Below are 60,948 nucleotides of genomic sequence, written 5' to 3'. Positions count from 1 at the left end.
TTCTATTCAAGGCCTCTCCTATTCATATTCCATTCTCTTATTCATATCAATGCATGGTTGCTAGGATAATTTGGACCCTAGCAACCTGAAACTGTAAATTGGAGAGCTGCTGAATAAAAAGCTAAATAACTCAAAAACCACAAATAATAAAAAATGAAAACCAATTACAAATTGACTCAGACTATCACGCTCTACATCATGCTAACAGTTAATTCAAAGGTGAACAACCCCTTTAAGTCTGCTAAAAATCATTTAAACATTTAATAGAACCAATTGGATTGTTTTGCCACCAATATGAAGTCATGCCGTTTAGTTAGGCACAAGTAAAAGGTACTCTTATTAGAAAGAACAAAATGTTTCGCATAGACTTAATGGGATATAGACTTCCCATTATTCTGAGTTTTCTGTATAACAGGTTTCCAGAAATCGTCCATTTAGTTGTACTTTAATAGTTTAGGTGCATTGCAGCTGCAAGTATTGATGTTGGCTGTAGTGAGAACCTGACTCTTGAAGGTGGCCGCAGCTCATGAGTCCCCTTGCGTTAGTTGGCACACCTGCATACAATTCACTCAGTAACACTGCCCGGGGTGCTTGTTTCCAAAGGGAAAGGGAAAAGGAGCATGTCATTCAATAAATTACCTTTAATGGATGGCATCAATTCATGCAATGAATGCATCCATATTAAGGGCTCTTACACATAGGCGGTTTTACCTGCTCTCCCCTGCGTCAGCCGCAGGGGATCGCAAGAGTAGACGCACTCAATTATTGTGAAGGGGGCTGTACTCACACAGACGCATAAGCACCAACCGTAGGTGGGAAGCAGCATGTTGCATTTCACTTGCATTCGGCGCATACATGCGTGTGTGAGTACAGCCCCCTTCACAATAATTGAGTGCATCTACTCCTGCGCGCCGCTGTGACTGAACGGAAGAAAAAGCAACGCAGGGGAGCGCAGGTAAAACTGCCGTGTGTAAGAGCCCTAACGCTACTGCTGTTGAGATCATAAATGACACCAATTGCCACCTAATCTGGGACTTTGAACTTCAAATCAGTGAAATGATCTGTGGGACCAATTCCCTGTTGTATGTTAAATAGCTGCTGTTTCCCAGTAGTACTGTATGGAATATGCACAACTGTATGTAATTAGGAGTAAAAAAAAAAATGAAGGAGGGATAATGAAAGCGCTCTAATGGGCCATTGTGCTCTTGTTAGTGTTTTAGCTGTGATGCATTAAGAGCAGTAGATAAAGATAAAAGCATTCCTCATTCTCTCAGGTATAAATGGGAATAAAAAGGAAATTGGATTTTAATCAATATTCTGAATAGCCGGTCATTAATCACTGTAATCGCCATTTGAATATGCCTCTCAGCCTCTGAAACACTGCTTGTTTATCAAATTCTACTGTGATATAAACCCTTTCATAGCAATATTTATCTTTCACTTAACCCTTGAATAAATAGAATTATGAGTGGCTAAGACATTTAAAGGGAAATCAACGCCTTGTACAGCAGTCCTTTACAACTTCTATCTAGGTCCTTACTTATTAGGGCTCTACAGATGAGCGTTTTTACCTGCGCTCCCTTACGTTCCGTTTTTCTGCATTCAGCCGCAGGGGAGCGCAGGAATAGACGCATTACATTTTTTCCAATGGGGCTGTACTCACACAGGCGTGTGTAGGTGCCGAACGCAGGAAAAATGCAGCATGTTGCGTCTCAACCTGCGTTCGGCCCCTATACACGCCTGTGTGAGTACAGCCCCATTGGAAAAAATGTAATGCGTCTATTCCTGCGCTCCCCTGAAAGCAGAAAAATGGAACCCAGGGGAGCGCAGGTAAAAACACTCGTCTGTAAGAGCCCTTAGGGTTGCCATCTCACCCCTTTAAAACCTAACACATATGGAATCCACAGCCTGCATGGCTAATTAGCAATTCATTTAGATGCATGGCTGCACATAAATCAGTTCAGTCTGCATCATGCATCTAAATGAATTGCCACGCAGGCTGCGGATTCCATATGTGTTCGGATGTGCCAAATCTAAAGGTAAGTAATAGAAATGTCAGACGTTGTCGCTGCGTGCATCAGACATGACACGACTGTCGGATGCCAATGCTGCATGTTGTTTCTTCATCCGACAGTTGTGTTGTGTAGGATGCACGCAGCGACAATGTTCGACTTTCCTATTACATACCTTAGATTTGGCGCATCCGACGTGATGCCTAATCATGTTATTTTCTGGTGGACCAGTGATCCCCAACCAGTAGCTCGTGAGCAACATGTTGCTCTTCAACCCCTTGGATGTTGCTCTCAGTGTCCTCAAAGCAGTTGCTTATTTTTAAATTCCAGGCTTGAAAGCCAGTTTTGGTTTCATAAAAACCAGACACGCTGCCAACCAGAGCCTCCTGTATGCTGCAAGTCCACATAGGGAGTAGCAGAAGCAAATCACAGCCCATATTTGGTACCCCCAGGAGCTTTTTGCATGCTTATGTTGCTCTCCAGCAGTTCTTACATTTGAATGTGGCTCAGAGGTAAAAAAAGGCTGGGGACACCTGCCTTAGACCATGGGCCCTTTATTCATTACAGCCATTACACAATATACTCTGTTTTTCCATCTATTTGGCCCCTTTGTTTGCATACAGAAATAGGAAACATGAAATTGTTACAAATGCTTAGAAGCAGGAGGGCCCACTGGGAGTTATCCTGGTATCATGATGGGCCAGTCCAACACTGAGTCTATTACTTCCTATACCAGACCAGTGCTCCTCTTCATAAAAAAAATGGCACCGTCCTGGGGTACCTTTCCTGTGAGCACCACGCTACCATTAGGCAACTCCTTTGACTGTTGAAGTTGGGCAAATGTGCAGTTCAGAAACCTGTGAAAAAGTTGTGTACTGCACATGTGCTCGCTCAGAATAGCACTCACAGGAGAAGTACTTGGGCCAATCTGTTTTTTTTTTTTTAAAGCAGAGAAGTGCTGGCCTCTAGTAGGAAATAATTAACTAGAATCACTATAGGGTGCCTAACACCCCCTGTGCTTCTACCTTTCCTTCCTCAATAAAGTGCATTAGCTACAAAATGGCTAGACTCTGGCATGCCAGGTGCACTACAAGGTTCAGCATATATATATAGTATTTTTGCCTCTTTTTCTATAATTTTGATAATAAGAGATTGCTATGAGTATTATTTTCAAAATAGTCTGGACTTCATCCATGGCAAGTGGAAAATTACTTAGTCTGCAGTCTGTGGGCTCAACAGTTGCTACTCTTAAGTAGCTCATAAGTCAGACCATGTATGGGACAGATTTCAGATTATAATGCAATTTTAGATAAAAATTCAGACAGGTGAATTACAACTTTTGCTAATGCTTATGATATGGGACTGAACCATCTGTTTCTTCTCCAGTGGAAAATCGCTGGTAAAGAAACTTTTGAAGTAACATTAGACTTGGCCTACCCAAACAAATAAATCACCCTCTGCCTATGGATTGGCCGGATGGATTACCCTCTGCTTTAGAACATCATTTTCCATGAAAAGGGTGTAACCATGAAACCTTCTGTATTTGTGATTTCCAAGTCCCAATTAACTTAAAATTAAGCTTAAAAATTAAAGTTGTGCCTTATGGAGAGGTGCATCATGCAGTTTCTCTAATTGAAAAGACATACTGCTCATTCACATGGGACAGGGCAGACATGGTAAAAAAACATTTGCAACAAAGCAAATCCTTTCAGTGTAAAGGTAACCTTACTTGGATATTGATAATCAACCATCAATCTACCAAAATCTTTTTTTCATTCGTGTATGGGTGTAATTATCTTTCTTATATGCAGGGAACCTGTTATCCAGACTGCTTGGGACCTGACGTGGACCTGTCACCCAGACACACAAAGCTGTATAATAAAAGTCCTTTTCAAATTAAACATGAAATCCAATTTCTATTTTTTTATTAAAGCATTCATAGCTGTTGTAAGCTCATTTAAAAATCTCAGCTGTCAATCAATTATTGTCTGACCCTCCTCTATGCCTTAGCAAGCCTGCTTGCTATAATTATGAATTCCCAGACTGAAGAAAACAAGATTTAAATAATTTATATAGTGTAATTAACGTTCATTTTGCTTGACTAATGTGATAAAATAGGATTTTGAATAATTTCTTTGGGTGACGGGTCCCCTTTAAGTTACCTCTAATGTCTCCTGGGTACCCAAGTCTTGCAGAATCACACCCAAATGCAATAAGCATATGGCTTGTCCAATTAGAGGGCTGTGGACCAGATGTGGCTTTTCAAGAGATTGTTATGGCCCCCAGCAAGATCTCTGTAGACCTCTTTGTTTGACCTCATGTTGTAAAATAATGTAACCCTCAAATATGAAAAATAGCTGATAATTGGCCAACACCTGCATATGTATGTTTCAAGTTGAGTGCAATACATACAGTATTTGTTTTGAATTTAAGAAGTATTATATACTGGATAACAGTGGACAAACTGATTAAGTGCACTAAATGTTAACCCTACAATACCTAAACATATAGCTCTGTCACCGCCAATTTAATTGTAGAACAAGGAGCTTCATTGCTTCTACACTGAATATCCGCACTTTGGCAATTTGTATTTCAACGCAAGAAGAAAGCAATTTGAATGTTAATGAAGAAGCAAATTGATCTTCCGCTTGTCTCCTCACTGTCATTGAAAATGTAAATTTCTTTTTGGCTCCAAAAGGCGTAGAATTTTGGGCAGCTGGCCAAGAAGCCGTAGCAATTTGAGCATGATCTGAACCTGATTATTAAGCAAGTGCAGAATGAAGCTAGGCAAGGTAATTATGTGGCTTTAGGAAGAACTGCTGTGTTTGCGCTAAGAGTAATTGCCCGCCGTAATTCAGAAGAAAGGCGAACTGAAAAGTTGTAATTATGCGTAGCATGGCATTAATAATGTATCTGAAAACAGTAGAAAGTTACGTGTTGAGCCTGGCAGCAGCCAAAGGACTCGCATAAACAGGGGTTCAACAAGCAACAAAGTCAAAGGATAATTATGTTGATAGTTTTAATTACACATGCTATACCTCCATCTCTTTCCAGCACTCTAAATCCCATTGCGAATAATAAAAACTCTATGGGGAATAAACTCTATGGGGCAAAGTGAGTAACGCTGCGGCGATTCGCTAGCATTACCGCTTTCAGGCATTTCACCGATTTACTAACATCAGACATTCACACTCTAACGCCAGGCTAATTTTCGCTCTGGCGAATGGACGTTACTCCGCAAATTCACTAAAGGTGGCCATAGACACACAGATCCGATCGTACGAATCGAGGATTCGTACGATTTTCGGATCGTGTGTGGCGTGTGCCGACATCTTTCATCCGGCGGAGATTGGTCGTTTGGTCAGGTTTGATTTTGACCCGACCGATCCCGCCGGAGCCCATGGCACATCGTAATCTGATCGTTCGGCCATACGGCCGAACGATCAGATTACCCCTGATATAGCCATGCCTGTTAATGGCATATCGGGGAAAGATCCGCTCATTTGGCAACATCGCCAAACGAGCGGATTTTTGCATCTATGGCCACCTTAAGATGCAGATTTTACTGAATGTTACCTCTTTCGCCAAACTTGCCCTCACCAGCTCAGACCAGGAGAAGTACATTGAAGTGCATAGATCTTCCTCATTCTTCTGTTACTTACATCATATTTTTAGTGGAAAAAGTTTCTAAGTCCCAAAAAACGCTGGCGTCTTTTCCTTTTTCAGAGTGATAGCCTGCAAAAGTCCTTACATTTTTTTTTTTGGGTAACTGGGTTCCCCCATACATTTTCTACATTTTCTAACATATGGAACATAAACTATACAGTGGGATAATAAATCTATTATCTTTATTAAGGTTCCCTGGACTTGTGTAATGTAATGTAATGTATTTGCTGCAACATATATTCCTACAGTATGCAAATTAGCCTGAGCGCAGACCTCTTACGAAGTTGCGCTAGGCATAATAAAATGCTAGCGCATCTTCGTTTTGATTGCCGAAGTAATGCTAGAGAAAATCCGTTGGCGTTCGGCGCCCTGGACGCAACTTCACATTTTAGTAAATTAGCGTTGTCTGACGAATTTTCGCTGCTTAGTAAATTTACCCCTAAAACGTAGCACTCTGTTGCAGCTTCTCCAACTTGCCATCAGCTATAACATATCAAGGGTATGTTTAGGAGAATATCATCAGGGATGCACAGATGCTTGGGATTGGAGTGAATCCAACAGCCTGGCCAAACCCTGTATTAAGCAAAACATTCTCTATAGGGTTCAGATTTGATTTGGCCAGGCTCTTTGGATTTGCATGTGAATCGGCTACTTCCGCCCTTGTGCTAGCAATTTACCAATAATGGTTCTGATTTGGCTTGGTATTTGCAGTCAGTTAAGTAGGATTCAGCTGAATACAGTATTGGAGGGTTCGGTGTATCCCTTAAAAGAACAGTTACACCAAAAAATGTAAATGTTTTAAAGGAAAGACAATATAATGTACTGTTGCTCTGTGCTAGAAAAACTGGTGCATTTGCTTTAGAAAAACAATTATAGTTTATATGAACAAGTCATTCAAGCACAGGACACAATGGATAACAGATCAGTTCTAAAGAATCTCATTGTATATACTACAAAGCTTTACGGTTATCTGCTGTATAACGTGTATATCTAGTATAGGTCAATCTAAAAACAACTGGACTTGTTCCACTGGAACACAAACTGGGTGTCATTCGAACCCTGCACCACCGGGCGGAATGTGTGGCAACTGATACAGAGTCCAAAGACAAAGAGCAGAAACATCTCAGAGGAGCTTTGAAAGCGTGTGGCTACCCAGACTGGGCCTTTGTCAAAACAGCAGCAACCAAGCCCAACAGGAACACCAATAGAAATAACACATAGTAGGTGAAACATAGTCATCCCATATGTAGCTGGAGTGTCAGAGAAACTCAGGAGGATTTTCAACAAACACCATGTCCCTGTGTTTTTCAAACCTAGCAACACACTGAGACAAAAACTGGTACACCCAAAGGATCAAACACCAAAAGAAAAACAAAGCAATGTGGTATACGGAGTCCAGTGTAGCGAGGAGTGCACAGATCTATACATCGGGGAGACAAAACAACTGCTCTCCAAGCGAATGGCTCAGCGCAGGAGGGAGAACTCTACAGGGCAAAACTCAGCTGTCTTTCTACACTTAAAAGACAAGTGACACTCCTTTGAAGACAGCAAGGTCCAAATCTTGGATAAAGAAGACCGCTGGTTTGAACGAGGCGTGAAAGAGGCGATTCATGTCAAGGTGGAGAGACCATCTCTGAACAGAGGTGGGGGCCTTCGACACCACCTGTCTGCTACATACAATGCTGTTCTAACATCTGTACCCCGGCGGATTCAGAACACTTGACACATCCATTCATACAACTCTCACAAGTAACACCTGTATCTAGGAGTTGCATGACACATTGGATAATCTTATCACAACTACACAGAATCAACACCTCTGTAAATTTCTTCAGATGTCACCTCTTTGAAGAGTTACAATGTGCCATTGTGGTTGGATTAGTGGAAGAGTTTATATGCCGAGGATTTCCCACACCAGTCAGTTGAACTGAAGAAGCTGCTCGGATGAGTAGTGAAACGTCTTCATTGATTACTCAGCAAGTCCAGTTGTTTTTAGATTGACCTATACTAGATATACCATGACCTGGATGAATGAAAATCTTCATAGTCATGTATAACGTGTACCTTTTCTCCTTTTCCAGCTTTGAATGGCTGCCCCCATGGCTACACAGCAGCTTGTTTATATAAACTAAAATTGTGTTTCTGAAGCAAATACACCAGTTTTACCAGTGCAGGGCAACAGTACATTATATTTTCATTACTTAAGGACACTAATTTTTTGGTGTTACTGTTCAATTATGTATGTATGCCTGTAAAAACACATATTTACAATTAGTAAATTAGTTCTATAATCTCTTTAATTTTGGTGTTACAGGTATGGGATTCCCTTATCCAGACACCCATTATACAGAAAGCTCCCAATTACTAGGCCATCTCCTATAGAGCCCAATTTAACCAAATAATTCTAATTTTTTTAAAAAAGATTTCCTTTCTTCTGTATTAATAAAACAATAGCTTGTATTTGATAGTAACGAAGCTGCATAAACCCATATTGGTGGCCAAACAATTCTATTGGGTTTATTTAATGGTTTAATGATAATTTAGCAGACTTAATGTATGGAGATCGATACTACAGAAAGATCCCTTACCTGGAAAACCCTCGAGCATTCTGCATAATATATCCTATTCCTGTATTGAACCCTCTTGTTGCAGTGTTTGTTGACCCCATTGTAGTTCCAAAACTATTTAAGAAAGTCACGTTGGTTGCAGTGCATTATATTGGTGCCCAGTATATAGTAAATACAGTATATAGTAATATATAGTCAATAAACCCAAATGTATGCCATACTGTATGAGTGCCTTGTCTGTTTCCATAATACTTTGTAATTGAATTAGGTGGACGGATTTTCTTTTTTTTTCCTTTACGCATATTGGATAGCGGCCCAGAATGTATTACAAAAATTATGTAATAAAATCTAACATGAATGCCAAAAGCATTTGATATAATAAAACAGACAGTCTCCAGACCCTAGAGCTGTGTTATCCCTAATCATCGAACAGTTTTAGAAAATCACCACTTCTGGGACTTTTTGTGTATAACTTAACCCTTGATACACCTGGCAAATATGGGCAGCGCAGGGAAAACCTTTATAATCTGCACAGTAGACAAATACAGGTATGGAACCTGTTATCCAGAATGCTCTGGACCTGGGGCTTTCCGGATAACGGATCTTTAAGTAATTTGGATTCAAACATTGTCTACTAGAAAATCATGTAAAAATTAAATAACCCCAATAGGCTGGGTTTGCCTCCAATAAGAATTAATTATATCTTACTTTGGATCAAGTACAATTTACTGTTTAATTATTACACAGAAAAAGGAAATTATTTTTAAAAAATTTGTATTATTTGGATACAATGGAATCAATGGGAGACGGCCATCCCATAATTCGGAGCTTTCTGGATAACAGGTTTCCAGATAACGGATCCAGAAAACAGCTTATGTATTTGATGCCATATTATGGACTTTAAAATGCATACTTGAAACAGATAATACCTTTATCCACATCCATTGCTTGTGTGCTTACTGCATTCCTATTGCAATTTTTATTTAACAGGCTACCAGATTTGGACAGTGGGACACAGCTTCATTTCAAAGCTCATATCAACAGGCAAAGTTATTTAGATAGATGGGAGGCTTTAAGAAAGGCAATCAAAGTACCCTTGAACCAAGCCCCAGCCAGGAAAAAGCAAAGGGCAAGGCTGATGAGCAGTCATTACATAGGAATCTGCAGGCGGAATTTGACAAAACCCATAACTGGAAGCAGAACAGAGGCATAGGCTTGGGAATTGAGACTGCCAAAAAGAATACATTCTTCATTGACAAAACTGCCTCGAAGTCCATAAAGTTTGAGGATCGATGCAATATTTTACTGCACTCTATACTGTGAAATCAGTATTTCCCCAATGCAGAATATTACACTAGTGGGACAGATGTTGCTGCCAAAGGATTTGCATGCCCCTCCACCCTGTCTGAGGGTTTCCTAAACTTTTTGTAAGTTATTTTATTATAATACACAAAAACCATGAATATCCTGTAAATTATATCCTTATAAACGGTGAGTTCTGATGTCATCAGTAATAAACGGTGAGTTCTGATGTCATTTGTCACATGACTCACTGAAACGTGTGTATAATAATAAAGTACCCCCAGTTGCAAAATATGAGGATATTAGAAGTTACCTTGGAGTTGCATGACCTGTATAAAAACATTCGGCCTTGTGTTTTTATATGGTCATGAAACTCCTCGGTAACTTATAATATCCTTATATTTTATAAGAGGGGGTACTTTATTCACTATATAATACAACCTGTGAACTCACTCTGAGTTCTATTATTGGCTCCCAGCATGGAAAAGAAAGATAGGTGCCCTGCTATAATACACTACATATCAATAACAGAGTTATCTCTGCATATAAACGTGCATTTTGGAGCAATACCTCGTGTTCATTTGCACATAATACATTCTGGAAACCAAGCATGAAACTGCATTTTATACGTACCTAATAAAGTCAATACGAGTACAAAACTTCAGCCGTTAACAAATGTGTTTTCATTTTGTTTAGGCATATTGGATAACAATTATTTGTACTTTAGGTATGACACATCAGTATCTTGCACTACTGTTCTGTTGTATGACTTTACATATACAGCTGAATATAAACAATTAAACCAGTAATTCTCGGAAAACACATAAAAGGTCTGGTATGAATTTCTCTGCCCACTGTTTCTTAAGTGAAGGTTAATTTTTACATTTGTGGCTTATACTGTGTGTATATGGCATACCGTATGCGACTACCAATCCTTTTAGTAGGGACGCACCAAATCCAGGATTCGGTTCAGGATTCGGCCTTTTTCAGCAGGATTCCGATTCGGCTTTGTGCCTGGCCCGAACCGAATCCTCATTTGCATAGGTAAATCAGGAGCGGGTAGGGAAATCACGTGACTTTTCATCACAAAATAATTTTTTCCCACTTTTTCCTTTCCTGGCCCTAATTTGCATATGCACCAAGGATTCGGCCGAATCCCAAATAGTGGATTCGGTGCATCCCTACCTTTTAGCCCACCTTACTGGTTCAATCATGCGTCAGAATTATACAGAATAACTTGTAAGTAAACCTAACAGTACAGACCTAAAACACCTGTCCATGGTTTTGATTAAAAAGACAATCAAACCATATTTAACTTTTTTTTCCATTATAAAAGGACTAATTTGAAAGATTACTTTTTTTTTACTGATTAATTATTAAATTGACACAAGGCTTACATGAACTGTTTCTTTTTATTAATATACGCATACAAAGCCAACCACATGTGAAATCCACGATTTCAAGGTTGGCTAAAGAGATGTAAAAGTGCTCTAAACATATGTTTAGGTCCAACATAATATGCAGTGGAAAATGCATAAAGTGCCCTTTATTTACAATGTATGTCCTCTATGGGAATGTATATGGGTAAATGGATGAATGTAAAAGGATGAAGTTAAATAATACAACTAAATATTCTTAGATCAACAAGCACAGATCAGTTTTAGATCAATAAAGGCATAATATAAACACCTACCTTATTTTTAACAATGCCGAGTAGGATTCTGTATTCTAATCTGCTGCTGAACACAATGGCACTTAAGACAAAACAAATGCACTGATTTTTATATTATGCTTATTGTACTCCCATTAAAATAATATATTATAATCACATTTATTTTATGTTAATGTAAAGACCACTTTTCTATAGAGATGTGCTATGTTCAGATCATTCTGCTTGCGTTGCCTATTCCTGCCATTAGGGGTGACTGTAATGTAAGGGGGTGTTAGATGAAAAAATATAAAGGTCATCGACCTAAAAATGCTTTCCCCTCAATCTCCAGATCGTCTCGCTTCTTAACATGTTCTTCTCATTATGGCTGAGCAAATTTATTCCATATGTTTATGACAATTACCGTGTCCAAAACAAACAGGCGCATAGGCCCTAGTTCCTATTACATTAAGTCCTAACTAACAGTAAACATATACTTGTGCCCAGTTGGAAAGGGATTCACTTTGGACCCATTACAACTCTATAAGGGCCGTAATCAGCCCAGGATCAGTGGGGTCAATGTTTACACTGCCTTGCAAATGTATTCACCCCCCTTGGCTTTTTACCTATTTTGTTACATTCCAACCTGTAATTTAAATGTTTCTTAATCTTATTATGTTCAATCTAAGTGTCACATGATCGGTATAAACACACCTTTTCTGACATGGTACAACAACAATGGTTGTCCTGCCAAGAGAGGGCCGTTCACCAAAACTCACAGACCGGGCAAGGAGGGCATTAATCAGAGAGGCAGCACAGAGACCAAAGGTAACCCTAAAGGAGTTGCAGAGTTCCACAGCAGAGACTGGAGCATCTGTCCATAGGACCACAATAAGCCGTACACTCCATAGAGCTGGGCTTTATGGAAGAGTGCCCAGAAAAAAGCCATTACTTCAAGTTAAAAATAAGAAGGCACGTTTTGAGTTTGACAAAAGGCATGTGGGCGACTCCCCAAATGTATGGAGGAAGGTGCTCTGGTCAGATGAGACTAAAATTTAACTTTTCAGCCACCAAGGAAAATGCTATGTCTGACGCAAACCCAACACATCCCATCACCCCAAGAACACCATCGCCGCAGAGAAACATGGTGGTGACAGCATCATGCTGTGGGGACGTTTTTCAGCAGCAGGGACTTGGAAACTGGTCCGAGTCGAGGGAAAGATGGATGGTGCTAAATACAGGGATATTCTTGAGCAAAACCTGTGTCAGTCTGCCTTTGATTTGAGACTGTGATGGAGGTTTACCTTCCAGCAGGACAATGACCTGAAGTACACTGCTAAAGCAACAGTCGAGTGGTTTAAGGGGAAACATTTAAATGTGTTGGAATGGCCTAGTCAAAGTCCAGACCTCAATCCAATTCAGAATCTGTGGTCAGACTTGAAGATTGCGGTTTACAAACGAAAACCAACATGAAGGAGCTGGAGCAGTTTTGCCTTGAGGAATGGGCAAAAATCCAAGTGGCAAAATGTGGCAAGCTCAGAGACTTATCCAAAGCCACTTGCAGCTGTAATTGCCGCTAAAGGTGAAGACTTTTGCAAGGCACTGTATATACACAAACTGTATACACTACAACCAGGAAGAGCTGGCAATAACTCATCTGTGCTTTACAGAGCTACAATTCTTAGTCAATACCAACAAGGCCTTAACGCTCCATTTAAGTCTCCAATAAATGGGCCATATTACTGTGCATAAGGACAGTACTGTTTCATTTAATCTGAAATGGACAACAGAAACAATTAAAAAACAGGTAATACTTTATAGCAACTGCAGCTAGCTGCGTGGTGGTCAAGAAGTTCATTAGGAGGCCCCTAGTTTGGCATCTCTTTCTTAAAGGGAAAACCATTTGCAAATCATTCAACACCCCCTTGGTATTACAATAGCATTTATTTTACAAAATTGTAGGGGAACAATCAAACAATTGCAAATTGTTGGATGCCAAACCTTTGATAAACACAACCTCAGTTGCTGGGCAAACGTTGTAACTCCTCCCTCCTAGGCTGTCTTGGCCATGCGTTAAAACTCGCAAAATCCTAAACCCAAGAGATTCTGAGACTTAGTTAAGTTGATGACACCTGATCGGAAACAGCTTGATCACTTCTAGGTCCTAGAAGTTCTAGGTTCTCGACTGTAAAGGAAGTCTTGCTGCAAGGTCACTGAAATGACTCCATTCGGGCTCCTTACTTTTCTTCTTGATGTATTCTAAGGTCTTCACCTGTTACACAAAAAAATGGGACAGAAAAGTGGGGAGGCATTATTAGTCTATAACAGTGCTGTCCAACTTCTTTTTTCTGGCCTACATGGTGGAGGGCCAATAATGGAACAGTGTTGACCACTCCCTGTGTTAAGCAACACCCACATTACCACAAGAACTTTTAAGACCATGCCCACATTAATGATTGCAGCACACCAAAAAACCAAATGGTTGGTGCTCACTGCATCACTCTTTACTCTTATATGTGAAACATTTAATTCATATTAAAACATACCCTTAAATCCATATGCCTCCTCCTCCCCGGCACATGATTAAACGCCTTAGGGGCCCCTAACAGCCATTTCCAAATGCTAACAAACCCCCAGAACAAACCCTACCAGACTCATGTCCTCAAGGTAGTATAGGGCATCCAGGCAGTGTATGGCGAGTATGGCACACACAGGGAGCATAGGGCAAGCAGAGTATGGCACACACAGGGAGCATAGGGCAGACAGAGTATGGCACACACAGGGAGCATAGGGCAGGCAGAGTATGGCACACACAGGGAGCATAGGGCAGGCAGAATATGGCACATACAGGGGGAACAGGGCAAGCAGAGTATGGCACACACAGGGAGCATAGGGCAGGCAGAATATGGCACATACAGGGGGCACAGGGCAAGCAGAGTATGGCACACACAGGGAGCATAGGGCAGGCAGAATATGGCACATACAGGTAGCATAGGGAAGTCAGAGTATGGCACACACAGGGGGCACAGGGCAAGCAGAGTATGGCACACACAGGGAGCATAGGGCAGACAGAGTATGGCACACACAAGAAGCAAAGGGCATGCAGAGTATGGCACACACAGGGAGCATAGGGCAGACAGAGTATGGCACACACAGGGAGCATAGGACAGGCAGAGTATGTCAGACACAGGGAGCATAGGGCAGACAGAGTATGGCACACACAGGGAGCATAGGAAAGGCAGAGTATGGCACACACAGGGAGCATCGGGCAGGCAGAATATGGCACATACAGGTAGCATAGGGAAGTCAGAGTATGGCACACACAGGGGGCACAGGGCAAGCAGAGTATGGCACACACAGGGAGCATAGGGCAGACAGAGTATGGCACACACATGAAGCAAAGGGCATGCCGAGTATGGCACACACAGGGAGCATAGGGCAGACAGAGTATGGCACACACAGGGAGCATAGGGCAGATAGAGTATGGCACACACAGGGAGCATAGGAAAGGCAGAGTATGGCACAAGCAGGACAGTAAAATTTAAAGATCTGGAAGCTCCTGATCCTAAATAGTTCTGGGGTGTTTTGTCCCCTGAATTTGGCTTTGGAGCCAGAGAGAAAATTACACAAATGTTTAGGTGGACAGAAGGACATTAAAGTAAGGCACTGATTACTGTCCGATTAAGCTGTTGCAAGGGTGTAGTTAAATTGTCACTAGTATGCCATGGTTGCACTTTTAACAATGTATTTGGACACCTTTTTGATCATTTTGGAATTTGATCTGTACACTTTATTTTCACAATGTGTTCATAGAGCATTAAGGGTTAAATGGAGGCGAGCATTGATGGCCCCTCCTCTTTCTGTGGGTATATTACCCTGGATTGTATTATTAGTATAGGTAAGCAGTCAAAGTAGGCAGAATTTCATGTGAGGGGCCACACAAGGGGGGGTCGCGGACGAATGAGATCTATAATAATGGCATTTATTCTAATCCGTGCAACTAAATTAAGATTCAAATGAATATAAAAAGCACAGAGTTTAAAGTCTATTAACCTCTAGTGTCTACTAGTTGGACAACAACAACTCCTCCCCAAGCAGCATGTGATATGATCTTATGTGTTATACTGGGACATCATATGATTCTGAAATACGCATCAGAATTCGAATGCCCAGAATCTATTTACCTGACATAAGTACTGAACTTTTACATTTCTCCTTTAAAAAATTTTTTTATATTGAGCTCTTATAAGGTCACTGAGGTTCTGAGTATGAAAGATCTTTTCAAAGATTTCTCAAATGCCTGTGGGATTAAAAGCCCAAACTCCCTTAGATAACACTCGTTACATTAGAACTAAATGCACACTATGTGCAGGAGCAGAATAACTGCAATTACGTATAAATCCTTTTTCTACATGTGCAATAAAATGAATCCCTTATGAATAAAATTTAAAAAAGTTCCTCAGTTCTGCCATATTTATTTTAATTCACCCTGCAAGGCTCTGCAAGACTCGCTAATCTCCAAGAATACAAATTTGGTGTATTGCTGCAATCAAAAAAAATTGGATGTGACCTGTGACACTAATTACCACTTCACTGCCCGGCATATGTTGTGCAAAGAACCTTTCTTCACTGTAATATTTGTATTGGTACATGCGTATGGGAGATCTCATATTAGTTACCTCATCTGAGGCATTTTCCGTAATCTCCCAAACCAAGAGTCATTTCTTATTGTCATACATAGATGGTTCTGCAGTCAACAATGTTGATCCAGGCAACAGGATTATAGTTCATACAGATTTGCTGCGCTACAAATAGTAGGTTTTATGTCTTTTAAAAACAGAGAACCCAAAGAGTGGACTGCCCAATGTCCACAAAATGCATTATTAAGTAAATATACTATTATGAATCTGTGTTGGTGTTGGAGAGGTCTCTGTATAGTAAAACAAAAAAAAAACAGGGGGAGGCCATTTATCAAAGGGCACATTTCGAATTCATGTGAGTTTTTTTTTTTTTTAAAATTCGAATATACAGGTATGGGACCGGTTATCCAGAATACTCGGGACCTGGGGGTTTCCGGATAACGGATCTTTCCGTAATTTGGGTCTTCATGCCTTAAGTCTTCTAGAAATTCATTTAAACTTTAAATAAACCAATAGGCTGGTTTTGCTTCCAATAAGGATTAATTATATCTTAGTTGGGATCAAGTACAAGCTACTGTTTTATTATTACAGAGAAAAAGGAAATCATTTTTAAAAATTTGGATTATTTGGATAAAATGGAGTCTTTGGGAGACAACCATTCGGTAATTCGGATCTTTCTGGGTATCAGGTTTCCGGATAAGGGATCCTATACCTGTACTCACAATTTGACTGGGAGGTTATTTAAGAAAAAAATTAGAATGGCTAAGATTCGATCGAATAGTTCCGACCCGAACATTCGAATAGTATTCAATTCGTATTTAATCTGTACGAATCAAATTTTTCTCCTGAAAAAAAAAAAAAAAACTCGAATGTCAGCAAGGATATTGTCATCCCCAAATGGCTCTACGGACGTCTGCCATTGACTTGTACATGAATTTAGGTAGCAAATATTTGAATTAGGACTGTTTCCATGGTCGAGGTGTAATAAATCTCACATTTGAATTTACATTCGAATAGGGGGGGATTAGAATTTGAATGTGTGAATTTTCAAACTCATACATTCGAATCTGAATTGACTAATCGACCCTTGATAAATCTGCCCCTTAATGTTGGGGAAGATTACCCTGTAGAACCATGTAATGTGCAATAAACATTTTTTCACAAGGAAAAACCATCATGTACACATGTCTCCTGCTAGTTTGGTTATACAAGTATGGGAACCATTATCCAGGATGCTCGGTCCTGGGGTTTTCCAGATAACGGATCTTTCCATAATTTGGATCTTCATACCTTACTAGAAAATCATGTAAACATTAAATAAACCCAATAGGCTGGTTTTGTTCCAATAAGAATTAATTATTTCTGAATTTGGATTAGGGATGCACCGAATCCACTATTTTGGATTCGGCCGAACCCCTGAATCCTTCACGAACGATCCGTCCGAATACTGAACCGAATCTGAATGCATATGCAAATTAGGATTCGGATTCGTTCAGCCAGGCAGAAGGATTCAGCCAAATCCGAATCCTGCTGAAAAAGGCTGAATCCTGGCCAAATCCAAAACTGAATCCTGGATTCGGTGCACCCCTAGTTGGGATCAAGTATAAGCTACTGTTTTATTATTATAGAGAAAAAGGAAATCATTTTTAAACGATTGGATTATGTGATTTTAATGGAGTCAATGGGAAACAGCCTTTCCGTAATTCAGAGTTTTCTGGATAAGGAGTTTCTGGATAAGGGATCCAATACCTGTACTTTGATCTAAAGTATATAAATTAAGAACACAATATATGGGTTTGATGTGTGTATGGAGGCTCAGATGGGTTAATTTAGATTTCTAGCAACCATCAAGCATCTGAAATTAAATTACCAACAGCTCACCTCAGTAAGGTTGGGGTTGGCATTTGTGGTAAACAGCAATTAAAATACTTTTTTTTATTTAATTCCTTACCATAGTTTTGGTGTCGGCAAAGCCATGCTTTTGAGCTAGATTCCACAGGTTTACAGCCAGCTGATTCAGTTTATTGTTCCTCAGATCTCCATGAGCAAGAATGCTGTTGAAAATCAGCAAGGCTAAATAACTCTGACGTTTCAGCGTCTACAGAAAAGAAATAGCAGATTTAAAGGCGCTAATTATAATCAGTGCGAACAGAGACCTAAATTCCCATTGCTGATGGGATTAAAAACTGCCACGTACATTTTATCTGTTGCAACCAAATATGTTCCTGTGTGAAGCCCATACAAGGCTAGATGTAAATTTGTGTGGTTCATGTTCCAATGGTGATCTTTTTAAAGCAGAAGTATACAAAAATTCAAATGTACAGCATACAAAAACAAACAAAATGAAATGGTCAGAGCTCTTCTTTCAAAGAGGCAAGGTAGTAATCTCACACAAACTTAGGGCTGATCGATCTGAAGGTCTGAATTTAGGGTAGGACTACACAGACGTTTTCAGCATGAGCCGACATGCGACAAATTGCATGCAACGGAAATAAGGTTAGAGATAGAAATGTCGGATGAAGTTGCAGCGTCGATCCGCCGTGACACGACTGTCGGATGCAGACTCTGAACGCTGTCCGACAGTCGTGTCACTTCGGATCAACGATTGTCGCAGCGCGTCGGATTGCGCCGAAAACGTCTGTGTAGTCCTACCCTTAAACCGAGGTGGCAGTGGGAAATCTTAGACACAAATTTCCCCTGGTAAATGGCAAATTCTGTAAAAACCACTTATGTCCTCTTATTTGTTGCATATCTCTAGATCAGTGATCCCCAACCAGTGGCTCCTGAGCAACATATTGCTCTCCAAACCCTTGGATGTTGCTCTCCGTGGCCTCAAAGCAGGTGCTTATGTTTGAATTCCAGGCTTGGAGGCAAGTTTTAATTTCATAAAAACTAAGTATAGCGCCAAGTAGAGAGTCCTCTAGGCCTGCAGTTCACATAGGGGCTACTAAATAGCCAATCATAGCGCTTATTTGGCACCCAAAGAGATTTTTTTTGCTTGTGTTGCTCCCCAACTCTTTTTACACTTGAATATAAACTGGGCCCAGATTGCAGCTTGGCTGTCAAAATACTTTAGTAACGAAATGAGGATAAAACCCTTGGAAGTCACTGTATAACTTGCAATTGCATGGCATTACTGAATTTGACACTCTGTTTCATTGCATTCAAAAGCAGGCTGGCACAGCCAATCTTATTGATCACGGCTGGGAAGGCAGAGCAAATGGAGTACACCAGTCACTGTCAGCACATGTAGTTCCCCAGAAGCATCACAAGGCGCTGGCTGTTACACAGGCGGACGCCTTTGGTTCCCAATTGCATTTTCCAGCAGCTTATGGTATACGTCCATATTAAAATAAATGCCTCGTCAAGACAGCCTGCTATAGAGCGCAACCCATTCTACCGATATCATCTAGTTTCCAACGCCATAGTTGAATTAACTATAACAGAATTAGGGGGGCAATGTGTGACTTATGGATGAAAATGTGACAAGGAAGCAGCTCACGATGCAAAACACTGACATGGTTATACATCTCGTGGAAAGGAAATTAAATAAATGCAATTCTCATACAAAGGAGCATTAAGATGGCCATAGACGCAGAGATCAGCTCGTTTGTCGCCAAACTACTGGATCTCTCCCCGATATGCTCACATTGAAGTGGGTGATATCGGGCTGATCCGATTGTGGCCCTACGATCCATCACAATGGATATGATACAGGCGGTCGGATCGCAGGACCGCATACACACAAAGATGGGGCCACGATCCGACGGGATTTTTTAACCTGCCCGATTGAGATCTGGCCAACTTTTAGCCAGATATCAATCAGGGAAGCTCGTCGGATGACCACACACACTGGGGCCAATAAGCTGCCGACAGCTTTTATCAGCTCATGCATGGGGCCTTTATTTGGCCTTCACCTTTCAATTGCCCTTACATAAACAGATACTCCAACAACCAAGAATAGGAGAGGTGATGTCCATGCAATGGCAAAAAACAAGCCAATACCAAGAGTAAAATCATTTTAACCTAAAGCAAAAGAGGTTTTTCAGATAACAATTGGGGCCCTTTAATGAGAAGCCCAGAAAAAAAAGAATCTTAAAGATACCGACATTGATGAGATTCTCCACCTCTCTTCCCCTGGGGTTTTTGCTGGGACTCACTGAAATGGCCAATGGTAACGTGTTCTTCTATCATAACCCATTCTCTGCTTTTGGAGGGCAATCATATTTATATGGAAAAAGCTGGGAACTCCAAATATTCCCATGTAGAAAAGTCAAATTCATGATGCCACTTCGCATGTTAATTTACAAGAATATCAAGCAGAAAATATTGAAACCTTAGACTAAAAAGTAGGAGAACAATCAAGTGGGCAACATATCAATAGTTTTTAATCGTCATCCTTCAACTTCTCACTTGTCTGAAGTGTTTAAGAAGGAAAGTTAAATAAAAAAAAATTTGCATGATCATTTTGTGTCCCCTGTACTGGAACTGGGACCTGAACAAAAGGAGAATATTCTAGGTTCACGGTTTGGTCATGCACCTCTAGGAGTTAGAGGACAGTCTGTTACTAATCATCTGATTGGATCGGGAGCCAGAAAACACAGCTGCCCAATGTTGATTTCTTGGTGCTGTGTGTAGTATCATAACAAATAGTCCCCAGATGCATGCAACAAGTCTGCCAGTGACTTGGAAACTGATTTCTAATGTTAACAGATGCATCTATTTTGCAGGGGATTTTCTGGAAGATCTCTACATTAGTAAGAAATAGACATAAGTATTACAAATTTGGGGGTGGTATCAAAGCTCTGTATAACAAAAACAGATTTATGGGCAATTCCTGTGCAGATTAATATAAACTGTTTTTCTATTCCTCACTTTAAAATGATACTTTTTACTATTTCCAACTATCAACAGTTCTTTTATTAGTCTGGCTGTATCTGTAATATGCAATGGAGCATCATGATTAATAAAATAACAGGTATCACCACATAAAAATATCAGCTATCCAGATCCTAGATATAGGAGAATGAGCTATGGGTAGAGGTGAGGTCCCAGGGGTTCCTGAACTCCCTCTACATTTCATCATATTTATCTTCACCTGACCTATAGGCCCGGACTGGCAATCTGTGGGTTCCGGCAAATGCCAGAAGGGCTGCTATAAGGTCCCATAGAAAGTCAGTATTTAGTGGGCTGGTGGGGGCTGTTTGGGCCTCTATGTGGGCTGATTGGGCCTCTGTGTACCTGAAATGCCAGGGCCTATTTTAATTCTCAGTCCGGACCTGCTGACCTCTCTCCACTAAAATGATTGTGTTGAAGTGCCAGTATACTCTTTGTTAAACCTGAGCTTAAGGAAAAGAGATTGTGGCAATTTACACAGGTTTCTGAACATCTCGGTGGCAATACAATAAAACTACTACAGGTATGGGACTTGTTATCTAGCATGCTCGGGACCTGGGGTTTTCCGGTTAAAGGGGACCTAAGTCATTTATTAAAAATGCATATATAAGTTCAAACCAACAAACAAAACAATTTTGTAATGTATGTTATGTTAAAAAATGTGTACCTGTGTTTGACGTACACATGATTGTATCTGCAGCTTTCTCTGCTCTGTCTTGCTTGCAATCTCCTGTAAAATTCAGCGTCAGCAGGCTGTCTTACTCCCTAATGCTCTGAGGTTGTAGTAATTTCTGAGCAAGCATGTATATATTTAAGGGTTAAACCACCCTTGAGCCTTATTTAGCAGTTGAGCATGGGATGGGCTGCCCACCAATCACTAGAGAGCAGTGACACACTGTCACAACACAACCACATTCTAACAATTTGGCACAAGCAATGGCAAACAAATTAAATATCCAGTAGTTGTTGATCAATATGTACCTTTTCTTTCCCGAGGGTCTTCAGATGCTCCAAAATTTGTCCTATTAGTGTATCACAAAGTCGGTTAATTTCTGCCAGGAACTTTGTGTCTCCTCCGTAAAGATTATCATTAGAGTCAACTGAAGAGGGAAAAATATGTGAATCAGCCGGCCATACCTTGCAATAATGGCATCTCGATCTGAAGGTCAACTAAATAATGTCTCTTGAGTTAAAGTAACAAGAATCCTAGAATGCAATTAGCATCACTATTTAAAGGGACTATTTCCCTCTCGATCATGTAAAATTAGATTGTGTGGAACTAAGCAGCAGGAATTAGTCTTTACGTAAATCTCCCTTCTGCTTCAGCTTCCTATACCACAAATGCAAAATATGCACCAGTGCGGTAACCTTCAAAAACTAAAGACCAGTTTTTAATATTCTTATTGCAGTAGATTGATTTAAGCTAACTGCTAGGTTACTACTGATTACTCCATTTATGAAAATCTGCATCTGTGGTGGTAAAGTGAAGCAGTGCCTTCATCTGTGGAACACCTGATAGTTCATAGGCTGATGGCTGAAATTTGGCAATACATGTATAGGACCTGCTTGGAACCTGGGGTTTACTGGATAACTGATATTTCCATAATCTGGATCTTCATACAAGTAATGTAAGCAATAAATAAACCCAATAGGCTAGTTCTGCTTCCAATAAGGATTAATTATATCTTAGTTGGCATCAAGTAGTTTTATTACCATGGAGAAAAAGGAATAATTTTTTAAAAAATTTGGATTATTTGGATAAAATGGATTCTATGGGAGAAGGCCTATCTGTTATTCAGAGGTTTCTGGATAACATGTTTCCGGATAACGGATCCCATGCCTGTACCTCTCTCTCATTAACCTAATATCCTAAATCTGATCAAATTTGATGTCATGGTCCCCATAAGCTAGGTCACATAAGTGAACCATCAGAATGGTTTTGTTTCTTTATGAGGAAGATATTAAAAGAAAACACTTTTACACCAATACAAAGAACACAGAACAGTATTTTTTTTTGACATCAGTCAATATATTTGGCATCTAGGTTCCTCTAAATACATCTTATTACCAACAGGGCCTGAGAGATTCTGATGCAACCGCCAAAATAGTCTTGAAATTTCTTGGTAATGGTAAAAAGCTGCTTACCTTTGCTCACATGATACAAATAGCTTTCTTGGCTCAAGGCAGCAAGGAGATGTAACACACTGGTGTAGATCCGCACTTTATCATCACTATTATCTTCCCATGTATAATCTTCTATGACATTTAGAAGACCCCGTACTAGGAAAAGAACTCCTTGTTCTGGATGATCCTAAAGAAAGCAAGACCATTCTGTTTAAGAAACACTGCACTACATCGTTTTACAAAAATATCAAGCTACAAATAATAATACAAATAAAGTCATTTTTATTTTTGGTGTTACGTCTACTGTAAGACTGGCCCCTTCAATTAATCTGACCAAAATGCAAGGGGTTAAGAAATGAAGGCAATGGCTGGAGGAACAGGCTTGTTACAAATGGATTATACTAAGGTTACATGAATTTAGACCACAATAAAACTCACTCACTTTCTATTCATTCCTATGGGATTTGTATTACTGCAACAACTTGCATAAGAAAGACGTGATATTTCTCTAGTCTATAGGCTTTCTTGAATTATGAGAAGTCAGAAATATGGTTTTCCCATCTACTGTCACATTCCAGCACTCCATGATATTGTATAGAGTAAGCAAGCAAGGTAAATATGATCCTAAATTTCTGTGGACGATAGCTCTAGAAGGGTAGATATCCGATTCAGTAACGATCACTGTACTTACAGGAACAACCAGTAACGTGGAGAAGAAATTGGCAAGGAACTCCAAGAGAAAGGGTTCAGAGGAGCGCATCTTCCCATCTATATTGATAGTCTTTGGGACATCAGGAACAAGGCTTACTGCAGCTTTAAAGAAGGCATCCGCTACAAATTGTAAGAAGTAAAAAAAAAAAATTGTTTGAAGGGGTCATTTATATTTACCAGTAAAACTACGGTAGGTTTATTTTTCTATTTCAGGAGTTACTGCCGTCTAAGGGTCAGGGCACACAGGCAGATTCAGGGACAAATCGAGGGCGACTAATCTCCCCAAACTGCCTCACCTGCCTTCCCGCCTGCTAAAATGTAAATCACCGGCGGGATGGCGATTAATTTCCGAAGTCGCCCGAAGTTTCCTCATCAAGCAACTTCAGAAAACGAATTGCTCCGAGTGCCATCCCGCGGGCGGGAAGACAGGGGAGGCAGTTCGGGTAGATAAGTCGCTCCAAAAATGAATAAATTTGTCGCCGGGCGACTAATCTCCCCGAATCTGCCTGTGTGCCCTGACTTTAAGACTACAGGAAAACACACATCAATTAGAAATGACTCTACCTTTCTTCCACCGACCCCAAGCTTGTAGGCGATTACATTAAAAGTAAATGGTGGTGGTTGGGGTGAGATTTCATACATTGTGGCCCTGCCTCTTGAAAGTTTATTTCCAGCAAGTTAATGAACTACTTTTTGTATTGCAGGTTCCATCTGTAGTGTTATTTCATTTTAACATTTATCATTCGTTTGGATATGGAACAACCAATCAGATTTTAGCATTCTGTAGGAAAGATGTTAAGCTTCCACCTGTTATAACCTTACCTTAAAGTCACGGCTGCCAATGCCTTTTTAGCTCTTTCTAGAGCAGCCCTGAATTTTATGTGATGAGCACAACTTGTGACAGGGTCCATTAAAATTTCATAGTATATAAATAGATTTATAGCTAAAGGATTAAAATACATAGCCACAAAGAATTTTTTTTAATTAATTAAAGAATATTCCTACTTTGTAACATGACCACATTTAGCTATTTTAAGTTAGCTATGGTGTATTTCAATTTGTGGAGAAACAATTGTGATGTCCTTAAACAAAAGAGGGCATACATGGCCTATAACAAAAACAACGGAACATAATAGATGTCTATAATGCCAAGAGCAAGGGGATTGTATTGATGTTTATGAGAGTGGCTAAATATAAAAGGTCAGCAGGCTCCTGTGAAAATTAATCCAGAGTGTGTGGAAAGAAGCACATGCTGAGCTGTGTGTCTGGCATAGTGCTGCTGACAATCAATATATTTTATTTAAAACTGCAGGCTTCTTTACTAAAAGCACTGTGATACGGATCTCACTTATAAAGTATAATACACAAAAAAGGGGTCTGGAGCATCTTGCTCTTGTGTACTAAATAACTTTGGGACTGATCGACGGGCAGAACTGGCTTCTAGGGTTGGAAGAACATTACTAAATGTATGCTCTGTTGGGGACCCACGACCTGCACCCCGATACTTACCCGACCCGCAAGTAACTTATCCACAACCCGATCTGTGACCTGCTGACCATCAAGAAACAGGAAGTACTGTCATTGTAAACCAGAAGTGACATCATTAGAAGTAGTCGTGATCAGGAAAAAAAAGGAGTAAAACTCGCTATTGAGAAGACCCGCAACCCGACCCGCAAACCTGGAGAACCGTCGACTCGCGTCTATACCCGCTCCCAAAATGTCAACCTGCAGGGTGCCGCAGGTTTTTGCAGGTAACCTGCGGGTACCCGACCCGTTGCAGGACTCTACTCTAGGGTCCTCGAGCGGATCAGGTACCTGAAAAAAAGGCGGTAACCTGCAGGTTGTGGGAAGAACTTTCTGATGCGGGTATAGGCACGGGACGGCGGTTCTGCAGGTCTTCTCAATAGCAAGTTTTACTCCTTTACGTATGTTTTAAAACGTTTTCTCTAATCACACCTACTTCTAATGATGTCACTTCTGGTTTACAATGACAGCACTTCCTGTTTCTTGATGATCAGTGGGTCACGGATCGGGCTGCAGATAAGGCACTTGCGGGTCAGGTAGCGGGTCCAAGCAGGTAAGAATGGGTGTTGCAGGTCAGGTTCGGGTTTCAAAATTTGGTTCCGCACAGGACTCTAGCATGCTCCCCTATTCTTAACTAATTGGCTTTTGGAACAGAGCAGGGACTCTTGAGATCTGCAATCCAAGTGCTGTGCAAGGTGAAGGGAGCCGTATTCAACTTGGATTGTGCTGCCTTTTACAATCCCCTTCCTCCTTGTGGTTTGGATATTTGTGGAGCCCCAAGGGATTGCACACTACCAACCTGAGCAGTAGCATGGCCTTATTTCAGTGGGGGCAATGTTATTGAGCTAGGTCAGTTCCTTAACCCATTACTGGAATTTTGAGAGACCGTCATCTCTCATGGGGAGCCATCTACATGGTCAATTAGATGGTCCTGTCCTTCACATAAAACAGGAACCATAATAAAGGCTCCTCCAATTTACATAAAGTGATAAACCAATCACAGCTTGTTTCTTGTCTGCAGAAGGGAAATTGTTCTGGCAGGTGCAGTATATCTGTTTGAAATTGGCTGTGTTTGAGTTCAAGCTAAGTATATTTCAAAGATTTACAACCATTCATTAAAATGGAATTCCAATATGCTACCTCAGAGAACAATTGGCAGCACCTTAAACGGTGTTATTAAAAGAACAGAAAATGTGGTCGTTCGTCCACAACATTTAAATGGATTTGTCTCCACTTTATTAACTTGGCTACATGTTACAAACCACTTCTGTCAATGGCATTAGCCCCATGCGAGCAGTGTAATAAGCACCTGACACTGCAGCTCCATTGTTCCCAGAGAATTCTTGTGTAAAAACAGCCTCTTCTTTTATAGTCCTTTGTCCTGACTACCCATGTTTCAAATAAAAAACTGCAGCAACGGCAGCATTATTCCAAAAAGCATAGTCAACTTCCTTGGTCAGCTCATTTACACCAGCAATTAGAAGCAAGTGGTGCCTACATCGCATGCAATGATAGTAGGTACAACAACTGTGGTCTGTCCTGACATTTCACATAAATATTTACGTTCTTGAAAAACACAATGTGATATTTTAGAGTAAAAGGGACAAAAGCCCTGTGACTTTTAAAAATGACACGACTGTACTACATTTCGAGTAATTTACAAGTTCTATGCAAAATAAATATGGTCATAAATATAGGTGGTCCTGTAATATTTGAAGGAGTCTGAAAAAACTGTTGCTATGAAATACCTATATTACTAGTGCACTCATTAAAATGGAGTAGTTTCCTAAGCAATGCCTTTTATACACAATCTGTAATGAGACCCAGGTATACCACATAGGCTAACTTTTCAATTACACTTTAAGGAGAAGGAAAGCTACCAAGGCAGGTTATTGCCAATAGATTAGCCACAACAGTGCAAGCTAGAATGCCATTTTTATTCTTTAGAATGCTTTTCCTTAAACAGCTCTAGACACCGTATCTGTTTGTTTAGGATAGCAGCTACCATATTAGTTTGCTGTGCCATCACTTCCTGCCTGAGTCTCTCCCTGCTCATTCATAGACCTGAGCTCAGATTACAGCAGGGAGGGGAGGAGGAGAGAGGAGCAAACTGAGCATGCTCAAGCCTAATCCCTGGAACAGGAAGTCTGATACAGAAGTCCATGTGTACACAATATAAGGAAAGAAATGTGGTGTTTCTTTTAACAGAGGACTCAGAGCAGCATTACTTTAAAGGTTTACTAGTGTATTCATATAGACCTTTCTGATCTGTGGCTATGACAAGTATGAAGTCTCACTATGCCAGAGTAGATGTAGGAACAGGTAGACTGATGCAGAAACTATGCTGCTACATTCTTTATTAAACACAACATGTTTCAAACTGTGGGTTTGAACAAGTGTTACATTTGTAACATTTGTACATTTGAAAAAGCCCACAGCTCGAAACATGCTGTGTTTAAAAGGGAACTCCACAAAAACATAACTTAAGCTTTTTGAAAAGTAAACATCATTTCAAACAACTATGCAATATAGATCAATTAAAAAATGTGCAGAATTTTCATGATTTTTAATGGTTTGGAACAGCCAGCTTTCACAACCTGGCCCAGCAACTTTCCTATTATGCAGTCTCACTAACAATGTCCCCAAATATGATATTTAGCTATGGTTTTATATAGTAATCTATCAAATAAAGTCTCACTAGCATACCAAAAGCAAGCCCTGCTACATTGTGTATTCAGGGCTTCAGCAAATCATATATATGAATAACCAAAGTTATATCACATACAGTAACACCACACACAAGACTAAGCCTAAGCAACTGCTGGATCAGCGACAAGGGTATTTCTATGCCTCCAACACTAAAACTGAACAGATTATAGTACCAGTTAGACTGATTGGATTAAAAGAAACAACTCACCTTGTGAAAGACACTGGTTTGCTAGGGCCACCTGGCCTGAAAGCAGGTACAGATTGAGCCGCGTGAAGACGCTAGTCAGAGACGGGATGGTTATAAAGGAGAAGGCAACGCAAGCCTGCAATAAAACAAACAAAAGTGTCACTTTATATGTTAGGTATCTAAGGCAGCACGTAAAATACCTTCTGCTGAGTGGGGAAACCTAAGGACTTCACCATTAGTTAAACATTAACAACTGCTAATGCAGGGCATGCATTAATGAAAAAGAAACATATCTCCATTATACTTTAATTAAAAAATGGGTACCGTTTTTATAAGAAACCTAACTGTATGCAGTGAAATTCTCCCTTCATTTACTGCTGTGGATAGGAATTGTCAGACGGTCCCTAACTGCTGAGCAGGGAAACAATCATACTTATGAACAGCAGGGGGAACCCCCGCCTTACATCCCAGCCAAGCAGAACTCAAGCAGCTTTATTTGTTTCCCTGTAGAGTCAGCGAGTAGAGATATGTATTAGATTTTATTTTTGCCTTTACTGTTTTCAACTGTAGCTGCAGGGACAAAGATCATGGAACCAGATTTAAACAGGTAAACCGGGATTATATTTGGAGTATTATTTTGCTGCAGCCACCGGTTCAGCAGAGTTGGAGAAAGTATGTATTAAACAATACAAAAGCTATAAAACCCACATTAGATTACATGACAACAGAGGACCCAGTGCAGTCTGTATATTTTAAATATATTAATAATATATTCTAAATATATTTTTAATCAGTCTTGCTGTATCGGCTTCTGGCAGATCTATATTTGCTGTTTTGATCATTTATGACGATGCCTAAGCAGCCCAGACCACACTGAGCATGTGCATAGTCTTGGTCTTGAAAAGATGTTTAACAAAGTTACAAGATGGTGACCCCCTGTGGCCAACTTTGAAAGCATAAATCATTTGTTTGATTAGGCTTGTGGTGCAGGAAGTTCGTGTTTATGTTTAGTATACAAAATACAGCATTTCTAGCCTTATTCTATTTTAGACTTTACTTCCCCTTTAATGTTCAAATGATTTTCTTAGTAGATTTAAGGTATGGAGGAAAATTACAGAAAGATCTCTTATCCAGAAAACCCCAGATCCCGATCATTCTGGATAACAGGTCCCATACAAATGCATGTATTCTTATAAATGGGAAATGCCATATAACAACATCAAAAACAATTGCAAAAAGTGCAGTCTACTTTTATGTTGCAAAGTCCCTCTTTAAGGCAATGTAAATGGAAAATGATCTCAAGGTTTTGTAAAAAAAAAAAAAAAAAAGACAAAAATTACACTGGCCAATGAAAATACATCTATAGTCAGATGTTTGCTAGAGTCTAGTAAAGAATGCAAGGATTTCATAATAATCCATTCTTATCACATATAAAAAGTATAATAATAATAATAATAATAAAGTATCTTAAAATGTGGCATTTTGATTTGTCTCATCAGCCTTCCCTCAGTGGGAGAGTGAGAATTCAGACTTGTGGATGGGACAGTCTAGCATTTTCTTGTGCTACTAGTAGGCATTATGGGCTGTTATTTACATAGTTAGAAAAAAAAACCTGTCAAAGCGTAAAAGTCCAGTAGGGCAAATAATGAATTCGCCAAAGGAGTTGCTGCTACATAATACTAAGAATCAAGCACATCATACTCACTCTGACAAATGAAGCAGTCTTCCTTGAATGATTTCCTTTCATCACCTTTTTTGTCTCCATGGCAAGATGGTTCACACTCTAAAAATACATTATGGCAGAGAAACCATTAATATGATGTTCTCAGGCACTTTATTGTACACTGTATCTATAATATATATGACAGGAGATCCTACGGCTTTTACAAAAGTAATGCTAACAGGCAGAAAGTGTCTCACTTAATTTTTGAGAGACAGATATATAAAGAGACAGTCAATGAATAACAATATATTGGTTATACTAAGGAAGGATATACATTATTTATAAGAACATTTCCAATCAATATACCCCTTCCCATAGAGTAAATATGTAAAAGGGACCTCCTATATCCTGCTGTGTAAATGCTGACCTTGCTTTCTGTTAACATTACCATTACTCACATGGATTAACTGGATAAGCACTGGCTCTAGATTGCAAAACATTGATCTGGTTTCAACGTAAAAACTCAGCTGTTGTTCAAAGTCCCGTCCAAAGGAGACCTAGAGGTAGAACGGAAGAATTAGAACACTGATTAAAGCTCATTTATTACTCGTATCTATGCTGTTTAACCAGAGATTCTGAATACAAGCAGATTATGATCTATACATATCCTGCCCATTATTTTTTAATAACTTTTTTAACAGTTTTGAAAAGTTTCTGTGGCGGACACGTGCATTTCTGAATATTTAAACGGGCTGTTCCCCTTTAAATAAATTTTTAGTATGGTGTAGAAAGAGTGATATTCTCAAACAATTTGTGTTTTTTGAGTTATTTAGCGTTGTATTCAGCAGCTCTCGAGTTTGCAATTTCAGCAATCTGGTTACTAGGGTCCTAATTACCATAGCAACCAAGAGACTGGACTATGAATAGGAGAGGGCCTGAATAGAAATATGATTATTAAAAAGTAGGTATAACAATAACTTTGTAGCCTTACAAAACTTATGTTCTTCAGATGGGGTCAGAAACCCCCAAGAGTCAGAAAAAGAAGGCAAATAACTCAAAAACTATAAGTAAGAAAAAAATTAAAGCTAATTGAAAAGTTGCTTAGAATTAACTATTCTATAAAATACTAAAAGTTAGCTTAAAGGTGAACCACCCCTTTAAGTCGTTCGTGGCTCATAGAGCCTGTTAAGACCCATTTTACTGTACTTATTCAGGAGCAGAATTCTTAAAGAGTTTGCCTGCATTTTTATGGGTTTAGATTATTTATCTTTTTGCTGAGCAGCTGTCCAGTTTGGAATTTTAGCAGTTATCTGGTTGCTAGGGTCCAATTTATCTTAACAGTGGTTTAAAAAAGAGACCAGAAAACAAATAGGAGAGGACCTGATGATAAAAGTTAACAATAACATTGCAGCCTCATAGAGCAATATATAATTTCAAAAGACTCTTACGACTCTTTTTGCAGGAGCCTCTCTTTGATATTGATAATTTTATTTCACAGATTATACTTGAGTTTCACATATTACCTTAAGAAGCATGTATAAGGGAAAACAAGTCACTGAAAGTTCACAGAGCAATTTTTTTTTTGTCTGAAGGGGTCAATGACCCCCCAAGAGGAAATCATAGAATTAAAAAAAGATTTAAAAAAAAAAAAAAAAGAACAAAAAGGTTACTAAGAGTAGGACATTTTATAACATACTAAAACTTAATTAGCTTATAGTCTAGAGTTTTTGGTCTTCTTTAAACCACCTCATTCTTACTGGTCTCTCCATTCAGTTCTTTGATTACCATAGTTATGTCACAGAAGAATAAACTAACTTTTCTGTGGAGTTAGCCTGCTACCTACTGGTAAACCACTTAAACATCAGGACAGTCTGCACATTCAAAGATCGCCAATAACTTGAATTTTGCATGAATGCATCTTCTTGCATTAGCTCAATCAGTTTGCATATTAGATGAATACAGACAGTTTTCAATTTATTCAATCTATTGCATGTGTGTATATAAACATGCACAAACCAAGGAAAACATATTTTCTTACCATTCGTATAAACCCGTTGATCAAGTTAGACAATGTTCTCTTTTCATCTTCAAGGGTCAGAGCACTGTGCAATAATAAAAAAAAAAAAAACTAAAAATCATAAAACGGTTTACAAAAAATGTGTTTGTAGGAATACTATTCTCTGAAAATTGCTCTGTTTTATTATTATTGCATTTTTTTACACAAGCTTTATTAGTTATTTTGTCTCATTAGAGCGTCACATTCCATGTATTTATACAGTTAAATGCACCTGTTTATTTTATATGCGCTAAACCACATCCTGAAAAAAATTTTGTTCGATATTCTTCGCGTTTATGGCAGGAGACAAGCCGATCAATATTGGTAGAAGACTTGGATATCGGTCGGCTCTTTGATCTGCCCAGGTGGAAAATTTTGATCGGTTGCCTTTGAAGGCACCTGAACATCGGCCATTGTTAGTGCTGAATCATCAGATACAGGTATAATTCTATTGTTTCTACCTGTATATCTGACAATTCAGCTCTACAAGTATGTATTGAAATGATTGATTTTTCTTGGAAAGATCGTAATTGTTATGTCTATGGCCACCTTTAAGTTTAGACAAATGTGCCGTGATCCTTAAGGTGTCCATAGATGTTAAGAATTTTAAAAGATCTTTCTGTTATCGTAGGACCAAGCTTATCCTGCAACAAACATTTAAGTCTATGATTTGTCCATCAACTAAAATGACCACTTCAATCAATATTGTCTAGCTGAAGCAGTGCAAACTGCGGGCAGCTGCGTGCTTGGCCCTGCTAAAAATCGGACAATGGACAAATTTCACTGTGAACGATGAACATTTTCTAACCTGATCGATCAAATTTTTGACTAATGTCGGACCAAAAATTGTTAGATGCACGATCATTCGGTGCCCACTACCTCACAACAATTTGACAGATTTAACGGATTTGTTGGTTTGATTGTGGGAGAGAAAAATCTTTACATCTACTTCCACCTTTAGTGGTAAATCAGCCACAAGGATTCTATGCAGCAGTGTAGTAGAGCCACTGAGAAAATGATTAATTGATCCTGCCTAGTCTTGCTAGTGACTAGTCATCCTGGTGGTGACCCCCATCTACAAGCATGACTACCGGAAGCCAAAATAAAAATCTAATACGATCAACTAAGCCTCAAACCAGAAGTGAAATGGCCCAACACTGCAGTCACCAACCCCACTGCACTACTCGGATTTCCTAAAAGATACAAGAAAAGGGAGCAGAACTCAGGTGCACAGATGATGCAGTTCAGAAAGGGAAAGGCTGGCTTGTACAAGTAATCAATTATTTGAAAATAGGTAGCGAGGCATTTGTTCTCCTTGGACGTGTTTGGACACATTCTTATAACAAATATATATATAAAATAAATCATAGCATATGATAAAAAAGTGAATAAAAAATATTTAGCTTTTAATGCATAGTGTGAATGAAAATTGAATCGTACTTCACAGAGTCGTGCATGGTCTTGCATACATGAAGAAGAGCATTGAGTATCACTGGATCTTTTGTCACTTCCTGCTGATGCCTGGAATACAAAAAAACATGACAAATTGGAAAATTCTATGTAGCGTCTGCATTCACTGTGCCTCGAAAATGTCCACTAAACACAAGCTGTCAAGCTGCTTGTAGGGACAACTAGCTTGCCCTTGAAAGGACACCTGTTCTATAAACTATATCATATAGTGTATAATGTGCATTACTAAGAAAAAAAAACATTTGTAAACCATGTCTTATCAGTATAATAAATCTTTAAGGGGTAGTTGGCCTTTAAGTTAACTTTTAGTATTATAGAACGGTCAATTCTTAGCAACTTTTCAATTGGTCTTCTTTTTTGTATTTGAATTATTTGCCACCTTCTTTTTCCTCCTTCCTGCTTTCAACTCCTGACCCTGGCAGCCACAAAAAACGATTGTTATTCTTATATTTTCATTACTTCCTTCTATTACAGCCCTCTCCTATTCACATTCCAGTGTCTCATTCAAACCACTTCCTAGTTGCTATGGCAATTTAAATACTAGCAACCAGATAGGTGCTGAAATTCCAAACTGGAGAGTTGAAAAAAGTAAAATAATAACAAGTAAAAAAAAATAATGTTTTATAATATCTCACATCACACTAAAAGTTACATTTAAGGTGAACACCCCCATTAAATAATAATTAAAAATAAACACATAAAACGTTGTTGTGTGCACATTTAAGTCATATAATAAGAATTGCTAACTCTAAATGCATCAACAACACATGCCTGCAACTCACTGAAAGTATCTGACTAACTTGAAATTTGGAGCCTTTTACTTGCAATGCACAACACAACAGGGCTTTTAAAAACATTACTGTCATCAGTTCACAAGCCTGAAAATACCCCAAGGATAAACAGGCAGAGAGAATATCTAAAAATCGAAGAGAAAAGAGCTGGTCCAACTTCTTTTTCTTAAGTTATTTTTATCTGTTGATTCCTTACATATTCAGTTTTACCCATTTTTATATATAATATTCACCGGATGAAAGCTTCCATGATGCACTTGCAAACCTCCACTCTGACACTTTCTTTCTGAAACATATCCAGAAATGGAAGGAATTTCTCCTACAAGAGAATTGGGTAAATGTAATATATCTTATAGAACTTTTAAATTTTTACAAAAGGCAACTGAGAACATGAAACTTACCACAGAAAAAAGGACTGAAAAGTCTTGGAAATGAGTAATGACCTTTGTTATCACTGACTGTAACTGGAAGGAAAATTAAAACAGTTAGGCAAATAGTTGATGTAACAAAGATATCCGGTCATAATTCTACTTCCCCTCAGGTATACTCAAACTTGCCATGTGAAGTGAGCAATATGTCACTCCTATGCTGCAAAAAATAAAGGACCGCTTGAGCCTTAGGGCCAGCAATAGCTAACTCGAATGCTTGGTTATAATATTAGTTGACTTCCAGCAAACATATTAGAAGAATGCAATGGCTTCCAGTCATTTTACAACTGTGTGCTTGCTACAGTCACACAGAAGAGATAGGAAAAGCACATTATTAAATACTAATTTGACAAATAGCCCCTATAATAGCATCTCCAAAAATAGCCTAAATAAGCTATTTGCATGTACCTTTATTAAATGCAAATGCAAGTCAATACTTGCTCTGTGTTCAGAGATTAAGAAAAGTTTATAGAGAATTAAATACTCGGCTAAAATCAATTAAAGACAACATTGTAATGTTATCTGTATTACCAATAGTTTGTTATATCTACTTGGTACAATATGCTCATCCTTCATTATACAGGAAGAAGATAAAAAAGGTACATTAGAAAGTAAATGTTACCTGCTGATATGCATCCTCATATGCACGATCGGGAGTCATGTGCTTAATTATATCTGCCAGTATAGTATTCACCTCTCGTTTCTGCAAGATACATCATGTAATTAATTATATATCATTCACACAAAGTGCATGTGTAATCTTACAGTGAAACCAATAGAGGACACAGTCCTGCTTTGATACGGTCATGATCCTGTGCCAATACTTCACAACATAGTTATAGTGACTTCTTTAAATTCACATTATTTTGGTTCAACCTTAGGAACAAAACTTTTAGCACACCGCCCCTTTATGAAAGTGGGGTAAATCCTGCAACATTACTAAACTCTTCTTGTTTCTGTTAGAAAAATAAATTTTTTAAATCAAAGATTTAGTGGCCATAATATATAAGATATATAAGGCTATATGCCTTTAAAATACATTTGAGAAAATGGCCCAGCAGTAAGTTGGAGCCAATAACCTTTTCATATAGTAACTCACTGTTACAAAATAAGGCTACTACTTACTGTAAAATGCTTGCATGTGTATTCAACCCAAACTTCAGCACAGTTAATGTAATCCTTGAAAAAAAAAAAAATTTAATTTACAAACACCATAGTTAATAAACTGGTATGGACACAAATATGGCATGTTTTTGTTCATTTGCATGTAGGCCACTGGTATTTGTTATATTTTCCACATGGCATTTTTCAGCCAACTGTCTAATCGTGGCTGTTGAATCGGCCTGTGATACATTTTAATAAGAATGTAGCAAGAATATATTATAATGCATATTATCTGGCCAAAATCCACCTACCAATACTAGTGACAGATTCAATTTAAGAGATTGACAGACTGAATGGGGCCTGCCAGAAGGTGTTGAACCTGCAGCCTTAAATATAACTAACCCTGTGGATAAAGATTTGTTAAACTCTTATTTTTTATTGGAAAAGGTGTATTACATGTCTCACAGCCAACCCGTGGCTATAAATGTTATTGCCTTTCCTTGGTGAACATACATCCTAGGGAAATGGTGTTAATTAAAATAAATACATAGCTAAGCACACCCACACAAGGTTATAATGTTATCTCTGTAGGGAAGACAATGTTTATAACAAGACATATAAAAGACATAATTTATCCCAGCCAAAATACCTGTGGGTTTCTTAACTTTGTGATCACTTTCCAAGCTTCATTTAAAATCTGAAGCCTATCATTCTCATGAGGATCAGCCAAAGCCAGGTTTAATCCAAGTGAACGAAATAGAAGGTGCTGGAAGAGAATTGTTATAATCACAATCTGGTTTTTGCTTTTCACAAAGTTGAATACAATAAATGACAAACATAAAGACTATTTATACACTCAATACTCAAGAGAGGGCTTGAGATAAAAAAATTTACATGAGGAAGATCTCTTTTCAACAACCAGTTCCCACAAATAGTTTGGTATCACACAATACAAGAGCAGGTGATTTGGTGTTTGAGGGACATTTCTAATCGGATGAAAAAAAAACTCAAAAATTTTCAATCAGGATACAGAATGAAAGATGGTAAAATTGCAATGTCCCACATGCACCTTTCTAGCTACATGTGTCAGCTGTTGATGATGTGAATAAGCTCAACATAAAAATTTGTACCAACAATTTTGTACCTTCTTTTTTCATTTATTTATTTTTTTTAAACAGTTTAGGGTGCTGACACACAAGAAGATTTGCAAAATCCCTTGGTAAATCTATGCTACCATGGGTAACAAACAACTCTCCTGAAAATGTCTTCCTTTGCCTAATGCAATGAAATGAAATTGCTGCCACCAGGGCAACAGCTTTCTGTTCAAATAAACATGAAATTAGGTGACTCATACCCCAAACCTACCTTAGGAAAGCCAGACTCGTCACATTCTTTAATCATTCCAATAAAGTCCATTGATCTGGTTGCAATAAAGTCTGCTCTGAAAGCAGACATGACTGAATTCAGCAGCAAGGCACTAAACAGAAACAAACAAATCCAGGATCAGGAGATTTCTATGAAATATAAATGTAAGTCTGGCATGTAGCATGGCAAGTTGCTTGTTCATCCATGTGCATATCCATACAGAACAAAAAAAAACATTTTCCTAATCATATATAGCACCATCAAAAATAAAACAATATGTTCACAATTTAATAACAGGATTATAGGGCTAGAAATGGGAGCATTTATAACTAAGCCAAGGATAACCTCATGAATGAAGTTTAAAGTTTTAAAAACAAATTACTATTTTGACTATATTTCTATTATAGCACCTTTGGGCCAATAACTCCATTTTACCTTGAGGCTTTATAAATAGGCAGTCAAATGTGTCTCATAATTAGCAACTAGCATTTACTCCCCCATATTTATTTGTTACAAACCTCTCTGCTGTCTAATTAGATACCAAGTATATATATATACACACACATATATATATATATATATATATATATATACACACACACACATACATTTGCACAAATTCTGCATGTAGAGAGACAGGATTTCAAGTGATTTTAATAGAGTGAGCTCTAATACATCTTCTAGGCAAAAAGTGCCCCCTATAAGATATATTGGATCTAACTGTCAATGAATATCTGACACCCAACTCCATGAACAGAGAATGAAGAGAAACAGATGCAGAGAGAGGAATAGTGAATATAAACTTGATTTTTTTAGAAACAGTACAGCATTTTTAATAAATTATATTTAGAATATTTCTTATTTCAGTATGATGAAGGTTATATTAAATTTACATTTTCACTTTAATCAATTCACATTACATGACAATATTAATAGCAATGCATTTTACAGCAGAATTCATTACTGTAGCATCAGTGTATATTAAAGATGCAATGGACCTCTCTTTCTGCAAATTGATTTGATAATTTTGGGTGATATTCCTAACATTAGCTGGTGAGAAGGGAGAGGAATGGCAGACAAGCCTTTAAAATCAGCTGCTTCATTTCCAAGAGATCTTTCAGTTGGTTACCTCTGTACTATAAAGGTATTAAACATGGCACATTTTTCACTGATACTTACTTGTTTCCTTGCTTCTTGCAGCGTTCCATCATTTCTGTTAACAGTGTCTGTAATATTATTGAATGAAAACAAAAAGGAGATTTTGTGATATTGTTAAATCTCTCTATCTTAGGTCACTTGGGGTACACATATGAATGATGGGTATAGCTTCCACTACTAAACTGATGTCCAACGTGGGACAATAGTTGCACTCTGTATTAGACAGCCAAGGCTGACAAATGAGTTTTTAGAGATCCAGGGACTGAAAGATTATAAAATAAAAGGTTTTGTTGTGTACACCAGTCACAGCTGGCTTACCATACTGTGTGGAATGCATGGGAAGAGGCCAGTTTACGTGCCAGCATCAAGGACTGGTATCTGCCAGTTTAGGGATACCATCTGATAGTTTTAAGGGCCCAATCAGAATCTAAATCAGAATCGGAGGAGTGGAGGCATAAGAGTACTAGATGGTTAGAAAATCCATGCCAAGATGAAAGGGTTATGCTGAGTGAGCAGAGTGACTAGAACCAACTTATCAATAACTTTTAGACCAGGCAGTCCTCAAGTCACTCCCATCATGCTCTGTCTTATATGTAAACAAATCCATTTAAACAAACAAAGTTATTGGGAGGCAGCACAACAGAGAATTAAATGGTGCAATGAATACTGTAGTTTAATTCTGCATTGCCCAGCCTCCCAATCACTTTCTTTGATTAAATATAACCAGAAGTACTGGGCAGACACTTGCCAAAGTAGAGGTAGCTTGAAGGAATAAAAAATTAAAGGAAGGGCTGGGCTGTCAGTGGAGTAAATCTAGAGAAGGGGGATTTTTTTTTAGTATCCTGCTGTGAAAGCTATACTTTGTCCCCTTGTCCCCCAAAGTGAAGTGATAAAACATTTTAAAAAAAATTAAAAAGTTTTTATTCATTTTCAATAACAGTAATTACAGAAAGAAAGCATTAGACACCAATAAACGGATCAGTAAGATGAGCGTATGAAATATCATTATAGTAACAATCAAATCAATGGTAATATCATACTTAATATCATACTTATTTTTGTTTAGTAGCTCTCGTTCGGACATTATGCACTGTATAAATAATAAAATGCAGCATAAGCTTTTCTTATTTATATAAGTGGAAGGAGTCACCATTTGTGCTGCATACTCAGTCATTTGTTATCAGCTAATCATACTGTTGAAAGATTTAGACAGCTATTGTTTCCAATAATTAGTTGGAAAGATTTCTCTTATGGTAAGGCTTTTGCAAAAGCAGCAATTACAATTTTATAATTTAATTAGAAATGTATTCCTCCATACAAGTATACAATGGACCAGAAGAGTGGCAAAGCATAAATTCCTCTAAATTACTTTTTTAAACAACATAACATACTGCTTTATTTTGAACACAGTTTTACCTAAAAATAGTTAATAGTTCTCCATTCAACTACACCCATACTAACCTCTGGAGCACGATATGCAATGCACCGTAACATCCAGTCAATGGCAGGAGAATACAGTGTGAGGTAAATTGGAATCTCTACAGCCTGAACCGCCAGCTGATTCTGCACTGTGTCACTGTGAATCTGGGAAGAGACAGCATACTAAATGAAAAACAAAACAACTATAAGGCAGAATAACATGGCACAAAATCAAGTCAAAAACTAGATTTGTTGTCATTTCACATTGCAAAATTGTAACATGTTTGAAAAAACTTGGTTGGAAAAAAGAGGCACTTCAATTTTGTTCAAACTTTTTGACAAAATGAAACCTGCTTGACTGCAGCAAGGTCAAAACATATTCTGGGCTGATTTATTAATTTATTTTAAAGAGGCAAACAAACTCAGGGTAAGAAATTTCAGTCACAGGTGCAGGGGCTGCCTAATAATTTGGCAAATTGATTTTAGGGAAATTTTGCTGTGTTTTCAAGTGATAAGAACATTTTAGACAGGTCTTTTTCACAGGCTTCTGCTACATAGTTAAATCACTCAGAACCACCAGTGCAGAGAACAGGAAGATACAGATTCTGCTTTTAAATGGGACTCGTCACCAAAAAAAATATTCCAAATCCTATTTTATCATGTTAGGCAAGCAAAATATACTTACACTGTACAAATTATTTGAATCTTGTTTCCATCAATCCGGGAAATCATAATTATAGCAAGCAGGTAGGAGCCATTTTGTGGACACTGTTGTTAAGACAAGCCTGGCATCATCTCAATCTTGTTTATGCACCAGAATGGGGGACCTGATGTCCATCCCCATGCCCTGGCTACACAATTAAATGGTAAAGAGAACTGGGGGAATGTGGGGAGAGCAGTGACATCTAGGAAGTGCTGAATGGAAAGTGAAAGTAATTGTCTGCCACGTCTCTATGCCTAAGGCATAGAGGAGGGGCAGGCAATATTTGATTGACAGCTGAGATTTTTTAAACGAGTTTATAACAGCTATGAATAAAAAAAGAATTTGGATTTCATGTTTAATTTGAAACGACTTTTATCATCCAACTTTTTATGTCTGGGTGACAGGTCCACTTTAATGGAATTTACATTTGCAAACGTAACTTTTGTAATAAATGTATGTTGGAAAGGTGCTTAGAACGATATTCTTTCATCAGGAAAGAAATTATGTTGTATATCGCCGTTAAAGGAGAAGGAAAGTCTGAAAACAACATTATCCCAAAAACTTAGCCTTAATATAGTCAGAAACATATTTTTCTAACTCACCCTCCTGTTGCTTAATTTGCCTATGAAATGGCAAAGTCGTGTCACCGAATGCAGTACCTGTTCTAAGCCTGTCCAGCTTCCTTTTCTCCCTGAGATGAGATTTCCCCGGGCAAAGACATGCGCACAGCACAGAGCTTTTTTTTCTTTCTTCATTTGCATATTCAGCTTGATGTTTCCAGCAGCTTCCCCGTGCAGCTCAGTAGAAAGGGGCGGGGCTGGAGGTCTGCACTAACAGAAGGCACGTGCAGATGATGTCATCAGGGAGGCATCCACCGGCTGCAGGGCTTCTTTTGAACCTCTGATTGCTGCCTGGGGGATTGGGGGTAAGTAATTGCGGGTCTAGGGCAAGGAATCAGCGCTGGGAGGGCTCCGATTGCTACTCCCACAGCAGGCAACTGTTTTTTTATGTGCCTGCTGTTTGGGATCGTGGGTGCTGCAATCGGGAGATCTGCCTGTGCTCACTGCCTGGCAGGTCCTTGTGAGTGCTAATACCCCCAGATGCAGAGAAACCCCTCCAATTGCCAAAGAACGTATTAGATACGTTCTTGGCAGTTGGAGCATATCCCTGCCTGCACCTATACAATACATGCTTGGCAGGCAGCAGCTACATGTGTCTTGGTGTCCATGCTGTGTTTAAGTGCTGCGTGTTACCTGCCAGCAGCTTTGATGATGCGGCAGAGTCAAGTCAAGGAGAAAAAAAAAAATTTGCAAATGTGTAGGAGCTGCGGGGGAAGTGACGTCGGGCACTTATAAAATGGCGCCTGCAAACTCAGTAAGATTCAGGGAACTTGCTGGGCGCATTACTTCCTTATGGATGCGAATTGAGGAGTAAAAATATAGCAGTTCAGGAGGTGCAAGTGTGGTGAAGATTTTAATGACATTACCATTTCAAGCCTTTCCTTCTCCTTTAAGCATTTCTAGTAGTATTTTTTGTAATCACAGTAACTGAAGATATATACAGTAAAAATGTTACTTACTAGCTTAAACGTAAGTAAGAAATCAAAGAAGTTCCGGTTAAGACTTTCTTTTGCATTAGGAGCAACTTCCATTCCAACCTGAAACACAATTAACCAAATATCTTGTGAAGTTTTATGTTTGCAAGGTTACAAATATCAATCTTTTGAGAGTGTTTATTACCCTGCAGAGATACGCTCTGGCATACACTGCCACTAGGGGGTCACCTATTCCTCTGATCATAGATGTTAGACGGGGAAGACTCTCAGATATTCCTCTGTTAAGAAAAGGCATTATCAGTACTAGTATTAATGCAGAATTTTAAATTAAGATACATTTTACATATCTGAGAAATAAATGATTAAAGAACATTACACAAACCCAACAAAACCCCCCCTTTTTTTTTTTATAAGCAGTCCCAGAAATGGGAAATACTTTTTAAAATAAAAAGTATACATTTCCCCTTTTAACAAGTATTTGATAATACTCCAAGAATATCAGTTATACAGTCATGCATACTAGTGAGGAGCCCATGTCCCTATATATACCGAGAGAAAGGATTTAACAGTAATTACATATACATTGTTTTTCGTTTCTTGTGTTAAGCAACCAGGAATCATATAGATATTCCAAACCAATTCTATGATATATATACCAAAACGGTTAATTTACAAAAGTGGTGCAAATTGTCATGTATTTTGCCACAATGCATCATTTTGGAGGCCCAAAAATGTGCATGTGTATAGACAACATGAACAGCTTATGCCTGGCATGTAAGGGGTAGCTTCACATCAGTCCCAGGAATGTGTGTGTCCAATCACTTTACTAAGCACCTGCCTAATGCAGGTGTTAAGAACAATGTACACTGCATCATGTGCCAGACTGACGGACAAAGCATGGGTACCAGTACAGGTATGGGATCCATTATCTGGAAACCCGTTATCCAGAAAGCTCAGAATTACAAAAAGAAAGTCTCCCATATCCAAATTTGTAAAAATGATTTCCTTTTTCTCTATAATAATACTTTGTACCTTGTACTTGACCAAACTAAGATATAATTAATCCTTATTAGATGCAAAACCAGCCGATTTGGGTTTATTTAATGTTTACATGATTTTCTAGTATTTATGGTATGAAGATCCAAATTACAGAAAGATCGGTCATCTGAAAAGCCCCAGGTCCCAAGCATTCTGGATAACAGATCCTATACTTGTTCTTGACAAAAGTGCTAAGTTAATGGAGTACTATGCGGCATCATAAAAAAAGGTAAATTGAAGAATGAAAACATGGACACATGATGAACTGCATTCCAAAAAAAAGTACAGGGAAGTCCACAATATAGTTGAATAGTTATTTTGCCTTGTATGGTTCTACAGCACTTACACTAGCTCTATTACAGTATATATATATTTAGTTTAGAAGTGAACTGTTATAGACTGCTATAAGACTGATACATGGTGCCTTGATAGAGTATAAGACCATGTCAGAGTATCAACACTGGCAATCGAATAACAATAGCACTGACTGATGCCATGTGGATGATGCCATAGTAGCTGTGTCAGCAGGCAGCAACATCTAAACCCACTCACTGCTCTAACTAAAGGCAATAAAGGGCAGATTCCAGCAGTAGATTCAGCACACTGCCAATTAAAAAACAATAAAGGAGCTAAGTTTCTTTAGCTTTGTATTTAATGTTGGCCTTTGTTCCTTAAATTTAAGGAAAGCCTACCATAGATGCATGAATCGATATTCGTTACTAAACACATTGGTAAATTAACCATTCTGCAGAGCTACGTTCCTAAATACAGCCCTGGTATGATGTCATGATTAAAGTAAACATAATGTATCCAGATATTTATCTTGTCCTTACGTCTTAGAGAGAAATGTGTTGCACTTCAGTATTGCTGCCTCCACATAGCTGATGAAAACCACTGTTAAGAACTTGATAACATATTGTTTATGCTAGAGACTACAAGAGATGAAGACCACAAAAATGGCTTCATTTTGTTTGTCGTATATAAATATACACGCTTTTTTCAGTCACCTGCAGGTTGAAAACTTTTGATTGGTTGCTATGGGTAACTGCCCATGTGCAAATTTGCCCAGTATTTATAAATGACCCCCACTATCTATTATTTCTCTGTTTATAACATTCAAAATCTTTATCCAATGTGTTCATAAAAAATGAATAAAAAATGTATATACATTTTTTAAAAGGATACAATCTAGGAACAAGTTCTCTGATGGATGCTATCTTAAAGAACCAGTTTAGGCAGGTCTCTTTGGCAGTGTCATTTACAGTTTCCGGAGAGAAATTTGCTGTGGAAATAATAAACAACACATCTGATATTCAAATGTTAATATCACATACAAAGAAAAAACACATTAGGTGTCATTCACAAACTCCAGGGGGTGGCTGCTCTCTTCACTGTGTGCTGAATCAAAAATTCTAATCTCAGCCTGTCCTTACCACTTGCCTTATGTGCCCTCCCCCTGCTTTCCCCTTAATACAGCACTAACAAACTCATCAAGCTTGCATGTATTGGCACAGGCCTTGGTCTGGACAGTGAAAATATATGAATCAGGATATTCATGAACCAAAGCTTTTTTTGTGGTGTAGCAGACATCTGCTTCATACGTTAAGAAGAAGGTGTTTTTTAATATAAGTAAAAAGATATAAAAAGAGTTATAGATTTTTTTGTAATCTATCAAATCAAGAACATGTTTGACTGTTAAATTAAATTACCAGGTAATAAAGAACGACTATCCGTGCACATCGAAGAGATTCGTTCATATACTAGTTTTCCTATAAAAGGAAAGAAACAAAGAAAATAAATTTCCTGCATTTTACTGGAACTCAGTTAAAAACAGCAATCTAACGGTCTATTTAATATATTTAATATAAGGAAACCATCAAATCAAGTAAATGTCAAGTAAATCATAAAAGTCCCAATGCATGCATTTGGGAAATGCAATTACACTTTGTATACATTCATTATACTTCTTTTATTGGGGTTCAGTTACATCCACAATCAGGGTGCATAATAGCATTTCAGTTTTGGAAACAAGCATGTTACTCCAATACCTACCAAAAGTATCCAGGATATCCGTAATTAACACAAATTTGCTCGGGTAAAACTGGATCACTGTTGTATCAGAGAGAAGTTTAGAGCACTAGAATGTACAGAGACAAAATTTCAGAGTTATGCATCATGAAACAAATAAGATTATATTCGACGTATACAGTCCATTTCTCAAAAGAGAAGTCATGTGACTTGTGCTCTGATAAACTTCAATCACTCTTTACTGCTGTACTGCAAGTTGGAGTGATATCACCCCCCTCCCTTTCCCCCCCCAGCAGCCAAACAAGAGAACAATGGGAAAGTAACCAGATAACAGCTCCATAACACAAGATAACAGCTGCCTGGTAGATCTAAGAACAACACTCAATAGTAAAAACCCATGTCTCACTGAGACACATTCAGTTACATTGAGAAGGAAAAACAGCAGCCTGCCAGAAAGCATGTCTCTCCTAAAGTGCAGGTACAAGTCACATGACCAGGGGCAGCTGGGAAATTGACAAAATGTCTAGCCCCATGTCAGATTTCAAAATTGAATATAAAAAAATCGGTTTGCTCTTTTGAGAAATGTTTTTCAGTGCAGAATTCTGCTGGAGCAGCACTATTAACTGATTCATTTTGAAAACATGTTTTTCCCCATGACAGTATCCCTTTAAGATATGCAGTTCTGCTGGCAACCATCCATATGAGTTACTTACAAACTTCTATCAAATGCTTTGACTTGTTTCTATGTAAAATACAGCAATATGGGGCAATACCCTTATTGAATAAATGGAGGGCGGCCCTTTAAATGAAAACCATCATTTTAAAAAAGAAACACTAAACACAGCGAGGTTAAGTCATTGACAGTAGGAAAACTACCTATGTTTAAGAAAAGCAAAATACTTTAATCTGCCCAGTGAAATAACTGATCTACACAACATGTGTGCTATTAGACTAAATTAAAAAATAATAACCAAAGCAGAAACCAAGATAAAGTGTTTTTTGTATTTATTTGCCAAAACACAAGAAAGTAAATGCGAACCTGTATAACAATCTTTAGGGCTTTGACTTTCTGATCTGATGCCCAGGAATCCTTTAGTGACTGGTTCAGCTCCTCAATACGACTAATGTAATCTTGCTGAGTTAAGTTCAAAAGTTCTTTTTGTGATCCCTGAAAAAAGAAAAAACTAAATACTAAACACAGTGGAGGTAAATTATAAAATTCACGCAGAAACTATTTATTCACAAATGGTTGTATTGCCCATGTTTTTCCTAAATGCTAAAACATTTTACTGCTGTGCTTGTCTTGACAGTTTTTGAGAATTTACATTGTGTACAAATATTCACAAATGAGACGGTGTTTGTGTGAGTGCGGCCTTGTGTGAGGCTGTTGTGCAAGAAAATAGTGTTGACAGTAATTTAAATTGGCAATTTGCGAAACTGTTTTGCAAATATTTTCTCAGCCACCAAAGCCATAGTGTAACTCAAACGCAGAGTGTGCTCATAAATATTTGTAATTTGCAAATTTGCCATATTTAAACAGCTTAGGGACATTTGCAGTTCTGCACATTAAATACATCACTCTAATCCAGCTTTGTAAATATAACCATTTGGTGCTGCACAAAGTTGATAAATGAGCCCCAGTATTCTTGAGGTGCTTTATTAATGGGGTTAAAAATCCAAAAATAATGTCCCTTGCCATTCTCTGCTGATTCTGACTACTGAAACAATGGAGCAGAAGATTACCAATAAGCATACCCATGAAGAAGCACACAAATTCTGCTGCAGTGTAACCATGAACATTTGAATGTCGATACAATGCAGCTTTTCTTTCATTAGGTTAAAGTATCTTTTGTATTGCTATCCATATCCTCTGAGTTTTATTTAGCCAGCAATAACTTACTTCATGTGACAGTTGCCTAAGTTAACTCAGATGGTATTATGGTAAATATATAATGTGGCAGCTTCTGTATAAGAATGCAAATATTCTGAGCAAATAATAAGCTATTATACTCATCAATTATTATATCATTTACAAATTTTACTTTCACAGATATTAACCATAACAGGACAATGAAGATTTCTTGTATCTTCATAATGCAGGTGTAATACAAAAACAAACTATATACTTATTTTCCTTTTGCTTTGTAACTCTTGTATCCTTTCAACAGGATATCACTGGCTCGTTTTGCCAAAGCAGCCATTGTCTGGCTGGCAATAATCTTCTGTATCATGTACCAAGACTTGCTTTTTGCTATTTATAAGTTAGAAGGAGAGTGCTCTAGTAGTCCAGCAGATCACAAGATGATGTTACTCTGTCCATGGTCAATAAAACATGGATATAATGACCGGTGTAGCATAAGTTACCCTTTAAATGAGAACTAAAGCTTAACTAAAGAAGTAGGCTAGAAATGTTGTACATTATGTTTTGGGCTTCTGTACCAGCCCAAGTCAACCACATCTCTTTAGCAGTAAAGATCTTTCTCCAAAGATGCCCCAGTAGCTCCCCAACTTCTTTTCTGCTGATTCACTGCACATTCTCTGTGCTGCTGTCACTTACTGAGCTTAGTGATCCACTCACAATATACAGTACATATAGAATATAAATGTCACAATATAAGGCTGATTAGTAATTAATACAGATAATTACTACATGACAGCACAGACACCAGTGCAACTAGCATCATAATGTAATAATCAGCCCTGTAGCATCAGCTTATATTACAGACAAACCTCATTTTCTGCTGGATAATTAGTGACGACCCCTAAGCTTAGCTTCTCAACAGCTGCTCAGAGCCCACCGACACTTTCCAAGATGGTGACCCCCTGTGACAAGTTTGAAGTCCTGGATCATTGCTGCTATTGACAAGCTGAAACTTTAGCCTGGTGCAATAAGTTCAGTATATAAAATATGGCATTTTTAGCCACATTCATTTTTAGGGTTCACTTCTCCTTTAAATAACTGACACACAAGGCACAATTTCCCTTTAAGACCTTTGTAACAGTCAGGATTATAAAAGTTCATCTAATACAAGATTATATCATTCTGTCTTGTATTCAGAAGTATAGAGACCTATTTTTTTTCTTTATTTACAACAGCATCATGGTACTAAGTTGATAAAAAAAAAAAATCTTAGCAAAACCAGCTTGATTCCCTCACCTCTTCAAGGTCATCCAGTTCCTCGAGTCTTGTTCTTACTTTTTCTGAGACAGCTGAGCCTGTATTTGTAGGTTTGCCTGCAGAAAAAAAGGAAACAATTGTCAGCCATGATAAATACACCAGAAAGTGGGCAAAGATAAGGTTAATATTAGTTTCCACTAGTTACCTACCTCTGTCAGAGCCCATGAAGAGATTCTACAAGTTAAAAAAATATATACCTATTAACACAGGTTTTTCATCAGAACACATATTTACTAATTTGTTAATGAATCTTGTTTGCTATCAGAACTTGGCTACTAGAACTTTACCCTAAGAGCTTAAAGCTTTCCGTACACGGTTGGGATGAAGTCACTGCTCGATGGGGCTTAGAATCTATTCATCTGCTAGCAAAACATAGGCCTTGGCTACATTAACAATTACACTCTTGCCTGCTACCACAGGTCAAACATTTAAAGGAACAGTAACAACAAAAAATGAAAATGTTTAAAATGAATTACAACATAATGTACTATTGCCCTGCACTTGTAAATCGGGTATGTTTGCTTCAGAAACACTACTATAGTTTATATAAACAAGCTATTGTGTAGCCATGGGGGGTGCACAGGCAACACAGTAGATAACAGACAAGTTCTGAAGAATCCAATTGTATACTAAAGAATGTATCTATTATCTGCCAAGTGTCCTGTGCCTTTTCTCCTTTTGAGGCATTGAATGGCTGCCCCCATGGCTACACAGCAGCTTGTTTATATAAACTATAGTAGTTTTTCTAAATCAAACAGACCAGTTTTACCAGTGCAGAGCAACAGCACATTATATTTTAATTACATATTTTAAGAATGCAAGCATATAAAATTTACTATGATGACAAGTCCTGCTTGGATTGAGCATTGTAATAGTTAAGAAGAGCTCAGGAGAGGGGGTTAGGATTTAAAAATAGGAGCAGACATCTAGAGCAGAGTTTCTATGGGAACCAGCAATGCCATCTCTTCATTGGCTGTTAGACTGGAGGGTGTGTTATTAATTTGAGCTGAGAAGAACTGAGCATGCTCATAAACCTACAGCCAAAGGAAATTACAGAGGGAGGGGGCTGAGTGGCTTAAAGGAGGAGAAGGATATGTAAGTGATTATGTGGATGCTGCAGCCTTACAATTAACCTTTGAACAACCAGAGTGGCAGTAATTTAGAGATTTCAAAGAGGCCCTGCAGTAATTAATTTTTTGTGTGGGGGGTTTACATGTCCTTTAAGTTCTAACCACCTCCACAATTCTCTTAAACTGTTCTTCAAACCCTCCTGTCTCCTGAGTAACCAATAAAATGATCACACAATTACTAAATCAAGAGGACTCACAATGGAAAGCTTCTCTGTTGTTGTGTATCTGGCCAGGATTTCTCCCCGTTTGCTTGACCAAGGCTCAAAGTCACTTCCAACATACACTTCAGTCTCATTCTTTTTTCTTTTGCCTTCCTACATAAGAATAAAACATTCGGTTTGATACTAATCAAGACATGAAACAGAATATGGGGTGGCATGGATAAATTTACTACTGGACTGAGGAGTAAATATAACCACCAGGTACACAGGAACATTTCCAGCAATGCACTAACATACAAAACTCTAGCAACCTTCTGTCTGGTACTGTGTATATGTGAATGATTAGCAATCACAGCAGCAAGAAATTAGAAATGGCCACACATGCTGGGAGGCTTTGCCCAGACAGCAATAGTATATTGATACAAAAGGACTCCTTACCAAGGCATTCATTTTTAATAATAAGTCAGAAGCAGCCTAGTAGTCCAGCGGCTCACATAATGTCACTGTGGTCATGGTTATTAAAGGAATTGTTCAATGTAAAAAAAATAAAATGAAAAAAAGTAAATAGATAGGCTGTGTAAAATTAAACATGTTTTCAATATAATTAGTTATGCAAAAATGTAATGTATAAAGCCTAGAGTGACTGGATGTCTAACAGAACACTACTTCCTGCCCTGCATCTCTCTTGGTTCCCACTAATTGGTTAGCAGACAGTGACCAATCAGTGACTTGAGGGGGGGTCACATGGGTCATACCTGTTGCTTTTGAATCTGAGCTGAATGCTGAGGATCAATTGCAAGCTCACGGAACAGTAATGTCCCATGTGGCCCCCCTTCAAGTAGGGTTGCCACCCGGCCCGGTAAAACACCTGCCAAGGCCGGGGCCGGTATTGCAAATTTACTGGCAGTGTAGTTGCCATTAAATTTGTAATACCCTGCCCCCAATTCGCTTAGAACTTAAGTTTTTTTGACCTTCTGGCCAGCGCGCGACGTGGCCCAGTTCTGCGTCATTGTTACATGGCACGCCCCCTTTTTGCATTACGGAATGCCCCTTTTGTTCCCGCCCCCACCACCGGCCGGTAAAAACTTTGAGAAAAGGTGGCAACCTTACCTTCAAGTCGCTGACTAACTCAGAGTTAGAGAGCTGAAAAGCAGGAAGTAGTGTTCTGGCTATTATGTTAGACATCCAGTCACTCCAGCATTTATACATTACATTTTTGGCTAACTAACTATATTAGAAACATTATTTATTTTGCAAAGCCTGTCTATTTACCCAGTTTTTATTTTTACACTGAACTGTTCCTATAATACAAAGTCAGAAGCGACCTAGTAGTCCAGCAGATCACATGATCTCACTGTGATCATGGTCAGTAAAACATACATTCTACATAGCAGGTGCATTATTCACTGGAATATATAAGAAGACAAACAGAAGAAACACAATAGAGTTGCAGAACACAGACTACAAACACATATCTTTTTTTCCCTATATATCGGTGTCTTTTATATTTTATACCACATTTGATGCGACTGGCTCTGTTGTTGTTGCTGCAAACAAGGACAGAGGGTCTGTGCCATCCAATACACTGCTGAGAGGATCAGCCACAGAATTAGATGAGCTTGATGATGAACTGGAGGATGTGCTCTCTTTTCGCCCCACTTTTTTAGTCTTGGATTCAGTCACCTGGATGAAAAAAAACAAAGCTGTCAAATCATTTTGTTTATTTGTTTTATTCATGTGCTAAACACTAGGATAAAAAAAAAAGAAAACATACAGTGATGAGTTTCAGTGGGTGATAGTCCTCATTCTCAACAGTGACTCTCTCCAGGTGCCAAGACTCAAGCTCTTCTGGGTAATTTCTTTCCCTTGAGCGCCTGAAAATTAGAAGCAATAACAGAAGAGAATATTTTCCGATGCCCTCTAATTGGTATGGAGAAATCAGACACAGAAATGGAAGGATTTTCATATCACAGCAAGTAAAGCCAGTACTGCTAAAATACAATGACATATGGGACAATTTGATATAACTAAAAATATAAGAAAGAAATGAAAACAGCTTAAAGGGGTTGTTCACCTTCAAACACTTTTTTTTAGTTCTGTTGGTTAGAGATGGTTCAACAAAGATTTTTTTCCAATTACTTTCTATTTTGTATTTGTGACTGTTTTTCTAATATTGAAGTGTAAAGTTTCATTTTTCACCTTTTAAATCAGCTCTGGGAGGGGGTCTGTCGACTCTTTAAAGGGGTTGTTCACCTTCAAACAATTAGTTGTTTTCAGATAGATCACCAGAAATATCAACTTTTTGCAATTACTTTCTAGTTTCTATTTGTGACTGTTTTTCTAATATTGAAGTGTAAAGTGTCATTTTTTTCATTCTAAAGCAGCTCTGGCAGGGGGTCGCCGACCACCCAAACTGTTCAAAATTGATACATTTAGTTGATACATTTCTTCTCTTTATCCCTGCTGAGCAGAATCTCTGGATTTCATTACAGGCAGCTGATACAATATTTGCTAATACTCCAAAGATACTGCTGTATCAACTAAATGTTGCAAAATTGTAATATTTTAGAGTCTGCACCTGAATTACTGAGCTGCCAGACTCAAACACCAGAGGCACAAACATTCAACTTTAACTTACATTTTGGAAAAACAGTAACAAATAAATAATGGAAAGTAATTGAAAAAAAGTCTTTATTTCTCGGGAACAATCTGAAAACAACTGAACTGAAAAAAGTGTTTGAAAGGTGAACAACCCCTTTAACTGTTATAAATTGATACATTTAGTTTATACATTTATAATACACAAAAGCCATGAATATCTTGTAAATGATATCCTTATAAACGGTGAGTACTGATTTCATCATTTATAAACGGTGAGTAGTGATGTCACTTCTGTCACATGGCTCACTGAAACGTGTGTATTATAATAAAGTACCCCCTGTTGCAAAATATGAGGATATTAGCAGCTACCTCTGAGTTCCATGACACGTGTGTGTGTGTGTGTGTGTTCATAGATCTCCTCTGTATCTTATAATATCCTTATAATTTACAAGAGGGGGTACTTTATTCACTTTATTATCTTTGTCCCAGAATCCCTGAGTTTCATTAAAGGCAGCTGTTAGAATTGACACAATAATTGCTAATAGTCCAAAGATGCTGCTCAGAAAAGGATCAACTAATTTTATCAACTAAATGTATAAGATTGTAGCAGTTCAGATTGCTCCTGGATCAATGAGCTGCCAGACTGAGACACTAGAGACAGGAACATTCAACTTGATACTTACATTTTGGAAAAACATTAAACAATAAAAGATAGAAAGCAACTGAAAAAAGTATTTGTTTATGGCGAACAATCTGAAAACAACTGAACTGAAAAAAAGTGTTTGAAAGGTGAACAACCCCTTTAAGATGTTAAACATACTGTACAGTATACTATACATTTACGGTCTATTCTATATATTTATTAATTGCTGCTTTTCTTTCAGTTTCAGCACACACAAGCTTGTAACACAGGTAAAACCTAACCTTTCCTTAAAAATCATACACTTTCATGGGACACAGGCCCCCCGTTTCATATCAAAATGCTGAAAGCTACAGAGAATACAAACATCGGCCATAACCCTTCATAGATCTCAAGCACAGGAGCAATGGGACAAAGGCAGCCACTCTGGAATCACCAGGAATCCAAGAAAAACAACAAGATGAGAAGAGTATCAAATGATGATGCCTTCCAGTAGACATCAGATACAGAGGTATAAGCTCCAGTAGCCAGCTTCTGAAAAGGGTGCCATGTCATTTTAGCCAGGATGGGAAAACAGTTTCCAAAGGCCTCAGAGAATCAAAAAAAAAAAAAAAAGCCTACATGCATGTGTTTGGAAGGGCCAAACTGGCGAACTTTTTTTTTTTTTTTTTAAATATCTGTGTTTTTTTTTTAAATAACTAAAGACTTGCTATATTTAATTAGGTGGGTTGCTACACACTTCTAAGAACTAACAGTCTCATGTACATGATGTGGAGCAAGAAAACTTCCAGGCAGTGACTCCCAAAAATAAGCTATATTTAACTCCCAAAATACATAGAACAGATAGTACAGGGCATAATCCATAATCCAGATAATCCCAGAATGAACAATATAGATGCATATGATTGCTTTAAAAATATTAATAATGATACTTACAGGACACCGGACAACTACAACACACACACAAAATGCTCTCCATTATTCTAACTGTGCATATGTTATCAAGAATATCCAGAATGCTCTGGATTTAGGGTTTTCTGGATAAGGGGGTCTTTCTGTAATTTGGACCTTCATTCCTTAAGTCTACTGAAAATCATGTAAACATTAAATAAAGCCAATAGGCTGGTTTTGCTTCCAATAAGGATTAATTATATATTAGTTTTAATCAAGTACAAGGTACTGTTTTATTATTACTGAGAAAAAGGAAATCATTTGAATTATTTGGATAAATTGGAGTCTATGGGGGACAGCCTTTCCTTAAAGGACCAGTTATCGCCTGGTCCTGGCTATCTGCTATAGAAGGCAGGGAGGAGAAATTGAGCGCTGAACGATGGATCGTCTTCCTGTCGCCTTTTCTGAAGAAGAACGCAAGCAGAGTATCGGTAAGTTATTTCTTAATAAAGACTTTGCGAATTTAAAGTTAAGTGTGTCTTGGTGTTTTTTCGTAATGTACAAACAAATTTTTTATTTTTTTTTAAAAATTGTTATTGGTCCTTTAATTAGGAGCTTTCTGGATAAATGGTTTAGAGGTAACAGATCCTTTACCTGTACGGTCATTTACATAAAGTCAAAGAAATGTGCCATATGCACAAACCACGCCCCTTTGTGCCACGCCCCTTTTAGGTCACCACCCTCCCTACCGGCCGGTAAGTATTTTTCTTAAAATGTGGCAACCCTAATTATAACTGATGACATCACTAAGCACCGTAGCGGTGTAATATATATAATTTACAGGATATTCAAGGCTTTTGTGTATTATATAGTGAATAAAGTAACCCCTCTTGTAAAATATAAGGATATTATAAGTTACCGAGGAGTTTCATGTTTTTATACAGGTCATGGAACTCCAAGGTAACTTCTAATATGCTCATATTTTGCAACTGGGGGTACTTTATTTATTATAATACACAACTTTCAGTGAGTCGTGTGACAGAAATGACATCAGGACTCACCATTAATAACTGATTACATCAGGACTCACTGTTTATAAGGATACAATTTACAAGATATTCATGGCTTTTGTGTATTATTTGTATATAATTACACACTCTGATTCCATCCTGTTATGCGCCTGATCACGTGTTCCCTGCTCTGCATGAAGCTGTCTGTTTCTCAGGATTTTCTGAAAAGCTTTGCATTGATGAGGGCTAACATAACTTTGGGTGAAAATTATGGGGGTTCAAATAAGAAGTGAGATGATATATATGTCTTGATTTACAGAAGATGTAGGATACAGGGGTGTCACTATAGGAGAAGCACAATTGTGCAACGGCTATTGTGTGCACCGTATGGCACTAACTGGTATGTCGTCTTAGTTAACAATATATTATTCCCAAGGTTTATATTGTCGTTGGTCCCAGAAACGTATACTTCCAGCACTACTAATATGTCTCAAAGTGGTGCATTAATATGCTATATCCAAGCTGCTGCTGAACTACAACTATACTAGAGACAAAGGGAGATGCAGAGAGCTGCATGACAACAGCAGCAGGAGGGCTTCCCCCAGCAACTGGCACAACTAGTAAAAACAAGCCATACAACCACAGATCATACTGCAAATATTTTGATAAGCAGATACACCAGTGTGGGATGGTTACATTACAAAAGCAACCTCCCCGTGCATAGACACAAGGATCAGGAGGATTGATGGGTCTGTCTGGTCCTGCCACAATTCCCATCATGCTCAGCTAGAGACACCCTAAAGCCATTAATGAAAATCGTATAGATGGTGCCTCAAATGGAATTAACCCTTTGTCAGAAGCACCACAGCGGCAAAGCTCCAAGTTATTTGAGTAACAGACAACAGTCCAAAAAATAAGCATTACTTTACCACTTCTTCACATAATACTGGGAAATAATGCAGAAATGCTGCTGGTGTCATGCCAATTGATAGACTCAAGACTAGAGTAAGGGAAGCACAGTGGGTCATGAGACTTGCATTAGCGTTTAAGGGCTCACCCAGCCCAGCTGCCCAAGTCTACACAGGGAATGTGGTGCCCCCGTGTCTCACCGCTGCTGCTGCCTCTGAATCTAGTCACAAACTGACACAGTGACCCGGCTGTTTACTAAAAGCGACAAAAAAAAAGGAGGGAGGAGGATGAATGGGGCAAACGGGACCTGTCAGTGAGAGGGGATCGCAGAACTGTTACCGGCACTGGGGGAGGTTCATTAAGGGTTTCAAGTAACACAGAGGAGAAGGCAGGAAGCAATTGAATGCGGTGAATAAAACACAGTCCTAAAACCAGTGTAGAGATGCAGGAAGAGAGAAGGAATATCGCTGCAGCTTACCACTGTGTAGCCATCTTCTCTGTCACGTGATTCCTGATTTGTCAACTTTTACCTTTAGCCTTCAGCCATCTTGTGATTGGCAGGCCTTGGAATGTCATGTGATTGGACGTGTTTACGGTGTCCAATTTAGGCCATTTGTGTGCAAAACAACAATAAGTGCTGATCCCTCTCCAATCTAAAAATCTTAGTTACTAAACATTCTTTATTGCTCCTTAACCAGTTAAACCCACTGTGTGCAAGTGATTGTTCTGGACTGCAGCATCTTTTCTCTGTCCCCATCGCTACTCCCTCCACTTGCCTCTCCCCTGTAGGATGTAATGAATAGTCCTGCATTATTATAACTTGATTACTATTAACTCTGGGAGAACAGTTTACAGGGTAACCACTTTACATTATGCGCAATTGCCCTCCTGAAGCCGCTGAATGCTACCCATGCATGCACATATACTTCCTATGGCGACATTACCAAAATGCTTAAGGTACCATAGACGTAGATCACCAAACGAGCAGATCTCTCCCTAATATACCCTACCCACATTGAAGTGGGCGATATCGGGCTGATCCGATCGTGGGCCCTAGGGCCCAACGATCGGATCATAATGGATCGGATACAGACAGTCGGATCACAGGACCGCAAAGACGCACAGATGCAGCCGCGATCAGATGGGATTTTTAAACCTGCCCGATGGAGATCTGGCCGACTTTTGAGCAGATATCGATCGGGAAGCCTGTCAGATGGCGCCACACATGGGCCAATAAGCTGCCGACTCGGTCTTTCAGGGTTGCCACCGGAGGGGGGGGTAGAAGAGAAGGCAAAATAGTAAGGGTTGACAGCTCTGTACTGTAACTGCAAACAGTGTCAGACTGGGACACCAGAGGGCCCACCCAAAAACCAAGGGCCCACTCTCAGTACTATTATTCTTCTTCTCCTCACTAAACCTCTATTCTCCTAGTCTATTTTCTTTACACATTATAATCTATTATTCCATCTACTAACCTAGGGTTGCCACCTTTTCTGGAAAAAAATACCGGCCTTCCTATATTCTTGACGTTTTTTCCTATTAATAACATTGGCATCAAGAATCATTTTTACCGGCCAGGCCGATAAAATACTGGCCAGGTGGAAACTCTAATTAAGCCTCATTGGTCTCGTAGAAAGAGGGAATGGCCATGAAATAGGTCAAATGTTTAGCAGCATGAGAACCCACTGACACCTGGGCCCACCGGGAGTTTTCCTGGTATCCTGATGGGCCAGTCCGACACTGAATCCAAATATTACAACAGGTCTGCAAAATACTGTGTATGGTTATCACCCTACTGGCACAAGGTTAGTATTGGTGCTGTTGGTTTGGGGTGGGGTGACATGGGGCAAATAATCCACCTTTTATCTGTCTGTGTGCAGCTACATTGAGCGGACTTTGGCCCCAATATGCATGCTTTTGCACACACACACACACAATTGCTGGGGGACTGGGGAGCACTATGCGTCCCAAGTGCTGCTTAGTGTGGCATGACACCCCTAAAATATTGCTGGCCTTGGTTTGCAAACTTTGTGCGGCTCAGGATCCGGGCATGGGGAGGGCCAATGACGTTGCAGGCTGGGCATGCTACATCACGTAGGTGGGGTGTGCTACTTCTAGGGTTGCCACCTTTTCTTGAAAAAATATCGGCCTTCCTATATTTTGTATGCATTTCCCATGGGCTATGAATCGCCACGTTTATCGGGGAGATCCTGCCCGGTTTTCCTTTTTTGGAAAACTGGGCAGACTGTCTTGACCTGGACAGCCCTTCTGAAAACCCAGGCTGTCCAGGCCAAATCTGGACAGATGGCCGAGCCCTAGGGTTGCCACCTGGCCGGTATTTTACCGGCCTGGCCGATAAAAATGATGGTTGATCCCAAAGTTATTAATAGAGAGAAAAGATACATATATAGGAAGGCCAGTATTTTTTTCGGGCCTCACCACAAATCTGGGCCTGAGTGTAGCTGCTCACAGGCTCACCCAATTTTCAAATGATCTGATAACACTAGTGGAAGTATTGGCAACTCTCAGCTCTGGGGCAATATGCAGGGACAAAAACTACCAGGCCTGGATTGGGATAAAAAAATAGGCTTTTGCATTTCAATTACACAGAAGCCCAAATAACTCCCCCCCCCCAACAGCCCACTTAATATTGACCTTCTATAGCATCTTGCCAAGGACTCAGGACATTTTAGCTCAGATATGTTTTTGGGAGACATCCAGATTAAAAAACACCCCTCACCTGCTTAACAGCTTTCTGTAATTAACCCCCAAATGTCAACTTTCTCAAGATGATTAAGTTATGTGTACTGCATTGGGAAATCCAGGTAGAACTTAAGTGGTATGCAATGGTTTCTGGACAAACCACAAATCCATAATAGGTTTCCTTCTGGGTCAGAATAGTATAAATTAGATCTATTTTCAGTCTTTCAGATGTTTTTGAACTACTACGTGTTGTTGACCAACAATTATAGGGCTGTTGGTGGGGTACACTGCCTTATATTTTAACACCTCACCTTTGATGTACCGAAGATACCAACATTATACATGTAGGGTTCCCTTATCCAGAAAGCCGGAATAATGTGAAGACCATCTCCAGTGGTACTACTTTAAGGAAATAGTTTTAATTTTATAAATGATATCCTTATTCTTTGTAAAAATAAAACAGGACCTTATATTTCATTCTGAGTTGCCTGGATCCATATTGGTGGCAAAACAAATCTAATAAGTTTATCTAACATTATGATCTAAATTAATTTTAGTAGACTCAAGGTATGGTGATCTAAAACGCCAGGTCCCAAGCATTCCCCAGTGGTAGCTGCTGGTAGGGATAGGGTTTATCTACATACACTGGTGCTGATTGTTGCATTGGTCCTGCTGGTCAAATTTCTTTACCTGTCATAATCAAATGTAAACGATCAACAACCTTCTTCAGGGGGCATGCAACATACCCCCAATCCCCAAAATACCAGCAGGTGACACCCACACTGTATGTCGTAATGTACTCGCTACTGTAAATTGTAAGGTTATTAGAAGTTGCTTAGCAGTTCTTTGACCATATAAAGATTCAAAGCTACAGGGTATTTAAAAGAATATACCACTCAGTTTAATAATACACTATATAATACACTAAATTGGTCTACAGTGTCATTTCTTAAAGCTGTATTCGTCGTATGCATCGGCAGTCAAATTCTTGCTTAGATGGTGGATGTGTTGCCTTCCATTTAGAAGTGTCGTGGAAGTTCTGTACCGGAGACCACTTGAGTTAAAAAAAGATAACGTTTATTTGACATGTGTGTGTAACTTATCAAGAGTTAGAAGCCTGAATAAAGAAATCATGGAGGTTTTTATAAACTTGGGAACCTATAACATAAGGTACAAGAGGAGAGTTGTGGGTGCACTCCTAAGGCCAAATAAAAACATATTTAAATACAATAATCCAGTCTAAAAAAAGAAAAACAGGGTATTTTGTTACAAAGTTATGATCATAAAATTGGTAAGCCGCCATACCACGTCAAGGTAAACCCCATACAGCGGTCCCTAACCTATTTACCTGTGATCAAAGTATAAAACCTTGGTTTCCTTGGATCTTCCCCCGCCACCTGCATATGCGGCTTTTGAAGGGGAGACTGCCCAGACCTTATTTAAAAAAAAGTGTTTGTGAAGAGACTATAATAAAGGCAAAGTACAGTTGTATATATATAAGTGCACACTTGTGTGTTTATGTGTGTGAATATAAGTATAGTTGTGGGTATAGATGTAGAAAGAGATAAAAAAGGAAAAGCTAAATGTGGAGTGTAATAGGTGTAATGTGTTTGGGGCTGTGCAAATGTTACCTAGTGATAAGTGCAGCAACTATAATGGGTGTCTCACAGGTGTTGGTAATAAAAAGGCCAAAGCCTCCCCAGCCGCTAGCATTTGTGGCTTTTAAGGGAGAGAAATTGCCCAAACCAAGGATTAATAAAAAACAAGGACATAGGGCCACCGTTAATTTAAAGGGGTGAGTATGAGGGTGCACTAACCACATGAAGCTCAGCCACAGCTTCCGGCTACATTTCAGGGACAAAAGAGGAGGGTTGTGGGTGCACTCCAAAGGCCATATAAAACATATTTAAATACAATAATCCCCTGTCTAAAAAAAAAAAGAAAAACCTATAACATAAGAATTTATGGGCATAAAAGGGCGTTACCATTGTGAGAGCATAGAGCGATCTCTTCACAGCACAGAAAAACAAAGAACTGCTTTTATAACTAATGAAATGGTTCTTCCTCAAGGTCAAGGTACTACTCTCAAGGCTATCTTGAGAACATAATCCATCCAAGGCAGGGTGGCTCCCAGGAGATTCTGCATACACAGAATTTTATTCTTTCTCAGAAGTGATAGAGAATCTCAATGCTGATTTAATTGGCCAATCTTTGAATTGGGTTTTTTAGTTTTGGAATTATAAATATTATGGGATCTTTTGGTACATCAAACAGGAGCACTTTTTTAGCCAATTTGACACAGTGGGGCTCATTTATCAACACTGGGCAAATTTGCCCATGGGCTGTTACCTATAGCAACCAATCAGATGCTGCATTCATTGTTCTTCTTGCAGCTGGCTTTATAATGCTGTTCACTGATTGGTTGCTATAGGTAACAGCCCATGGGCAAATTTGCCCAGTGTTGATAAATGAGCCCCAGTGTTTCAGACATGTCCAAAACATATGCAGAATAATTCCTTCCACAGATCCACATCTCTTAATTAGGATGTTTAACCCGTTCACAGTCAAACCAATTATCTTAGTCATGGTAAAATATATTTTTTATTTTGCACAGACTATCTTAATTTACCCAGTTTTTATTTTTATACTGAACAATTCCTTTAACTCTGAAAATAACCTTACAGAGGCGACGGGGATTATAGTATTGTCTCTAAAGGTGCAATTGTGGTTCAAGTTATTATTGCTCATAAATGCTAACTTGGGTATTTGAGAGTTTTGCTGCCCACCTGAGAGCTAGAAATTGCACAAGCTGAAGGGATTGAAATGATTTACAAAACAAAAGTGTTTCCTAACCCTGTATTGTGTGTCCCTTGTACAGTATAAAACTTATACAGTATAAAAGGCAAGCAACCTACAAAATTATACAGCTGGCCCTAGTAAATACAATACAATAATCATTTA

At 38.7% G+C, this 60,948-nt stretch overlaps 1 protein-coding gene across 1 annotated transcript; it reads right to left on the bottom strand.

The window, feature by feature from the left end:
• Positions 1-12,610: 12,610 nt before the first annotated feature.
• vps35l.S (VPS35 endosomal protein sorting factor like S homeolog) lies at positions 12,611-55,894 on the bottom strand. Its single transcript, XM_018239126.2, has 31 exons — positions 55,763-55,894; positions 51,008-51,107; positions 50,749-50,916; positions 49,270-49,386; positions 48,092-48,116; positions 47,922-47,998; positions 45,804-45,932; positions 44,789-44,873; positions 44,446-44,505; positions 43,922-44,018; positions 43,570-43,617; positions 41,883-41,976; positions 41,723-41,800; positions 39,483-39,605; positions 38,043-38,089; positions 36,864-36,975; positions 36,148-36,264; positions 35,520-35,573; positions 35,017-35,097; positions 34,368-34,430; positions 34,200-34,285; positions 33,146-33,226; positions 31,688-31,751; positions 30,108-30,206; positions 29,692-29,769; positions 28,008-28,122; positions 23,547-23,686; positions 22,877-23,042; positions 21,713-21,831; positions 17,787-17,933; positions 12,611-13,467 (listed from the first exon to the last, which is right to left on the bottom strand). The coding sequence occupies exons 1-31, from the start codon at positions 55,774-55,776 to the stop codon at positions 13,369-13,371; spliced, it is 2,883 nt and encodes a 960-aa protein (XP_018094615.1). The 5' UTR covers positions 55,777-55,894; the 3' UTR covers positions 12,611-13,368.
• Between the last annotated feature and the right edge of the window lie 5,054 nt (positions 55,895-60,948).

This window comes from Xenopus laevis, chromosome 9_10S, assembly GCF_017654675.1.
Source record: "Xenopus laevis strain J_2021 chromosome 9_10S, Xenopus_laevis_v10.1, whole genome shotgun sequence".
NCBI classification, from domain to species: Eukaryota; Metazoa; Chordata; class Amphibia; order Anura; family Pipidae; genus Xenopus; species Xenopus laevis.
The sequence above is the reverse complement of the archived record's forward strand: the minus strand, read 5'-3'. Positions and strand labels throughout refer to the sequence as shown.

Coding starts and splice junctions, on each gene's coding strand:
- vps35l.S (XM_018239126.2), bottom strand. Junction 47,999..48,091: donor CTTCATGGGCTCTGACAGAG/GTAGGTAACTAG, acceptor TTTTTTCTGCAG/GCAAACCTACAAATACAGGC. Junction 30,207..31,687: donor TCAACGGGTTTATACGAATG/GTAAGAAAATAT, acceptor TTCTACCTCTAG/GTCTCCTTTGGACGGGACTT.